General features: G+C 49.0%; 4 protein-coding genes across 8 annotated transcripts; all 4 read left to right on the forward strand.

Moving 5' to 3' along the window:
- Positions 1-8,672: 8,672 nt before the first annotated feature.
- Positions 8,673-12,322, forward strand: LOC132344471 (testis-specific Y-encoded protein 3-like). 2 transcript variants are annotated; one of them, XM_059884069.1, is made up of 6 exons: positions 8,674-9,426; positions 10,020-10,097; positions 10,240-10,351; positions 10,493-10,638; positions 10,758-10,844; positions 12,103-12,322. In XM_059884069.1, the coding sequence occupies exons 1-6, from the start codon at positions 8,899-8,901 to the stop codon at positions 12,124-12,126; spliced, it is 975 nt and encodes a 324-aa protein (XP_059740052.1). In that variant the 5' UTR covers positions 8,674-8,898; the 3' UTR covers positions 12,127-12,322. The 2 variants fall into 2 exon arrangements, with proteins under 2 accessions (XP_059740053.1, XP_059740052.1); XM_059884070.1 differs by lacking the exon at positions 10,020-10,097 and having other exon boundaries at positions 8,673-9,447.
- A 12,035-nt stretch (positions 12,323-24,357) lies between these two features.
- Positions 24,358-28,007, forward strand: LOC132344472 (testis-specific Y-encoded protein 3-like). Of its 2 annotated transcripts, XM_059884071.1 has the most exons (6): positions 24,359-25,111; positions 25,705-25,782; positions 25,925-26,036; positions 26,178-26,323; positions 26,443-26,529; positions 27,788-28,007. In XM_059884071.1, exons 1-6 carry the CDS (start codon positions 24,584-24,586, stop codon positions 27,809-27,811), a joined length of 975 nt encoding a protein of 324 aa, XP_059740054.1. In that variant the 5' UTR covers positions 24,359-24,583; the 3' UTR covers positions 27,812-28,007. The 2 variants fall into 2 exon arrangements, with proteins under 2 accessions (XP_059740055.1, XP_059740054.1); XM_059884072.1 differs by lacking the exon at positions 25,705-25,782 and having other exon boundaries at positions 24,358-25,132.
- Positions 28,008-40,039: 12,032 nt separating this feature from the next.
- Positions 40,040-43,689, forward strand: LOC132344473 (testis-specific Y-encoded protein 3-like). 2 transcript variants are annotated; one of them, XM_059884073.1, is made up of 6 exons: positions 40,041-40,793; positions 41,387-41,464; positions 41,607-41,718; positions 41,860-42,005; positions 42,125-42,211; positions 43,470-43,689. In XM_059884073.1, exons 1-6 carry the CDS (start codon positions 40,266-40,268, stop codon positions 43,491-43,493), a joined length of 975 nt encoding a protein of 324 aa, XP_059740056.1. In that variant the 5' UTR covers positions 40,041-40,265; the 3' UTR covers positions 43,494-43,689. The 2 variants fall into 2 exon arrangements, with proteins under 2 accessions (XP_059740057.1, XP_059740056.1); XM_059884074.1 differs by lacking the exon at positions 41,387-41,464 and having other exon boundaries at positions 40,040-40,814.
- Positions 43,690-55,716: 12,027 nt separating this feature from the next.
- Positions 55,717-59,367, forward strand: LOC132344474 (testis-specific Y-encoded protein 3-like). Of its 2 annotated transcripts, XM_059884075.1 has the most exons (6): positions 55,719-56,471; positions 57,065-57,142; positions 57,285-57,396; positions 57,538-57,683; positions 57,803-57,889; positions 59,148-59,367. In XM_059884075.1, exons 1-6 carry the CDS (start codon positions 55,944-55,946, stop codon positions 59,169-59,171), a joined length of 975 nt encoding a protein of 324 aa, XP_059740058.1. In that variant the 5' UTR covers positions 55,719-55,943; the 3' UTR covers positions 59,172-59,367. The 2 variants fall into 2 exon arrangements, with proteins under 2 accessions (XP_059740059.1, XP_059740058.1); XM_059884076.1 differs by lacking the exon at positions 57,065-57,142 and having other exon boundaries at positions 55,717-56,492.
- The last annotated feature ends 9,781 nt before the right edge of the window (positions 59,368-69,148 follow it).

A 69,148-nucleotide genomic window follows, 5' to 3' on the forward strand; every position in this document is an offset into this window, starting at 1 on the left:
GTGCAAACACATGTGCGCTGGGCAAAATGTGTGTGTGAACTCTCTGAACTGGCCTGGCTGGGGGATGGAAGAATGCACACTGAAAACATGAAAGAGCTTGTGTAAAGTACGACGATCTTGGGGCGGCAGAAACACTGGAGAAAAGCCCTGGAGGAAAGCCCAGGGATCTCACCCACGGAGCAAGCTGTACATGTAAACAGGCATGTAAGTGTAAACACGGATCCCTGAGGAGAAAGGAGAGGCAGGCCAAAAGCACCTGAGGCAAGTCAGGGAGGATGCTAAGGAGCAGAGCCAGAGTGGGCCAGACTCCCCGGCACAGAAGAGGGGCTACGCACAGCCCTTAGGACACCCGGCCACAAAGGGTTTTCTGTCCTCAGGTGAAGGAGCATTCTTTCCCCGACATGACCAGCCATATGAACACAGCTTGCCCTTTTCTCTAAGGTTTGGGAACTGTAGCAGCACTTAGCGCTGCTACGTGCAGCCTTTGCCAGTTTGAAACATCACTCCTTAAAAGGGTGTCCTAGGTTGATCCTCTCACCTGTCCCAGTCCCACAGGCCTGGGCTGATGGGGTAGGCTGGGGTGTGTTCTCACCTGGGGGCTGGATGAGAACAGAGCTACTTTGAAAGCGCCTCTGTACAATAAATGGGCAGGCTTCAATTCCTCTGGCACTGGTGAGTCATGGCTCTTAGCGGGACACTGTTCTTAGCATCTCCGGATTGAGAGATGTTTCGTCTCTAAATCTCTCTCTACACAGAGAAGTCCAGGTTTGTGTCACATTTGGACACGTGGGCAACAGTCTTTTACGTGAAGCGTGGAACTTGTTATTTCCCGAAAGAATACATGCATTAAGTTTTCTGCCAAGAAATGTGGCATTCTCTCTGTTTCACCTGTGAAAATCTCACCACAAACTTCCCAAAAGGGAAATGGAATTCTCTATATGTTATATGAATCATGGGTGCACATGTTATTTGCCGGCATGAAATTTGGAATTCTGTGTATTTCCCATATGAAAACCTGTGTGCTGACTTTTGCACATGAAATCTGGAATGTCGTGTATTTAACTTAGGAACATCAGGCCACTGATTTTAGCACACAAAATACGGAATTTTGATGACTTTACGTATGTAATCCGGGGCACTGATTTTTCCTCTGTTGAGTACAGATTTCCTTACATGTCTTTATCTTTCCTCTGTAAGAAAATCGTGGCAGAGACTTAGTCCATGAGCTAATGAACTGTTTATATTTCATGTAAGAGAATCTGGGTCGTGATTTTCCTACATGAAACATGCAGTTCTCTGTATTTAATGAATGAACATCCGGGCACCGATTTTCCTGCCTTGAATATGGGTTTCTCTACGTCGGCATTTGAAACTCCAGGCATGGAGCTTTTCCCCGTGAAATATGAAATTCTGGTATTTCACGTTGAATTGGGCATAAACAAGGTAACACGAAATACGGAATTTTTCATCTTTCTCATTTGAAAATCTGTGTGCTGACTTGCGTTATGAGTTACAGAACACTGTATATGTAACAACTGAAAGAATTGGCCTCGATTTTCCTACACAAAATATGGAATTTTCTATTTCATACATAAAGTGATTTTCACACTTGAGGTATGAAGTCACTGTCAATGAAAACACGAAGTCAATCCTTGTTCAAGGTGATGAACAGGTAAGTCAAAAACCTTGAGCATGTGACCACACCTGAAAGGGGAACCCTGAATGTTCTGAAACTCTGAGACTGGATAAAACCTGGTCTTTTATGCAAAATGGGGGGACAGAAGTACTAACTAAGAGCCCTAACCCCAAGACCTGGATGTTTCCTCTTTAGCCACACTCACTCTTGAGCAGGGTTGCTTTAAAAAGCCACATGTAAGAACAATCAGTCTGGGGACAGCGGACAGCCGTGGTCAGCCGGCCTGGTGTGAATTCACAAGCGAGCTCTAAGGCAGGTCAAGCGGGGATTCTAGATCCTGGCTGCTACCATTCAAATGCCAATTAGACATTCACGGATTATGTGACCCCGGACAACCTGTTTGACCTGGCCAGATCTCAGTGTGCTCATCTGTAACATGGGTGTGAGGACGTCCCTGAAACCCCACTGGTTGAGACCTAGCCTTCCAATGTGGGGGGTACGGTTTTGATTCCCTACTCAGGGAGATAAGATTCCCCAAGCCTTGTAGTCAACGACACCAAAACGTTTTGAAAGAAGGAAAGTACAGCAATATTACAACAAATTCAATAAAGACCTTACAAATTGTCCACACTAAACAAAAGTGTTACTGATATGAAGCCCAATGAGACATTAGGCTTTCTCTCAAAAGACATTAGGTGTTCACTCAAAAACCCGCTTTCATTCTACAGCTGTCTAGCAACTCCTGTTCTAGGCCCCAGCAGGGAGCAGAAGGGACTCCCCAGAGAGCTGCAATTCTGGTGGTGATTTTCACTCCCCGGGTTCTCCAGACATGAACCTGCACATCACTCCAGAGCACCCTCATCCGACAGCAAGCTTTACTTGCCCGGATTAGACAGTGAGCATGAAAGCACTCGGCAAATTAAGAGAGAAGTAGAGAGGAGGGCTGGGGTGGTGGACGGGACGCTTTGGGAATCTGGGATTACCAGGTGCAAACTCTTATACGTAAAATAAACAACAAGGTCCTCCTGTGTAGCACAGGGAACGACAATCAATATCCTGTGGTAAGCCATAATGGAAAGGAATATGAAAAAGTATGCGTGTATATAACTGAATCATTGTCTTGTACCGTCGAAATTAATACACCCTTCTACATCACCTATACTTCAATAAAATAAATTTTAAAAGACAGAAGACAGAACCTAAATGGAGAGTGTGCCCACAAGTGAACACAGAGCAGGCAAGCCTGGCCACCACATCCCTAACAAGGACCAGGCCAAGAGAACAGGCGAGTTGGGGAGGGATTCCACCACTTCCTGGTCCCCTTTAATTCCTGGAAAGACCCAAAGCTGGGCTTCCCCAATCCAACCACGGGCACTCACTCTGCTAGCGTACTCGGCGGTGCCTGCAGCGACATCAGCTGAAGCGGTGGCGATGGGCGCGCTGACCGAAGATGCAAGGGTGCTCGTGGGTCCTGAGCTGGGGACCAGGGGCGACGAATCCGTGTTGGTCACCAGGGTGATGGTGGAGGTTGATGGCTTCTGTGTGATCTCGTTCTGCTGGACACCTGAAAAAGCAAATGTGCTTGGTCTCCCCACCGCCTGGGGAAGGCTGTCCCAGCTCCAAGCGGCGGTGGGAGCAGGGCCCAATCCACACTCTTCGAGTTTCTCTGCTTTCAAGGGAAAACGACTCTCACCTTAGCCAAATTTGAGCAAGGCTCCACGGAGCCCTTTCTCAGTAAGGCCTGCATCTGGGTCTTTAAGTTTCCAACAGCTCAAGGCTGCATGCCTTGGATGACCCCCACCCCTTTAAAGTCCCCACCTACGAAAACTCAAGGCTGCCAATAGAAGTGACTATGTGCTCCACTCAACACTTAAGGATAGGGCCCGTTGCCCAGTCTCTACGGGAGGGCAGAAAGCCCGCCTTTAAGAGGTAACAGGGTTAGCAAACCCAGATATTCCGCATGGACCAACACCCCCTGCGCACGTTCTGTCAAACTGTCATTTTCTGACTCTATAGACTTCCCATGATTCCCCTTGCCTATTCCCAAATTCTCCCTTTAAAACCCCAGTTCCTTGTGTACACATTGGTGTTGGTGTCAGTTCATGCTGGGCATTTGGCCCTCCTGCAATAGTAAATAGAGGACTAAAATCTATCCAAAGCAATCGATAGGGTCAGTGTAGTCCCTATAAAGCTACGAGCAGTATTTGTCAGAGCACTAGGACCAGTCATTTCACAATTGGTATGGAAATCCAAAACACCTGGAAGAGCCAAAGCAATCTTGACAAAGAAGAATGGAACTGCAGGAATCAGCCTGCCTAACTTCAAGCTATACTACAAAGCCACAGTCATCAATGCAGTATGGTACTGGCACAAAGACAGAAACATAAGTCAATGGAACAAAAGAGAAAGCCCAGAGATACATATCCGCACCTACGGACACCTTATCTTTGACAAAGCAGACGAGGATGTACAATGCAGAAAAGACAATCTCTTCAGCAAGGGGCGCTGGGAAAACTGGGCAACCACGCATAAAAGAATGAAACTACAACACTTGCTAACACCGCACACAAAATATAAACTCAAAATGGATCGAAGATCTAAACATGAGACCGCAAACGATTACACTGCTGGAGGAAAATATAGGCAAAACACTCTCTGGTGTAAAGCACAGTAGGATCCTCTCTGGCGAACCTCCCAGAATAATGGGAATAAAAGCAAAACTAAAACAAATGGGACCTACTTAAAACTTAAAAGCTTATGCTCAATAAAGGAAACTACAAGCAAAGTGAAAAGACAGCATTCAGAATGGGGGCAAATAATAGCAAATGAAGCAACTCGTACAGAATTAATCTAAAAAATATACAAGCAACTCCTGCACTCAATTCCAGAAAAGTAGGCGACCCAGGCCAAAATAAAAAAATAATAATAATCATGGGCCAAAGAAGTAAACAGACATTTCTCCAAAAAAGAAATACAGATGGCTATCAAACACATGAAAAGATGCGCAACATCCCTTACTATCAGGGAACCGCAAATCGAAACCACAACGAGGTACCATCTCAGGCCGGTCAGAATGGCTGTTGTCCAAAATCTACAGACAATAAATGTTTGAGAGGGGGCAGAGAAAAAAAGAAACCCTCTCACACTGTCTGTGTGAATTTCAAACTAGCACAGCCACTATGGGAACAACGTACAGACTGCTCAAAAACCTGGAATTAGAACTGCCATACAACCCAGCAATCCCTCTGCTGGGCATACACACCGAAGAAACCAGAATTAAAAGACTCTCGTGCCCCAGTGTTCGTCACGGCTCTCTTTACAACAGATAGGACGTGGAAGCAGCCTAGATGTCCATGGGCAGACGAACTGGAGACGAAAGCCGGGGTAGATATAGACAGTAGAATATTACTCAGCTCTTAAAAAGAATGCATTTGAATCAGTTCTAATGAGCTGGACGCAAGTGGAGCCTCTTATGCAGAGAAAAGTCAGTCAGAAGGAAAAACCCACGCATATATATGGAATTGAGACAGATGGAATTAACAGTGACCCTATATGCGAGACAGCAAAAGAGACACAGATGTAAAGAACAGATTTCGGGACTCTGTAGGAGAAGGCAAGGGTGCGATGGTTTGAGAGAATAGCATTGAAACATGTATATTATCACATACGAAATACATCGCCAGGCCAGGTTCGATGCACGAGACAGGGAGCTCAGGGCTGGTGCACTGGGATGACCCTGAGGGATGGGATGGGGAGTGAGAATCAGGACGGGGAACGCATGTACACGGCTGATTCGTGTGAACGTATGGCAAAAAGCACCACAATAATGTCAAGTAACTCACCTCCAATTAAACTAAACTTTTTAAAAAACGTACAGGATAACAAAGAGCGAGCAGAAAATACTTTAAACGAGTGAGAATAAAAACACAGCGTATCAGAATTCGTGAGATGCAGATCTAGACGTGCTTATAATTTTAAATGCTTGTATTAGAAAAGAATAAAAGCCTAAGCCAGTGGAAAGAGAAACGGCAAACTCCGTCAAGGCTTTCAGCAAAGGCCACATAGAGGAAACGTGAGGGAGGGGTGTGATTAGCCGGTGCAAACTTCTTGCTGTCACATCTTGTGTTCTTGAGGTGAGCTGGTGGCCAGCTAACTGTGTCCTGCAATCCTCAAGGGAAACAAGTATGATTCCCTATCCCCTGAAAGGAGATTCCCCAGATTGACTTTCACCCTCCAAGGTCCTGGTTGCGAGAAGGGGGTCCCCGTATAGCCTGGTAGTCCCAGCTGGAAGAGGCAGGTCTCAGTTCTCTGTGCCCTCCTCTTACCAAGGCCCCCACACACTGCCCGGCCACCTGCCATGAGGGAGCCAGGTACCCAGCACGCAGCTGACCCTCAGCCTCCTCCGTCTACCCAAATGGGGAGCTCGGTCCTGTAGACTGTGACCCATGGACATTGCCACAACCATTCGGACATGGAGGTGGGCATGGGACACGGTGGCCGTTGCTTTGAAACCTGGGCCAGGCCGCTGAGTGGCTCCAGCAAGGCCTCCGGGACTCTGCAAGACACAGCCTGTCCTCACGCTTGTCCAAGCGCCACAGTTCATTACCCAGCCCAAGGCCCAAGGGCCTGGAAGGCCCTGTGGGAAGGCTTTGATATCTCTCTCAGTGCATTCAGCTGAGAGGCTTTCTGTTGGTGGTGTTGGGTTTGCGAACTTCCCTAATGGTCTTGGGCTGAGGCCTGCAGCTCCGTTTTCCATCCTGCCTCTTTTACAGTGTCTTCCTGGATGAGCTGAGTCAACCTGTGACTAAAAGATGGTAACGTGGACCATCGGGGGCCATTTCCACTGGCCCGATGACCACATCCTACTCTCTTTCTATAACGCAGGGCTTTCAACGTGACAATGTCGTGTGATGTAAAAGCCTTCATCTTCCTCGAACTCAAGTATTTAACTCAGCATACTCTCCTCAAGAACATGTACTGCAAACGGGGCTACCATTTATTTTTTCACTGCCGGAATTATACTGGACATGTGATGTACTTCCAACCATTATTTTGGGGCCATAGTCACGTTACAGTGTTTCTTTGGTTTCTGCTGTGCGTGAATCAAGTTTTAGCTGTACGTGTATCCCGTCAATTTTGGATTTCCTTCCCATTTAGGCCACCACAGAGCAGTCGAGTCCCTTTCTTCTTTCACTTTTCTTTTTATTAAATTTAACTGGGGGTTAATTATGATACAATATTGTAATGGCTTCTGCCATGCATCAACATTAATAAGCCATAAGTACACAGGGGTCCCAGCTATCCTGGAGCCGCTCCCACATCCCTGCCTACGCTATTCTTCGGGATTGCTCCAGAGCACTTGCTCTGCATTCCCTGATTCATGCAGATGAAAACCAGAAAGATGATTTTTCTGCATAAAATATGCAATTGTCCTTCTTTCACATGTGAGAACATGGGTGCAGAGGTTTCTACCTGAAATAGGAAATCGGTATTTCATGTATGAAAATCGACTTGCATCATTTTCTTCATCATATGTGGAATCTTGTGTCTCCCAGACGTATATCTGTGCACACGTTTTCCTACATGAGTGGGGAATTCTATATATTTTACATATGAAAAGTTGAGCCTACAATTCCCTTCTTGAATCCTGAAATTGTATACATTTCGTATATGAAGATCTCAATAAAATTTTACTGACATGAAGTGTGAAATTAAGATCTGGCAAACCAATATGGAATTGGAATTATCTCTATTTCATAAATGAAATTCTGGGCACCACTGTTTCTTCGTGAAATGCTTAACTTCTTGTATTTCTCATGTATAAATCAAGGACTGTCCACCATGAAATAAGGAGTTCTCTATACTTCCTGTATCCAAATCTAGGCATGATTCTCCCTCATGGAAGATGGACTTCTCTATATTTCACATCTGAAGATCAGAATGAACATTTTCCCGTTAGAAATAAAGACATCTATGCATTTCATGCGATCCACTGGTTCTTCAGTCTCTGAAACACCTGTTGGCATTTGTGGCTCTGTGTGTTGCACGCATGTGTGTACTTGTGTCACGTGTTTGTGTGTGTTTGTGGGGGGGGGTGTGGTGGGTCTGTGCGTGTGTCAGGACTAAGGGAGGTAGGTGCTCAGTGTGAAACAGCAGACATCCTAGGAGAAAGAGCGTGAGCAGTGGAAACTGTCCAGGCACTTAACCTGAGTGTGCCCACCTGAGCTAGGCGGCCCGGACGTAGGAGTAACTAATGGTCAGGAGGAGCACTTTGGTCCACTTGAAACACTTGCAGGAACAGCTCTGTGCCTCTGGCAAGTGCATCTGCAGGCGCACATCCTTAGCTACGTGGGCGCCTGCTCTAAGCCACGGGCCGGGGGAAAGGCCGAGGGCAGACAGACCGTAGGCCAGGGGCTCCAGGCTGGTTGGGCTTGGGGCTGCATCGTGGGGCTTGGACAGCTAGCCGAGGAAAGTGCTCTGCCTCTTCCTCAGAGGAGGGCTGGCATTCCTGACAACTGCTCAAGCCTAAGGCACAAGTTTAGCCGTGACTCTGCAGCAGGTGCACATGGGTGAGGTCGGCGTAAGCCCGCCCCCACCCGGGCCCCCGCCCCGCTTCCCCATCCCCCTCCACCGCGCACTCCTCCCCCAAACCCCCCTACCCTGCCCGCCTCCCTCCTACTCCCCCCACGCCCACCCCGTGGCTTGCGGTTTGGATCGGAGGAGAGCAACTCTGTCCCTGAGGTACCCAGGAACCCTGTCTTCCTGAGTGGGTCCCTGAGCACACGGGCCCGCTGCCCCAGGGGCAACTTCAAGCTTGAGGACTGTTGCAGCTTCAGGTGGCCCTGGCTCTCCCAGTCGCTGCTCGGGCGCGGCTGCACTGCTAGGCAGGCAAAAGGCTTGCCAGGACACGCCCACTTTGCGCTGGGCCGACATTGGCCGCCTGTCACAGGCTGGCAGAGGGCCCAGGATTCCAAGGGGCGTGTCCCAGGAGCGAACCGCTTTAGACTCCATTTGATTGGTTCTGGGATGAGGTCAGGAGGTCAGGGTGGAGAGTTCAGCCCCTTCCCGTCGCCATAGTAGGCGGGCCTGGTGGCAGAGGGTTCTGCGCATGCGTCTCTCCCTTTCGCCGTTCCCTGGCTCTTGCCCAGTAACCCGTCGGGAGTAGGACCACGTAGACTGCGGCCGGCGGGCGGCCCGTGAGGGCCGTCTGCCGTGCTCTAGCGTCCAGCTTGTTTGCAGTTCCGGGCTTCGGCGAGAATACCATGGAGAGTGAGACGGGGCCAGAGGAAGGCGGCAGCACTCCGGGATCCTGGATCTTAGTTGTGAGCCCGGGTCTTCATGAGGGAGGGGCCCTGGGGCCTACCAGCTCCGTGTGGGCGGCAGAGGCGATGCAGGCCGCAGGTGGTGCGCCAGGCGAGGAGGCCGCCCTCTTCTGGGTGGAGGCAGTGGAGGAAGGTGCGGCTGTGGAGGAGGGAGAGGTGGCGGGACCCGGGCAGGAGTTCCAGCTGCTGGTGTTGGACGTCATGGAGGAGGTGGAGGTGGTGGCATACGAGGAGCAGGAGCAGGTGTCCTCGGAGGAGCATGTCCACGACCATCCAAGGCCCGGAGCCCTGAGTGACCGGCCTGCACTGGAGGCGCTGGCGGCCCTGCAGCTGGAGCTGGAGCCCGTGAATCAGAAAGCCCAAAGGGCGCATGCTCGCCTGAAACATAAGACCAGTCAGCGGCGGAAGGTGCATCTAGAACACAGAAGCGCCATCATCCAGGGCATCCGTGGCTTCTGGGTCGAAGTTGTATCCCTTGGTGTGGTGCTTGTGAGTTTTGTGTTTGTTTGTTTGTTTAAGCCGGGCTATGGCAGGAACAGTTTACAGATCTGGCAGTTCTGGTACCGTATTTACTTTTCTGGATGGTGGGTATTGGTTACCGTCCTGCATATCTGTTCCTGATCGTAGGTGTGATGTCCTTGCTGTTCTGGCTAGCCCAAATTGATAGTTGGGCTATACTTTGAGAGGTCCCTATCAGAATTGTCATTAGCACCAGGGTCTCTTCGGAGAGAAGGCTTGTCTGGAATGGGGGAGGGGTGGGGAAGTGTAAGTGGTCGTACGGGTTCTAGCTAGGAGTGCTTGTTTTCCCGAAGTAAGCTAACTTTCAAGGGGCTGAGATGAAGCTTATCCGGTTAGGAAGAGCACCTCCTCGTGGTAGGGCATTCATGGGCACAGCCTTGGACCTTGTGCGGCATTCATATAGCCCCGCGTGAACCGAAATGTGACGAGTTAACCAGTAGCAAGTTGAAGTCAAACAGGGAGGGCCATTCTACTCTTTAGGCTAGCTTTGTTCTTCCAGCACTTTTACCTCTAGCATCTAGAGGCTCCTTGACCTAAAGCAGTTTATGAACCACCCCCAAATGTCAGTTTTGATGAGCAAGCAAGATGCAGACATGCTTCACTTCATGACCAACTTGGAGGTCAGGCAGGGGACACTGATGATTGTGGAGGGGAGGTGACTGGGGAGGGGAGAGGGCATGGTCTATCCCTAACACAGGAAAGGACAGCTCTTCTGTAAAGAGGTTTCACACCCACCCCACCCCGCACACTTTGTCCTGGCAGGTGGAGGAATTCAGGCATCCCACTCGTCACTGCAAGATCACATTGTCCTTTCGGAGGAATAGGTATTTCCAGAATGAAGTGATTGTCAAGGAGTACCTGATGAAGGTCACTGGTGAGAAGCTGCTCCCTGGATCTTGGGTGGGGGCGGGGGTGGGTAGGGGTGGCGGGCGGTGGCCCGGTGGTTGGGGGCAGAAAAGTCTAGGTTGAATCGAAAAGTGATTTAGGTCTTTCTCCCAAACTGCTTTTCCTGCAGGATACCACGCATCTCGTTCCACTCCAGTTCAGTGGCACCAGGGCTTTGAATGGAAGGCATACAGGCGCAGGCACCACGACAGCAGCGTTAACTTCTTCAACTGGTTCTTTGACCACAATTTCACAGGATCTGACTGGATTGCTGAGGTGGGGTCCCACGTGGCCACTGGGCCAGAACTGGTGACTTATGTCGGAGTTGTTGGCCGTGCACGGGAGGGCTCATGGTCTGGCCAGGCCTGTGCTGACCTTGCTCATTTCCCTGGCAGATCATCATAAGGGATCTGTGGCCCAATCCTTTGCAGTACTATGTGAGGAGGAAGGCTGCACCACAAAAGGTACCAGGAGGACGAGAGGTGAGGCGCCCAGGGGCCGAGCACTGGCATAAGTGTTGTCAAAAACTTGGGTCATTTATTCCACTTGTGAAGACAGTGAGACTCCGTGGAGTACAGAGTGACACCAGGGCATGAGGGAATCAGCAAGGGACAGCAAGGGTAGAGAACTGGGGTGAAGAACAGGTTCTAAGTAGAGAAGCTTGAGGTGGATGAAGTGGCCTGGACAGGCCAAAGCCACTGCAGTTTATATCTGAGGCAGCTGCACATGGCTGAACCGTCATTCCATGGCCAACAAGTCCAGCCTCAGGCTGCTCTTAAATTGGGACCCACCTGCTCTTCCTCATGAAGTCCCATTTCCAAAAAGGCCTGTGAGTCTCCTTTGTGCAAGGCGGTTCCCCCAGTGACCCATCATTTGATTCGATTCTGATCACCACACTCGTTTTGGTTTTTAATTTGCGTTTGCATCTTTTTCCTGCCACCCTCATTCTGAGCATACTGACCACTCTGCAGGATTATGGAGAATCCTCTTTTATTTATTTTAACTGGAGGATTATGACTTTACAATACCGTGACAGGTTTTGCTGTACATGGGCCAACATGAATCACCGATAGGGATACACGTGTCCCCCCAAATGCCGAACCCGCCACCCACCGACCTCCCCTGCCTGGCTGTCTGGGTTGCCCCCAACATGACTTTGGTTGCCTTGCTGCACGCGTCAAACTCGCACTGATCATCTGTTGTGCATAAGCTAATGTAAACGTTTTGGGGCTACTCTCTCACATTGACCCACCGTCACCACCTCCCACTGAGGCCAAAGTCTGTTCTTTATATGTCTGTTACTTCTTTGCTGCCCTGCATGTTGGATGTTCAGCACCACGTACAAGGTCCTCAACTCCATATATTTGTGTGAACGGACAGTGTTTGTCTTTCTCTTTCTGACTTACTTCACGCGGTATAGTAGGCTCCACGTTCATTCCATCTCATTAGAACTGACATGGACACTTTCCATGTTAGTGCTGTGTAAGACACCGCTGTGTATGTGTACTCCAACTTCCTTATCCCTTCATCTGCTGATGGACACGTAGGCTGCTTCCACGTCCTAGCTATTGTAAATAGTTCTACGCTGAAGACTGGGATACCTGTTTTTTACTCTGTGCTTCTAGGGCATGTAAACGTTCACAGACACACCCCCCTGGGAACTGACTTGAAAGAATCAAGCTGTCTTTAGAGTTTCCGGGGAGGGTAAGTGTACATATCTCTGTCTCTCTGTTTTGAAAGGAACCCGATCCCCCCAGCTTTTGAGACACTTAACGATGGCGTGCCCCCCTTCACCTAAAACAGAAAACCGAAGAAGCTGCTTCACGTGAAGACCAATGGCCAGCATAGTTCTCTTGGACGGGAAAGTAGTGAAGAGTGGTCTGGTGCTGAAGTGGATCGACAGTGAGACACCAGTAACCCTGAATTCACTGCAAAGGAAAAATAAAAAGCATCAGCTGCATGCGTGCGTGTATTGTTTGGGCAGGTCCTCAGGACAAACACTTCAGCTGCATGTATGAGTGTCAGTTCACCGCGTGGGAATTACCAGTCTGTGGAGATTCATAGAGGGGGCTAAGTCGTATGTTGGGGTTGTGTCAGGGGGTGACGTTCTTCCTGTGGGGTGGGGGTTGGGGAGGACGGAGAAGGAAGATGAGGGGCCTATTGACTGTGGGTCTGGCAATTTTACAAGGGAAATGTGGCTGTTCGTGGAAAGGGTCTGGTGAACAAGGGCCAGAGATTGAAACAGTGGAATGCAATTCTGTTGGAAGGTGGTGGCCCAGGTATCTTCTCTGTTGCCTATCATCAGACACTTTAATAAGGGTACAGAACAAAGGAAAAGCCTTATCATTGAACTCGCTATGAACCTCGAAGGCCACATGTGTATGAGTGTGTATATGAGTGCACGGTCAGCTTTGCTGAGAGTCTGCTTCCCAGAGCTAGGGTTCCAGGTAACATCTTAGGGCATTGTGTATAAGGTATATGGAGGGGGGCTGTGGCCTAGGGAGAAAGTGAGGGGTGGGAAGGCAGTGAGGATACTAGTTTCTGGCAAAGGTGACCAGGGGAAAAGAGAAATTGCAAGGAATCAGATAAAGGAAAACAGATCCCGTCGTAGATGTTAGAGCTCATGTGAACTCTGTTATTTTTTCCAAGAACTCAGCTTCGGTATAGCGTGTCCAGGGGCAGAAGTGAGGGGAAAGAGGCTGTTAGGGTGAGCCTATGCAGCCATGTGGTCTGTGTCCCATGCTGCTGCTGCTGCTGCTGCTGCAGCTCAGGGGTCAATATCCCTTTTTCCAGGAAGGCTTAAGGTCTTTGCCCAAGGCCCTCTGTCAGGCCAAGCTGTAGAAAAAGCATTTTTTCTCACCAGCCCTCTGGTGACAGTTTCTCTTCCTTGTGGAATGGCTCAGCACAGAATGTTTTCAACCACAAAGGAGCTGTCCTTCATCTAGGGCTTTGCCACTACTGTGTGGGCCAAGGGCCAGTGGGAACAGCTGGAGCATATGGAGCTCACTGAGGGACTGGTCGGCACTTAGGGCGGTCCTTCTGAAGTAGATGACTGCTTTCTGGAATCGCGTCCACCTCTGGATTGAGCAAAAGACAGACTGGCACAAATGGAGTAGGCAGAGTTCAACGTCTGTCCCCCCACTGTTGTCCTCTCATCCCAGATAGAAGGGCTCCACCGTGGGCATGCCTGAGGGTGATGTCCCACATGAAGTTCTGTCTCGCATGAAGTTCTCACTCTACAACTTTTCTCCCTGAAGCAGCATCTCTTTTGAGGGCAAAGGGTAAAGTTCACAGGTTTTATGGATGTCCTCTTCACGGTGCCCTGCATGAGATCTCCTGCCCAGGGCCAGCTTTTGCATTTGACCATGTACACCCCAGCTTTGCCCCTTCTCCAGAGACGCATCTACAGCGCTAGAAGGCAAGGCTTGGCCGTCTCTGGGTGCTTTCTGAACAAGCAGCCCAGGAGACACTGGAAACATGTCTTCTTACTTTCTGAATCTGTCAACGTCCAAGAATCCGTGGGGCTCCGGCAGGCTGGTACCTGTCTTTCCCAGTCCTAGTTCAAAACAAAACAAAGCAGAAACTATGGTGTGATAACTCGACAGCGGGTGTGAGATGGCATACTGGGGCATGGTTTTCGGGACCTTAGACTGGGCTCATTCTAGGGACTGCATGGCATTTACCCACATTCAGAAGTTTCCGTAAGGCATTGCAAAGAAGTTAAAGACAAGAAAAGTTTAGGACAGGGTCCCCCAGTGCCTAATATTTCCTGCCAGTGCTTCAGGACCAGGGTTGGCATTAGCTCTAACCTGTCCTCGAGTGGAGTGCAGAGATAGTCTTCGTTGACTGGATGGTCATCCTCTGGAGACTTGCCGTGACTTGTGTCCCAGGCTCTCTAGGGCTTTCACTTGGGCCCTAAAGGCTAGGTGCTCTTAGAGTTGACTGCACACTTGGATGTGTCATGTAAGGTTTTCTTCCGCCGAATATCAATGTGTGTGAGACTCGCCGGTTTAGTGATGAATTCACGCGCATTCTGGCTCAACCAGCCTGAGCTGCATTTGCTTCCTGTGCCCTGGATGTGTTCATGTTTTCCTCTGTTTACAATGAAGACTGGGTGTCTCCATTGTGTTTGCCCATGAATGTGAGTTGATGTTTCTTCCTGTGGGTCTGCCTATGCCTCCTGTCCTCTTTCATGTTGTACCCATGCTTGTGCCATTATGCACAGCTCTGCTGCCATATCTATCTGAGTTCTTGCACGTCCCTATTCAACCTACATGCGTGGTGTTGCTCGTATTTACTCCTTCTTTGGTTAAGTTTGCGTATCTTTGTTAGACTGCATGTGAATTGGACCTATTCTTTCCTTCCTGGATCAAATGCTTCCAACATCTTGAACTGTGACTTTTTGAAAGACTTCCATGATATTTGTGCACATCAAGAAATGCTTTATCACAGGAATAGTTAACAGTGACCCACATGTGGAAACAAGAATACCCACACACTTACAGTAATGCCTGACGTGCAGGAATATCACTCATTGCAGGGAGAATATTGATTAGGATCACAGAGGGCAAAGATGTTGCAGGAATGCATATGTCAGGAAATGTTTTTTTTTTTTCTCTGTCAGGAACGGTTTGGGGTTGACTTGTTAAGTGTTCTATAAACAGCACCGCACGGTTGAAATACACTAACGTTTACCCCTACCCATGTGTCCTTGTGTTGATCATTCAACTGGCATTGCCCATGCAGAATTTCTTCATGATTGTCAGTAAATCATCCCCCAGGTGATAGGAATTGGGGCTTGCCTTTCTGTACAGAGAAAGTTGTGAAAGAGTTCTTGTCCTCAGTGACCTTCTATAGCCTAGGGAAAAGGCGGTGCGAGATCAATTTCAAGTTCAAAGTCCCTTGCTATTTCTGTGTCGTTTCTGGAAGGAAAGCCCAGGGAATGGAATCACACCAACCCGACTGGCACGGTGAACCAGTCCAAGGCAACAGGAGTAGAGAACACAGGCACAGGTCACTCCGCTGTCCACAGTGAGGACTTCCAACCCTGCCAACCTCTTTGGATATCAGTCCCACTCATGAGCCATTCCCATTCACCTTCCACGATATACCATAGAAGTAGAAGAGGACACTGACTTGATCAATTAGCGAGTGAAAACATCAACCGGGGCAAAAAAAAAAAAAAAAAAAAGAGCGGTGCTTACCACAGTGCATTCACCTGGATCAGTAAACCAAAGTTCCGCATGTGTGCAAGTTGCTTTTCAGAATTGTTGGTGTGTGAGTGTGTGAGTGTGTGTATGAGTGTGTGTGTGCGTGCACGCGCGTGCAAACACATGTGCGCTGGGCAAAATGTGTGTGTGAACTCTCTGAACTGGCCTGGCTGGGGGATGGAAGAATGCACACTGAAAACATGAAAGAGCTTGTGTAAAGTACGACGATCTTGGGGCGGCAGAAACACTGGAGAAAAGCCCTGGAGGAAAGCCCAGGGATCTCACCCACGGAGCAAGCTGTACATGTAAACAGGCATGTAAGTGTAAACACGGATCCCTGAGGAGAAAGGAGAGGCAGGCCAAAAGCACCTGAGGCAAGTCAGGGAGGATGCTAAGGAGCAGAGCCAGAGTGGGCCAGACTCCCCGGCACAGAAGAGGGGCTACGCACAGCCCTTAGGACACCCGGCCACAAAGGGTTTTCTGTCCTCAGGTGAAGGAGCATTCTTTCCCCGACATGACCAGCCATATGAACACAGCTTGCCCTTTTCTCTAAGGTTTGGGAACTGTAGCAGCACTTAGCGCTGCTACGTGCAGCCTTTGCCAGTTTGAAACATCACTCCTTAAAAGGGTGTCCTAGGTTGATCCTCTCACCTGTCCCAGTCCCACAGGCCTGGGCTGATGGGGTAGGCTGGCGTGTGTTCTCACCTGGGGGCTGGATGAGAACAGAGCTACTTTGAAAGCGCCTCTGTACAATAAATGGACAGACTTCAATTCCTCTGGCACTGGTGAGTCATGGCTCTTAGCGGGACACTGTTCTTAGCATCTCCGGATTGAGAGATGTTTCGTCTCTAAATCTCTCTCTACACAGAGAAGTCCAGGTTTGTGTCACATTTGGACACGTGGGCAACAGTCTTTTATGTGAAGCGCGGAACTCGTTATTTCCCGAAAGAATACATGCATTAAGTTTTCTGCCAAGAAATGTGGCATTCTCTCTGTTTCACCTGTGAAAATCTCACCACAAACTTCCCAAAAGGGAAATGGAATTCTCTATATGTTATATGAATCATGGGTGCACGTGTTATTTGCCGGCATGAAATTTGGAATTCTGTGTATTTCCCGTATGAAAACTTGGGTGCTGACTTTTGCACATGAAATCTGGAATGTCGTGTATTAAACTTAGGAACATCAGGCCACTGATTTTAGCACACAAAATACGGAATTTTGATGACTTTACGTATGTAATCCGGGGCACTGATTTTTCCTCTGTTGAGTACAGATTTCCTTACATGTCTTTATCTTTCCTCTGTAAGAAAATCGTGGCAGAGACTTAGTCCATGAGCTAATGAACTGTTTATATTTCATGTAGGAGAATCTGGGTCGTAATTTTCCTACATGAAACATGCAGTTCTCTGTATTTAATGAATGAACATCCGGGCACCGATTTTCCTGCCTTGAATATGGGTTTCTCTACGTCGGCATTTGAAACTCCAGGCACGGAGCTTTTCCCCGTGAAATATGAAATTCTGGTATTTCACGTTGAATTGGGCATAAACAAGGTAACACGAAATACGGAATTTTTCATCTTTCTCATTTGAAAATCTGTGTGCTGACTTGCGTTATGAGTTACAGAACACTGTATATGTAACAACTGAAAGAATTGGCCTCGATTTTCCTACACAAAATATGGAATTTTCTATTTCATACATAAAGTGATTTTCACGCTTGAGGTATGAAGTCACTGTCAATGAAAACACGAAGTCAATCCTTGTTCAAGGTGATGAACAGGTAAGTCAAAAACCTTGAGCATGTGACCACACCTGAAAGGGGAACCCTGAATGTTCTGAAACTCTGAGACTGGATAAAACCTGGTCTTTTATGCAAAATGGGGGGACAGAAGTACTAACTAAGAGCCCTAACCCCAAGACCTGGATGTTTCCTCTTTAGCCACACTCACTCTTGAGCAGGGTTGCTTTAAAAAGCCACATGTAAGAACAATCAGTCTGGGGACAGCGGACAGCCGTGGTCAGCCGGCCTGGTGTGAATTCACAAGCGAGCTCTAAGGCAGGTCAAGTGTGGATTCTAGATCCTGGCTGCTACCATTCAAAATGCCAATTAGACATTCACGGATTATGTGACCCCGGACAACCTGTTTGACCTGGCCAGATCTCAGTGTGCTCATCTGTAACATGGGAGTGAGGACGTCCCTGAAACCCCACTGGTTGAGACCTAGCCTTCCAATGTGGGGGGTACGGTTTTGATTCCCTACTCAGGGAGATAAGATTCCCCAAGCCTTGTAGTCAACGACACCAAAACGTTTTGAAAGAAGGAAAGTACAGCAATATTACAACAAATTCAATAAAGACCTTACAAATTGTCCACACTAAACAAAAGTGTTACTGATATGAAGCCCAATGAGACATTAGGCTTTCTCTCAAAAGACATTAGGTGTTCACTCAAAAACCCGCTTTCATTCTACAGCTGTCTAGCAACTCCTGTTCTAGGCCCCAGCAGGGAGCAGAAGGGACTCCCCAGAGAGCTGCAATTCTGGTGGTGATTTTCACTCCCCGGGTTCTCCAGACATGAACCTGCACATCACTCCAGAGCACCCTCATCCGACAGCAAGCTTTACTTGCCCGGATTAGACAGTGAGCATGAAAGCACTCGGCAAATTAAGAGAGAAGTAGAGAGGAGGGCTGGGGTGGTGGACGGGACGCTTTGGGAATCTGGGATTACCAGGTGCAAACTCTTATACGTAAAATAAACAACAAGGTCCTCCTGTGTAGCACAGGGAACGACAATCAATATCCTGTGGTAAGCCATAATGGAAAGGAATATGAAAAAGTATGCGTGTATATAACTGAATCATTGTCTTGTACCGTCGAAATTAATACACCCTTCTACATCACCTATACTTCAATAAAATAAATTTTAAAAGACAGAAGACAGAACCTAAATGGAGAGTGTGCCCACAAGTGAACACAGAGCAGGCAAGCCTGGCCACCACATCCCTAACAAGGACCAGGCCAAGAGAACAGGCGAGTTGGGGAGGGATTCCACCACTTCCTGGTCCCCTTTAATTCCTGGAAAGACCCAAAGCTGGGCTTCCCCAATCCAACCACGGGCACTCACTCTGCTAGCGTACTCGGCGGTGCCTGCAGCGACATCAGCTGAAGCGGTGGCGATGGGCGCGCTGACCGAAGATGCAAGGGTGCTCGTGGGTCCTGAGCTGGGGACCAGGGGCGACGAATCCGTGTTGGTCACCAGGGTGATGGTGGAGGTTGATGGCTTCTGTGTGATCTCGTTCTGCTGGACACCTGAAAAAGCAAATGTGCTTGGTCTCCCCACCGCCTGGGGAAGGCTGTCCCAGCTCCAAGCGGCGGTGGGAGCAGGGCCCAATCCACACTCTTCGAGTTTCTCTGCTTTCAAGGGAAAACGACTCTCACCTTAGCCAAATTTGAGCAAGGCTCCACGGAGCCCTTTCTCAGTAAGGCCTGCACCTGGGTCTTTAAGTTTCCAACAGCTCAAGGCTGCATGCCTTGGATGACCCCCACCCCTTTAAAGTCCCCACCTACGAAAACTCAAGGCTGCCAATAGAAGTGACTATGTGCTCCACTCAACACTTAAGGATAGGGCCCGTTGCCCAGTCTCTACGGGAGGGCAGAAAGCCCGCCTTTAAGAGGTAACAGGGTTAGCAAACCCAGATATTCCGCATGGACCAACACCCCCTGCGCACGTTCTGTCAAACTGTCATTTTCTGACTCTATAGACTTCCCATGATTCCCCTTGCCTATTCCCAAATTCTCCCTTTAAAACCCCAGTTCCTTGTGTACACATTGGTGTTGGTGTCAGTTCATGCTGGGCATTTGGCCATCCTGCAATAGTAAATAGAGGACTAAAATCTATCCAAAGCAATCGATAGGGTCAGTGTAGTCCCTATAAAGCTACGAGCAGTATTTGTCAGAGCACTAGGACCAGTCATTTCACAATTGGTATGGAAATCCAAAACACCTGGAAGAGCCAAAGCAATCTTGACAAAGAAGAATGGAACTGCAGGAATCAGCCTGCCTAACTTCAAGCTATACTACAAAGCCACAGTCATCAATGCAGTATGGTACTGGCACAAAGACAGAAACATAAGTCAATGGAACAAAAGAGAAAGCCCAGAGATACATATCCGCACCTACGGACACCTTATCTTTGACAAAGCAGACGAGGATGTACAATGCAGAAAAGACAATCTCTTCAGCAAGGGGCGCTGGGAAAACTGGGCAACCACGCATAAAAGAATGAAACTACAACACTTGCTAACACCGCACACAAAATATAAACTCAAAATGGATCGAAGATCTAAACATGAGACCGCAAACGATTACACTGCTGGAGGAAAATATAGGCAAAACACTCTCTGGTGTAAAGCACAGTAGGATCCTCTCTGGCGAACCTCCCAGAATAATGGGAATAAAAGCAAAACTAAAACAAATGGGACCTACTTAAACTTAAAAGCTTATGCTCAATAAAGGAAACTACAAGCAAAGTGAAAAGACAGCATTCAGAATGGGGGCAAATAATAGCAAATGAAGCAACTCGTACAGAATTAATCTAAAAAATATACAAGCAACTCCTGCACTCAATTCCAGAAAAGTAGGCGACCCAGGCCAAAATAAAAAAATAATAATAATCATGGGCCAAAGAAGTAAACAGACATTTCTCCAAAACAGAAATACAGATGGCTATCAAACACATGAAAAGATGCGCAACATCCCTTACTATCAGGGAACCGCAAATCGAAACCACAACGAGGTACCATCTCAGGCCGGTCAGAATGGCTGTTGTCCAAAATCTACAGACAATAAATGTTTGAGAGGGGGCAGAGAAAAAAAGAAACCCTCTCACACTGTCTGTGTGAATTTCAAACTAGCACAGCCACTATGGGAACAACGTACAGACTGCTCAAAAACCTGGAATTAGAACTGCCATACAACCCAGCAATCCCTCTGCTGGGCATACACACCGAAGAAACCAGAATTAAAAGACTCTCGTGCCCCAGTGTTCGTCGCGGCTCTCTTTACAACAGATAGGACGTGGAAGCAGCCTAGATGTCCATGGGCAGACGAACTGGAGACGAAAGCCGGGGTAGATATAGACAGTAGAATATTACTCAGCTCTTAAAAAGAATGCATTTGAATCAGTTCTAATGAGCTGGACGCAAGTGGAGCCTCTTATGCAGAGAAAAGTCAGTCAGAAGGAAAAACCCACGCATATATATGGAATTGAGACAGATGGAATTAACAGTGACCCTATATGCGAGACAGCAAAAGAGACACAGATGTAAAGAACAGATTTCGGGACTCTGTAGGAGAAGGCAAGGGTGCGATGGTTTGAGAGAATAGCATTGAAACATGTATATTATCACATACGAAATACATCGCCAGGCCAGGTTCGATGCACGAGACAGGGAGCTCAGGGCTGGTGCACTGGGATGACCCTGAGGGATGGGATGGGGAGTGAGAATCAGGACGGGGAACGCATGTACACGGCTGATTCGTGTGAACGTATGGCAAAAAGCACCACAATAATGTCAAGTAACTCACCTCCAATTAAACTAAACTTTTTAAAAAACGTACAGGATAACAAAGAGCGAGCAGAAAATACTTTAAACGAGTGAGAATAAAAACACAGCGTATCAGAATTCGTGAGATGCAGATCTAGACGTGCTTATAATTTTAAATGCTTGTATTAGAAAAGAATAAAAGCCTAAGCCAGTGGAAAGAGAAACGGCAAACTCCGTCAAGGCTTTCAGCAAAGGCCACATAGAGGAAACGTGAGGGAGGGGTGTGATTAGCCGGTGCAAACTTCTTGCTGTCACATCTTGTGTTCTTGAGGTGAGCTGGTGGCCAGCTAACTGTGTCCTGCAATCCTCAAGGGAAACAAGTATGATTCCCTATCCCCTGAAAGGAGATTCCCCAGATTGACTTTCACCCTCCAAGGTCCTGGTTGCGAGAAGGGGGTCCCCGTATAGCCTGGTAGTCCCAGCTGGAAGAGGCAGGTCTCAGTTCTCTGTGCCCTCCTCTTACCAAGGCCCCCACACACTGCCCGGCCACCTGCCATGAGGGAGCCAGGTACCCAGCACGCAGCTGACCCTCAGCCTCCTCCGTCTACCCAAATGGGGAGCTCGGTCCTGTAGACTGTGACCCATGGACATTGCCACAACCATTCGGACATGGAGGTGGGCATGGGACACGGTGGCCGTTGCTTTGAAACCTGGGCCAGGCCGCTGAGTGGCTCCAGCAAGGCCTCCGGGACTCTGCAAGACACAGCCTGTCCTCACGCTTGTCCAAGTGCCACAGTTCATTACCCAGCCCAAGGCCCAAGGGCCTGGAAGGCCCTGTGGGAAGGCTTTGATATCTCTCTCAGTGCATTCAGCTGAGAGGCTTTCTGTTGGTGGTGTTGGGTTTGCGAACTTCCCTAATGGTCTTGGGCTGAGGCCTGCAGCTCCGTTTTCCATCCTGCCTCTTTTACAGTGTCTTCCTGGATGAGCTGAGTCAACCTGTGACTAAAAGATGGTAACGTGGACCATCGGGGGCCATTTCCACTGGCCCGATGACCACATCCTACTCTCTTTCTATAACGCAGGGCTTTCAACGTGACAATGTCGTGTGATGTAAAAGCCTTCATCTTCCTCGAACTCAAGTATTTAACTCAGCATACTCTCCTCAAGAACATGTACTGCAAACGGGGCTACCATTTATTTTTTCACTGCCGGAATTATACTGGACATGTGATGTACTTCCAACCATTATTTTGGGGCCATAGTCACGTTACAGTGTTTCTTTGGTTTCTGCTGTGCGTGAATCAAGTTTTAGCTGTACGTGTATCCCGTCAATTTTGGATTTCCTTCCCATTTAGGCCACCACAGAGCAGTCGAGTCCCTTTCTTCTTTCACTTTTCTTTTTATTAAATTTAACTGGGGGTTAATTATGATACAATATTGTAATGGCTTCTGCCATGCATCAACATTAATAAGCCATAAGTACACAGGGGTCCCAGCTATCCTGGAGCCGCTCCCACATCCCTGCCTACGCTATTCTTCGGGATTGCTCCAGAGCACTTGCTCTGCATTCCCTGATTCATGCAGATGAAAACCAGAAAGATGATTTTTCTGCATAAAATATGCAATTGTCCTTCTTTCACATGTGAGAACATGGGTGCAGAGGTTTCTACCTGAAATAGGAAATCGGTATTTCATGTATGAAAATCGACTTGCATCATTTTCTTCATCATATGTGGAATCTTGTGTCTCCCAGACGTATATCTGTGCACACGTTTTCCTACATGAGTGGGGAATTCTATATATTTTACATATGAAAAGTTGAGCCTACAATTCCCTTCTTGAATCCTGAAATTGTATACATTTCGTATATGAAGATCTCAATAAAATTTTACTGACATGAAGTGTGAAATTAAGATCTGGCAAACCAATATGGAATTGGAATTATCTCTATTTCATAAATGAAATTCTGGGCACCACTGTTTCTTCGTGAAATGCTTAACTTCTTGTATTTCTCATGTATAAATCAAGGACTGTCCACCATGAAATAAGGAGTTCTCTATACTTCCTGTATCCAAATCTAGGCATGATTCTCCCTCATGGAAGATGGACTTCTCTATATTTCACATCTGAAGATCAGAATGAACATTTTCCCGTTAGAAATAAAGACATCTATGCATTTCATGCGATCCACTGGTTCTTCAGTCTCTGAAACACCTGTTGGCATTTGTGGCTCTGTGTGTTGCACGCATGTGTGTACTTGTGTCACGTGTTTGTGTGTGTTTGTGGGGGGGGGTGTGGTGGGTCTGTGCGTGTGTCAGGACTAAGGGAGGTAGGTGCTCAGTGTGAAACAGCAGACATCCTAGGAGAAAGAGCGTGAGCAGTGGAAACTGTCCAGGCACTTAACCTGAGTGTGCCCACCTGAGCTAGGCGGCCCGGACGTAGGAGTAACTAATGGTCAGGAGGAGCACTTTGGTCCACTTGAAACACTTGCAGGAACAGCTCTGTGCCTCTGGCAAGTGCATCTGCAGGCGCACATCCTTAGCTACGTGGGCGCCTGCTCTAAGCCACGGGCCGGGGGAAAGGCCGAGGGCAGACAGACCGTAGGCCAGGGGCTCCAGGCTGGTTGGGCTTGGGGCTGCATCGTGGGGCTTGGACAGCTAGCCGAGGAAAGTGCTCTGCCTCTTCCTCAGAGGAGGGCTGGCATTCCTGACAACTGCTCAAGCCTAAGGCACAAGTTTAGCCGTGACTCTGCAGCAGGTGCACATGGGTGAGGTCGGCGTAAGCCCGCCCCCACCCGGGCCCCCGCCCCGCTTCCCCATCCCCCTCCACCGCGCACTCCTCCCCCAAACCCCCCTACCCTGCCCGCCTCCCTCCTACTCCCCCCACGCCCACCCCGTGGCTTGCGGTTTGGATCGGAGGAGAGCAACTCTGTCCCTGAGGTACCCAGGAACCCTGTCTTCCTGAGTGGGTCCCTGAGCACACGGGCCCGCTGCCCCAGGGGCAACTTCAAGCTTGAGGACTGTTGCAGCTTCAGGTGGCCCTGGCTCTCCCAGTCGCTGCTCGGGCGCGGCTGCACTGCTAGGCAGGCAAAAGGCTTGCCAGGACACGCCCACTTTGCGCTGGGCCGACATTGGCCGCCTGTCACAGGCTGGCAGAGGGCCCAGGATTCCAAGGGGCGTGTCCCAGGAGCGAACCGCTTTAGACTCCATTTGATTGGTTCTGGGATGAGGTCAGGAGGTCAGGGTGGAGAGTTCAGCCCCTTCCCGTCGCCATAGTAGGCGGGCCTGGTGGCAGAGGGTTCTGCGCATGCGTCTCTCCCTTTCGCCGTTCCCTGGCTCTTGCCCAGTAACCCGTCGGGAGTAGGACCACGTAGACTGCGGCCGGCGGGCGGCCCGTGAGGGCCGTCTGCCGTGCTCTAGCGTCCAGCTTGTTTGCAGTTCCGGGCTTCGGCGAGAATACCATGGAGAGTGAGACGGGGCCAGAGGAAGGCGGCAGCACTCCGGGATCCTGGATCTTAGTTGTGAGCCCGGGTCTTCATGAGGGAGGGGCCCTGGGGCCTACCAGCTCCGTGTGGGCGGCAGAGGCGATGCAGGCCGCAGGTGGTGCGCCAGGCGAGGAGGCCGCCCTCTTCTGGGTGGAGGCAGTGGAGGAAGGTGCGGCTGTGGAGGAGGGAGAGGTGGCGGGACCCGGGCAGGAGTTCCAGCTGCTGGTGTTGGACGTCATGGAGGAGGTGGAGGTGGTGGCATACGAGGAGCAGGAGCAGGTGTCCTCGGAGGAGCATGTCCACGACCATCCAAGGCCCGGAGCCCTGAGTGACCGGCCTGCACTGGAGGCGCTGGCGGCCCTGCAGCTGGAGCTGGAGCCCGTGAATCAGAAAGCCCAAAGGGCGCATGCTCGCCTGAAACATAAGACCAGTCAGCGGCGGAAGGTGCATCTAGAACACAGAAGCGCCATCATCCAGGGCATCCGTGGCTTCTGGGTCGAAGTTGTATCCCTTGGTGTGGTGCTTGTGAGTTTTGTGTTTGTTTGTTTGTTTAAGCCGGGCTATGGCAGGAACAGTTTACAGATCTGGCAGTTCTGGTACCGTATTTACTTTTCTGGATGGTGGGTATTGGTTACCGTCCTGCATATCTGTTCCTGATCGTAGGTGTGATGTCCTTGCTGTTCTGGCTAGCCCAAATTGATAGTTGGGCTATACTTTGAGAGGTCCCTATCAGAATTGTCATTAGCACCAGGGTCTCTTCGGAGAGAAGGCTTGTCTGGAATGGGGGAGGGGTGGGGAAGTGTAAGTGGTCGTACGGGTTCTAGCTAGGAGTGCTTGTTTTCCCGAAGTAAGCTAACTTTCAAGGGGCTGAGATGAAGCTTATCCGGTTAGGAAGAGCACCTCCTCGTGGTAGGGCATTCATGGGCACAGCCTTGGACCTTGTGCGGCATTCATATAGCCCCGCGTGAACCGAAATGTGACGAGTTAACCAGTAGCAAGTTGAAGTCAAACAGGGAGGGCCATTCTACTCTTTAGGCTAGCTTTGTTCTTCCAGCACTTTTACCTCTAGCATCTAGAGGCTCCTTGACCTAAAGCAGTTTATGAACCACCCCCAAATGTCAGTTTTGATGAGCAAGCAAGATGCAGACATGCTTCACTTCATGACCAACTTGGAGGTCAGGCAGGGGACACTGATGATTGTGGAGGGGAGGTGACTGGGGAGGGGAGAGGGCATGGTCTATCCCTAACACAGGAAAGGACAGCTCTTCTGTAAAGAGGTTTCACACCCACCCCACCCCGCACACTTTGTCCTGGCAGGTGGAGGAATTCAGGCATCCCACTCGTCACTGCAAGATCACATTGTCCTTTCGGAGGAATAGGTATTTCCAGAATGAAGTGATTGTCAAGGAGTACCTGATGAAGGTCACTGGTGAGAAGCTGCTCCCTGGATCTTGGGTGGGGGCGGGGGTGGGTAGGGGTGGCGGGCGGTGGCCCGGTGGTTGGGGGCAGAAAAGTCTAGGTTGAATCGAAAAGTGATTTAGGTCTTTCTCCCAAACTGCTTTTCCTGCAGGATACCACGCATCTCGTTCCACTCCAGTTCAGTGGCACCAGGGCTTTGAATGGAAGGCATACAGGCGCAGGCACCACGACAGCAGCGTTAACTTCTTCAACTGGTTCTTTGACCACAATTTCACAGGATCTGACTGGATTGCTGAGGTGGGGTCCCACGTGGCCACTGGGCCAGAACTGGTGACTTATGTCGGAGTTGTTGGCCGTGCACGGGAGGGCTCATGGTCTGGCCAGGCCTGTGCTGACCTTGCTCATTTCCCTGGCAGATCATCATAAGGGATCTGTGGCCCAATCCTTTGCAGTACTATGTGAGGAGGAAGGCTGCACCACAAAAGGTACCAGGAGGACGAGAGGTGAGGCGCCCAGGGGCCGAGCACTGGCATAAGTGTTGTCAAAAACTTGGGTCATTTATTCCACTTGTGAAGACAGTGAGACTCCGTGGAGTACAGAGTGACACCAGGGCATGAGGGAATCAGCAAGGGACAGCAAGGGTAGAGAACTGGGGTGAAGAACAGGTTCTAAGTAGAGAAGCTTGAGGTGGATGAAGTGGCCTGGACAGGCCAAAGCCACTGCAGTTTATATCTGAGGCAGCTGCACATGGCTGAACCGTCATTCCATGGCCAACAAGTCCAGCCTCAGGCTGCTCTTAAATTGGGACCCACCTGCTCTTCCTCATGAAGTCCCATTTCCAAAAAGGCCTGTGAGTCTCCTTTGTGCAAGGCGGTTCCCCCAGTGACCCATCATTTGATTCGATTCTGATCACCACACTCGTTTTGGTTTTTAATTTGCGTTTGCATCTTTTTCCTGCCACCCTCATTCTGAGCATACTGACCACTCTGCAGGATTATGGAGAATCCTCTTTTATTTATTTTAACTGGAGGATTATGACTTTACAATACCGTGACAGGTTTTGCTGTACATGGGCCAACATGAATCACCGATAGGGATACACGTGTCCCCCCAAATGCCGAACCCGCCACCCACCGACCTCCCCTGCCTGGCTGTCTGGGTTGCCCCCAACATGACTTTGGTTGCCTTGCTGCACGCGTCAAACTCGCACTGATCATCTGTTGTGCATAAGCTAATGTAAACGTTTTGGGGCTACTCTCTCACATTGACCCACCGTCACCACCTCCCACTGAGGCCAAAGTCTGTTCTTTATATGTCTGTTACTTCTTTGCTGCCCTGCATGTTGGATGTTCAGCACCACGTACAAGGTCCTCAACTCCATATATTTGTGTGAACGGACAGTGTTTGTCTTTCTCTTTCTGACTTACTTCACGCGGTATAGTAGGCTCCACGTTCATTCCATCTCATTAGAACTGACATGGACACTTTCCATGTTAGTGCTGTGTAAGACACCGCTGTGTATGTGTACTCCAACTTCCTTATCCCTTCATCTGCTGATGGACACGTAGGCTGCTTCCACGTCCTAGCTATTGTAAATAGTTCTACGCTGAAGACTGGGATACCTGTTTTTTACTCTGTGCTTCTAGGGCATGTAAACGTTCACAGACACACCCCCCTGGGAACTGACTTGAAAGAATCAAGCTGTCTTTAGAGTTTCCGGGGAGGGTAAGTGTACATATCTCTGTCTCTCTGTTTTGAAAGGAACCCGATCCCCCCAGCTTTTGAGACACTTAACGATGGCGTGCCCCCCTTCACCTAAAACAGAAAACCGAAGAAGCTGCTTCACGTGAAGACCAATGGCCAGCATAGTTCTCTTGGACGGGAAAGTAGTGAAGAGTGGTCTGGTGCTGAAGTGGATCGACAGTGAGACACCAGTAACCCTGAATTCACTGCAAAGGAAAAATAAAAAGCATCAGCTGCATGCGTGCGTGTATTGTTTGGGCAGGTCCTCAGGACAAACACTTCAGCTGCATGTATGAGTGTCAGTTCACCGCGTGGGAATTACCAGTCTGTGGAGATTCATAGAGGGGGCTAAGTCGTATGTTGGGGTTGTGTCAGGGGGTGACGTTCTTCCTGTGGGGTGGGGGTTGGGGAGGACGGAGAAGGAAGATGAGGGGCCTATTGACTGTGGGTCTGGCAATTTTACAAGGGAAATGTGGCTGTTCGTGGAAAGGGTCTGGTGAACAAGGGCCAGAGATTGAAACAGTGGAATGCAATTCTGTTGGAAGGTGGTGGCCCAGGTATCTTCTCTGTTGCCTATCATCAGACACTTTAATAAGGGTACAGAACAAAGGAAAAGCCTTATCATTGAACTCGCTATGAACCTCGAAGGCCACATGTGTATGAGTGTGTATATGAGTGCACGGTCAGCTTTGCTGAGAGTCTGCTTCCCAGAGCTAGGGTTCCAGGTAACATCTTAGGGCATTGTGTATAAGGTATATGGAGGGGGGCTGTGGCCTAGGGAGAAAGTGAGGGGTGGGAAGGCAGTGAGGATACTAGTTTCTGGCAAAGGTGACCAGGGGAAAAGAGAAATTGCAAGGAATCAGATAAAGGAAAACAGATCCCGTCGTAGATGTTAGAGCTCATGTGAACTCTGTTATTTTTTCCAAGAACTCAGCTTCGGTATAGCGTGTCCAGGGGCAGAAGTGAGGGGAAAGAGGCTGTTAGGGTGAGCCTATGCAGCCATGTGGTCTGTGTCCCATGCTGCTGCTGCTGCTGCTGCAGCTCAGGGGTCAATATCCCTTTTTCCAGGAAGGCTTAAGGTCTTTGCCCAAGGCCCTCTGTCAGGCCAAGCTGTAGAAAAAGCATTTTTTCTCACCAGCCCTCTGGTGACAGTTTCTCTTCCTTGTGGAATGGCTCAGCACAGAATGTTTTCAACCACAAAGGAGCTGTCCTTCATCTAGGGCTTTGCCACTACTGTGTGGGCCAAGGGCCAGTGGGAACAGCTGGAGCATATGGAGCTCACTGAGGGACTGGTCGGCACTTAGGGCGGTCCTTCTGAAGTAGATGACTGCTTTCTGGAATCGCGTCCACCTCTGGATTGAGCAAAAGACAGACTGGCACAAATGGAGTAGGCAGAGTTCAACGTCTGTCCCCCCACTGTTGTCCTCTCATCCCAGATAGAAGGGCTCCACCGTGGGCATGCCTGAGGGTGATGTCCCACATGAAGTTCTGTCTCGCATGAAGTTCTCACTCTACAACTTTTCTCCCTGAAGCAGCATCTCTTTTGAGGGCAAAGGGTAAAGTTCACAGGTTTTATGGATGTCCTCTTCACGGTGCCCTGCATGAGATCTCCTGCCCAGGGCCAGCTTTTGCATTTGACCATGTACACCCCAGCTTTGCCCCTTCTCCAGAGACGCATCTACAGCGCTAGAAGGCAAGGCTTGGCCGTCTCTGGGTGCTTTCTGAACAAGCAGCCCAGGAGACACTGGAAACATGTCTTCTTACTTTCTGAATCTGTCAACGTCCAAGAATCCGTGGGGCTCCGGCAGGCTGGTACCTGTCTTTCCCAGTCCTAGTTCAAAACAAAACAAAGCAGAAACTATGGTGTGATAACTCGACAGCGGGTGTGAGATGGCATACTGGGGCATGGTTTTCGGGACCTTAGACTGGGCTCATTCTAGGGACTGCATGGCATTTACCCACATTCAGAAGTTTCCGTAAGGCATTGCAAAGAAGTTAAAGACAAGAAAAGTTTAGGACAGGGTCCCCCAGTGCCTAATATTTCCTGCCAGTGCTTCAGGACCAGGGTTGGCATTAGCTCTAACCTGTCCTCGAGTGGAGTGCAGAGATAGTCTTCGTTGACTGGATGGTCATCCTCTGGAGACTTGCCGTGACTTGTGTCCCAGGCTCTCTAGGGCTTTCACTTGGGCCCTAAAGGCTAGGTGCTCTTAGAGTTGACTGCACACTTGGATGTGTCATGTAAGGTTTTCTTCCGCCGAATATCAATGCGTGTGAGACTCGCCGGTTTAGTGATGAATTCACGCGCATTCTGGCTCAACCAGCCTGAGCTGCATTTGCTTCCTGTGCCCTGGATGTGTTCATGTTTTCCTCTGTTTACAATGAAGACTGGGTGTCTCCATTGTGTTTGCCCATGAATGTGAGTTGATGTTTCTTCCTGTGGGTCTGCCTATGCCTCCTGTCCTCTTTCATGTTGTACCCATGCTTGTGCCATTATGCACAGCTCTGCTGCCATATCTATCTGAGTTCTTGCACGTCCCTATTCAACCTACATGCGTGGTGTTGCTCGTATTTACTCCTTCTTTGGTTAAGTTTGCGTATCTTTGTTAGACTGCATGTGAATTGGACCTATTCTTTCCTTCCTGGATCAAATGCTTCCAACATCTTGAACTGTGACTTTTTGAAAGACTTCCATGATATTTGTGCACATCAAGAAATGCTTTATCACAGGAATAGTTAACAGTGACCCACATGTGGAAACAAGAATACCCACACACTTACAGTAATGCCTGACGTGCAGGAATATCACTCATTGCAGGGAGAATATTGATTAGGATCACAGAGGGCAAAGATGTTGCAGGAATGCATATGTCAGGAAATGTTTTTTTTTTTTCTCTGTCAGGAACGGTTTGGGGTTGACTTGTTAAGTGTTCTATAAACAGCACCGCACGGTTGAAATACACTAACGTTTACCCCTACCCATGTGTCCTTGTGTTGATCATTCAACTGGCATTGCCCATGCAGAATTTCTTCATGATTGTCAGTAAATCATCCCCCAGGTGATAGGAATTGGGGCTTGCCTTTCTGTACAGAGAAAGTTGTGAAAGAGTTCTTGTCCTCAGTGACCTTCTATAGCCTAGGGAAAAGGCGGTGCGAGATCAATTTCAAGTTCAAAGTCCCTTGCTATTTCTGTGTCGTTTCTGGAAGGAAAGCCCAGGGAATGGAATCACACCAACCCGACTGGCACGGTGAACCAGTCCAAGGCAACAGGAGTAGAGAACACAGGCACAGGTCACTCCGCTGTCCACAGTGAGGACTTCCAACCCTGCCAACCTCTTTGGATATCAGTCCCACTCATGAGCCATTCCCATTCACCTTCCACGATATACCATAGAAGTAGAAGAGGACACTGACTTGATCAATTAGCGAGTGAAAACATCAACCGGGGCAAAAAAAAAAAAAAAAAAAAGAGCGGTGCTTACCACAGTGCATTCACCTGGATCAGTAAACCAAAGTTCCGCATGTGTGCAAGTTGCTTTTCAGAATTGTTGGTGTGTGAGTGTGTGAGTGTGTGTATGAGTGTGTGTGTGCGTGCACGCGCGTGCAAACACATGTGCGCTGGGCAAAATGTGTGTGTGAACTCTCTGAACTGGCCTGGCTGGGGGATGGAAGAATGCACACTGAAAACATGAAAGAGCTTGTGTAAAGTACGACGATCTTGGGGCGGCAGAAACACTGGAGAAAAGCCCTGGAGGAAAGCCCAGGGATCTCACCCACGGAGCAAGCTGTACATGTAAACAGGCATGTAAGTGTAAACACGGATCCCTGAGGAGAAAGGAGAGGCAGGCCAAAAGCACCTGAGGCAAGTCAGGGAGGATGCTAAGGAGCAGAGCCAGAGTGGGCCAGACTCCCCGGCACAGAAGAGGGGCTACGCACAGCCCTTTGGACACCCGGCCACAAAGGGTTTTCTGTCCTCAGGTGAAGGAGCATTCTTTCCCCGACATGACCAGCCATATGAACACAGCTTGCCCTTTTCTCTAAGGTTTGGGAACTGTAGCAGCACTTAGCGCTGCTACGTGCAGCCTTTGCCAGTTTGAAACATCACTCCTTAAAAGGGTGTCCTAGGTTGATCCTCTCACCTGTCCCAGTCCCACAGGCCTGGGCTGATGGGGTAGGCTGGCGTGTGTTCTCACCTGGGGGCTGGATGAGAACAGAGCTACTTTGAAAGCGCCTCTGTACAATAAATGGACAGACTTCAATTCCTCTGGCACTGGTGAGTCATGGCTCTTAGCGGGACACTGTTCTTAGCATCTCCGGATTGAGAGATGTTTCGTCTCTAAATCTCTCTCTACACAGAGAAGTCCAGGTTTGTGTCACATTTGGACACGTGGGCAACAGTCTTTTATGTGAAGCGCGGAACTCGTTATTTCCCGAAAGAATACATGCATTAAGTTTTCTGCCAAGAAATGTGGCATTCTCTCTGTTTCACCTGTGAAAATCTCACCACAAACTTCCCAAAAGGGAAATGGAATTCTCTATATGTTATATGAATCATGGGTGCACGTGTTATTTGCCGGCATGAAATTTGGAATTCTGTGTATTTCCCGTATGAAAACTTGGGTGCTGACTTTTGCACATGAAATCTGGAATGTCGTGTATTAAACTTAGGAACATCAGGCCACTGATTTTAGCACACAAAATACGGAATTTTGATGACTTTACGTATGTAATCCGGGGCACTGATTTTTCCTCTGTTGAGTACAGATTTCCTTACATGTCTTTATCTTTCCTCTGTAAGAAAATCGTGGCAGAGACTTAGTCCATGAGCTAATGAACTGTTTATATTTCATGTAGGAGAATCTGGGTCGTAATTTTCCTACATGAAACATGCAGTTCTCTGTATTTAATGAATGAACATCCGGGCACCGATTTTCCTGCCTTGAATATGGGTTTCTCTACGTCGGCATTTGAAACTCCAGGCACGGAGCTTTTCCCCGTGAAATATGAAATTCTGGTATTTCACGTTGAATTGGGCATAAACAAGGTAACACGAAATACGGAATTTTTCATCTTTCTCATTTGAAAATCTGTGTGCTGACTTGCGTTATGAGTTACAGAACACTGTATATGTAACAACTGAAAGAATTGGCCTCGATTTTCCTACACAAAATATGGAATTTTCTATTTCATACATAAAGTGATTTTCACGCTTGAGGTATGAAGTCACTGTCAATGAAAACACGAAGTCAATCCTTGTTCAAGGTGATGAACAGGTAAGTCAAAAACCTTGAGCATGTGACCACACCTGAAAGGGGAACCCTGAATGTTCTGAAACTCTGAGACTGGATAAAACCTGGTCTTTTATGCAAAATGGGGGGACAGAAGTACTAACTAAGAGCCCTAACCCCAAGACCTGGATGTTTCCTCTTTAGCCACACTCACTCTTGAGCAGGGTTGCTTTAAAAAGCCACATGTAAGAACAATCAGTCTGGGGACAGCGGACAGCCGTGGTCAGCCGGCCTGGTGTGAATTCACAAGCAAGCTCTAAGGCAGGTCAAGTGTGGATTCTAGATCCTGGCTGCTACCATTCAAAATGCCAATTAGACATTCACGGATTATGTGACCCCGGACAACCTGTTTGACCTGGCCAGATCTCAGTGTGCTCATCTGTAACATGGGAGTGAGGACGTCCCTGAAACCCCACTGGTTGAGACCTAGCCTTCCAATGTGGGGGGTACGGTTTTGATTCCCTACTCAGGGAGATAAGATTCCCCAAGCCTTGTAGTCAACGACACCAAAACGTTTTGAAAGAAGGAAAGTACAGCAATATTACAACAAATTCAATAAAGACCTTACAAATTGTCCACACTAAACAAAAGTGTTACTGATATGAAGCCCAATGAGACATTAGGCTTTCTCTCAAAAGACATTAGGTGTTCACTCAAAAACCCGCTTTCATTCTACAGCTGTCTAGCAACTCCTGTTCTAGGCCCCAGCAGGGAGCAGAAGGGACTCCCCAGAGAGCTGCAATTCTGGTGGTGATTTTCACTCCCCGGGTTCTCCAGACATGAACCTGCACATCACTCCAGAGCACCCTCATCCGACAGCAAGCTTTACTTGCCCGGATTAGACAGTGAGCATGAAAGCACTCGGCAAATTAAGAGAGAAGTAGAGAGGAGGGCTGGGGTGGTGGACGGGACGCTTTGGGAATCTGGGATTACCAGGTGCAAACTCTTATACGTAAAATAAACAACAAGGTCCTCCTGTGTAGCACAGGGAACGACAATCAATATCCTGTGGTAAGCCATAATGGAAAGGAATATGAAAAAGTATGCGTGTATATAACTGAATCATTGTCTTGTACCGTCGAAATTAATACACCCTTCTACATCACCTATACTTCAATAAAATAAATTTTAAAAGACAGAAGACAGAACCTAAATGGAGAGTGTGCCCACAAGTGAACACAGAGCAGGCAAGCCTGGCCACCACATCCCTAACAAGGACCAGGCCAAGAGAACAGGCGAGTTGGGGAGGGATTCCACCACTTCCTGGTCCCCTTTAATTCCTGGAAAGACCCAAAGCTGGGCTTCCCCAATCCAACCACGGGCACTCACTCTGCTAGCGTACTCGGCGGTGCCTGCAGCGACATCAGCTGAAGCGGTGGCGATGGGCGCGCTGACCGAAGATGCAAGGGTGCTCGTGGGTCCTGAGCTGGGGACCAGGGGCGACGAATCCGTGTTGGTCACCAGGGTGATGGTGGAGGTTGATGGCTTCTGTGTGATCTCGTTCTGCTGGACACCTGAAAAAGCAAATGTGCTTGGTCTCCCCACCGCCTGGGGAAGGCTGTCCCAGCTCCAAGCGGCGGTGGGAGCAGGGCCCAATCCACACTCTTCGAGTTTCTCTGCTTTCAAGGGAAAACGACTCTCACCTTAGCCAAATTTGAGCAAGGCTCCACGGAGCCCTTTCTCAGTAAGGCCTGCACCTGGGTCTTTAAGTTTCCAACAGCTCAAGGCTGCATGCCTTGGATGACCCCCACCCCTTTAAAGTCCCCACCTACGAAAACTCAAGGCTGCCAATAGAAGTGACTATGTGCTCCACTCAACACTTAAGGATAGGGCCCGTTGCCCAGTCTCTACGGGAGGGCAGAAAGCCCGCCTTTAAGAGGTAACAGGGTTAGCAAACCCAGATATTCCGCATGGACCAACACCCCCTGCGCACGTTCTGTCAAACTGTCATTTTCTGACTCTATAGACTTCCCATGATTCCCCTTGCCTATTCCCAAATTCTCCCTTTAAAACCCCAGTTCCTTGTGTACACATTGGTGTTGGTGTCAGTTCATGCTGGGCATTTGGCCATCCTGCAATAGTAAATAGAGGACTAAAATCTATCCAAAGCAATCGATAGGGTCAGTGTAGTCCCTATAAAGCTACGAGCAGTATTTGTCAGAGCACTAGGACCAGTCATTTCACAATTGGTATGGAAATCCAAAACACCTGGAAGAGCCAAAGCAATCTTGACAAAGAAGAATGGAACTGCAGGAATCAGCCTGCCTAACTTCAAGCTATACTACAAAGCCACAGTCATCAATGCAGTATGGTACTGGCACAAAGACAGAAACATAAGTCAATGGAACAAAAGAGAAAGCCCAGAGATACATATCCGCACCTACGGACACCTTATCTTTGACAAAGCAGACGAGGATGTACAATGCAGAAAAGACAATCTCTTCAGCAAGGGGCGCTGGGAAAACTGGGCAACCACGCATAAAAGAATGAAACTACAACACTTGCTAACACCGCACACAAAATATAAACTCAAAATGGATCGAAGATCTAAACATGAGACCGCAAACGATTACACTGCTGGAGGAAAATATAGGCAAAACACTCTCTGGTGTAAAGCACAGTAGGATCCTCTCTGGCGAACCTCCCAGAATAATGGGAATAAAAGCAAAACTAAAACAAATGGGACCTACTTAAACTTAAAAGCTTATGCTCAATAAAGGAAACTACAAGCAAAGTGAAAAGACAGCATTCAGAATGGGGGCAAATAATAGCAAATGAAGCAACTCGTACAGAATTAATCTAAAAAATATACAAGCAACTCCTGCACTCAATTCCAGAAAAGTAGGCGACCCAGGCCAAAATAAAAAAATAATAATAATCATGGGCCAAAGAAGTAAACAGACATTTCTCCAAAACAGAAATACAGATGGCTATCAAACACATGAAAAGATGCGCAACATCCCTTACTATCAGGGAACCGCAAATCGAAACCACAACGAGGTACCATCTCAGGCCGGTCAGAATGGCTGTTGTCCAAAATCTACAGACAATAAATGTTTGAGAGGGGGCAGAGAAAAAAAGAAACCCTCTCACACTGTCTGTGTGAATTTCAAACTAGCACAGCCACTATGGGAACAACGTACAGACTGCTCAAAAACCTGGAATTAGAACTGCCATACAACCCAGCAATCCCTCTGCTGGGCATACACACCGAAGAAACCAGAATTAAAAGACTCTCGTGCCCCAGTGTTCGTCGCGGCTCTCTTTACAACAGATAGGACGTGGAAGCAGCCTAGATGTCCATGGGCAGACGAACTGGAGACGAAAGCCGGGGTAGATATAGACAGTAGAATATTACTCAGCTCTTAAAAAGAATGCATTTGAATCAGTTCTAATGAGCTGGACGCAAGTGGAGCCTCTTATGCAGAGAAAAGTCAGTCAGAAGGAAAAACCCACGCATATATATGGAATTGAGACAGATGGAATTAACAGTGACCCTATATGCGAGACAGCAAAAGAGACACAGATGTAAAGAACAGATTTCGGGACTCTGTAGGAGAAGGCAAGGGTGCGATGGTTTGAGAGAATAGCATTGAAACATGTATATTATCACATACGAAATACATCGCCAGGCCAGGTTCGATGCACGAGACAGGGAGCTCAGGGCTGGTGCACTGGGATGACCCTGAGGGATGGGATGGGGAGTGAGAATCAGGACGGGGAACGCATGTACACGGCTGATTCGTGTGAACGTATGGCAAAAAGCACCACAATAATGTCAAGTAACTCACCTCCAATTAAACTAAACTTTTTAAAAAACGTACAGGATAACAAAGAGCGAGCAGAAAATACTTTAAACGAGTGAGAATAAAAACACAGCGTATCAGAATTCGTGAGATGCAGATCTAGACGTGCTTATAATTTTAAATGCTTGTATTAGAAAAGAATAAAAGCCTAAGCCAGTGGAAAGAGAAACGGCAAACTCCGTCAAGGCTTTCAGCAAAGGCCACATAGAGGAAACGTGAGGGAGGGGTGTGATTAGCCGGTGCAAACTTCTTGCTGTCACATCTTGTGTTCTTGAGGTGAGCTGGTGGCCAGCTAACTGTGTCCTGCAATCCTCAAGGGAAACAAGTATGATTCCCTATCCCCTGAAAGGAGATTCCCCAGATTGACTTTCACCCTCCAAGGTCCTGGTTGCGAGAAGGGGGTCCCCGTATAGCCTGGTAGTCCCAGCTGGAAGAGGCAGGTCTCAGTTCTCTGTGCCCTCCTCTTACCAAGGCCCCCACACACTGCCCGGCCACCTGCCATGAGGGAGCCAGGTACCCAGCACGCAGCTGACCCTCAGCCTCCTCCGTCTACCCAAATGGGGAGCTCGGTCCTGTAGACTGTGACCCATGGACATTGCCACAACCATTCGGACATGGAGGTGGGCATGGGACACGGTGGCCGTTGCTTTGAAACCTGGGCCAGGCCGCTGAGTGGCTCCAGCAAGGCCTCCGGGACTCTGCAAGACACAGCCTGTCCTCACGCTTGTCCAAGCGCCACAGTTCATTACCCAGCCCAAGGCCCAAGGGCCTGGAAGGCCCTGTGGGAAGGCTTTGATATCTCTCTCAGTGCATTCAGCTGAGAGGCTTTCTGTTGGTGGTGTTGGGTTTGCGAACTTCCCTAATGGTCTTGGGCTGAGGCCTGCAGCTCCGTTTTCCATCCTGCCTCTTTTACAGTGTCTTCCTGGATGAGCTGAGTCAACCTGTGACTAAAAGATGGTAACGTGGACCATCGGGGGCCATTTCCACTGGCCCGATGACCACATCCTACTCTCTTTCTATAACGCAGGGCTTTCAACGTGACAATGTCGTGTGATGTAAAAGCCTTCATCTTCCTCGAACTCAAGTATTTAACTCAGCATACTCTCCTCAAGAACATGTACTGCAAACGGGGCTACCATTTATTTTTTCACTGCCGGAATTATACTGGACATGTGATGTACTTCCAACCATTATTTTGGGGCCATAGTCACGTTACAGTGTTTCTTTGGTTTCTGCTGTGCGTGAATCAAGTTTTAGCTGTACGTGTATCCCGTCAATTTTGGATTTCCTTCCCATTTAGGCCACCACAGAGCAGTCGAGTCCCTTTCTTCTTTCACTTTTCTTTTTATTAAATTTAACTGGGGGTTAATTATGATACAATATTGTAATGGCTTCTGCCATGCATCAACATTAATAAGCCATAAGTACACAGGGGTCCCAGCTATCCTGGAGCCGCTCCCACATCCCTGCCTACGCTATTCTTCGGGATTGCTCCAGAGCACTTGCTCTGCATTCCCTGATTCATGCAGATGAAAACCAGAAAGATGATTTTTCTGCATAAAATATGCAATTGTCCTTCTTTCACATGTGAGAACATGGGTGCAGAGGTTTCTACCTGAAATAGGAAATCGGTATTTCATGTATGAAAATCGACTTGCATCATTTTCTTCATCATATGTGGAATCTTGTGTCTCCCAGACGTATATCTGTGCACACGTTTTCCTACATGAGTGGGGAATTCTATATATTTTACATATGAAAAGTTGAGCCTACAATTCCCTTCTTGAATCCTGAAATTGTATACATTTCGTATATGAAGATCTCAATAAAATTTTACTGACATGAAGTGTGAAATTAAGATCTGGCAAACCAATATGGAATTGGAATTATCTCTATTTCATAAATGAAATTCTGGGCACCACTGTTTCTTCGTGAAATGCTTAACTTCTTGTATTTCTCATGTATAAATCAAGGACTGTCCACCATGAAATAAGGAGTTCTCTATACTTCCTGTATCCAAATCTAGGCATGATTCTCCCTCATGGAAGATGGACTTCTCTATATTTCACATCTGAAGATCAGAATGAACATTTTCCCGTTAGAAATAAAGACATCTATGCATTTCATGCGATCCACTGGTTCTTCAGTCTCTGAAACACCTGTTGGCATTTGTGGCTCTGTGTGTTGCACGCATGTGTGTACTTGTGTCACGTGTTTGTGTGTGTTTGTGGGGGGGGGTGTGGTGGGTCTGTGCGTGTGTCAGGACTAAGGGAGGTAGGTGCTCAGTGTGAAACAGCAGACATCCTAGGAGAAAGAGCGTGAGCAGTGGAAACTGTCCAGGCACTTAACCTGAGTGTGCCCACCTGAGCTAGGCGGCCCGGACGTAGGAGTAACTAATGGTCAGGAGGAGCACTTTGGTCCACTTGAAACACTTGCAGGAACAGCTCTGTGCCTCTGGCAAGTGCATCTGCAGGCGCACATCCTTAGCTACGTGGGCGCCTGCTCTAAGCCACGGGCCGGGGGAAAGGCCGAGGGCAGACAGACCGTAGGCCAGGGGCTCCAGGCTGGTTGGGCTTGGGGCTGCATCGTGGGGCTTGGACAGCTAGCCGAGGAAAGTGCTCTGCCTCTTCCTCAGAGGAGGGCTGGCATTCCTGACAACTGCTCAAGCCTAAGGCACAAGTTTAGCCGTGACTCTGCAGCAGGTGCACATGGGTGAGGTCGGCGTAAGCCCGCCCCCACCCGGGCCCCCGCCCCGCTTCCCCATCCCCCTCCACCGCGCACTCCTCCCCCAAACCCCCCTACCCTGCCCGCCTCCCTCCTACTCCCCCCACGCCCACCCCGTGGCTTGCGGTTTGGATCGGAGGAGAGCAACTCTGTCCCTGAGGTACCCAGGAACCCTGTCTTCCTGAGTGGGTCCCTGAGCACACGGGCCCGCTGCCCCAGGGGCAACTTCAAGCTTGAGGACTGTTGCAGCTTCAGGTGGCCCTGGCTCTCCCAGTCGCTGCTCGGGCGCGGCTGCACTGCTAGGCAGGCAAAAGGCTTGCCAGGACACGCCCACTTTGCGCTGGGCCGACATTGGCCGCCTGTCACAGGCTGGCAGAGGGCCCAGGATTCCAAGGGGCGTGTCCCAGGAGCGAACCGCTTTAGACTCCATTTGATTGGTTCTGGGATGAGGTCAGGAGGTCAGGGTGGAGAGTTCAGCCCCTTCCCGTCGCCATAGTAGGCGGGCCTGGTGGCAGAGGGTTCTGCGCATGCGTCTCTCCCTTTCGCCGTTCCCTGGCTCTTGCCCAGTAACCCGTCGGGAGTAGGACCACGTAGACTGCGGCCGGCGGGCGGCCCGTGAGGGCCGTCTGCCGTGCTCTAGCGTCCAGCTTGTTTGCAGTTCCGGGCTTCGGCGAGAATACCATGGAGAGTGAGACGGGGCCAGAGGAAGGCGGCAGCACTCCGGGATCCTGGATCTTAGTTGTGAGCCCGGGTCTTCATGAGGGAGGGGCCCTGGGGCCTACCAGCTCCGTGTGGGCGGCAGAGGCGATGCAGGCCGCAGGTGGTGCGCCAGGCGAGGAGGCCGCCCTCTTCTGGGTGGAGGCAGTGGAGGAAGGTGCGGCTGTGGAGGAGGGAGAGGTGGCGGGACCCGGGCAGGAGTTCCAGCTGCTGGTGTTGGACGTCATGGAGGAGGTGGAGGTGGTGGCATACGAGGAGCAGGAGCAGGTGTCCTCGGAGGAGCATGTCCACGACCATCCAAGGCCCGGAGCCCTGAGTGACCGGCCTGCACTGGAGGCGCTGGCGGCCCTGCAGCTGGAGCTGGAGCCCGTGAATCAGAAAGCCCAAAGGGCGCATGCTCGCCTGAAACATAAGACCAGTCAGCGGCGGAAGGTGCATCTAGAACACAGAAGCGCCATCATCCAGGGCATCCGTGGCTTCTGGGTCGAAGTTGTATCCCTTGGTGTGGTGCTTGTGAGTTTTGTGTTTGTTTGTTTGTTTAAGCCGGGCTATGGCAGGAACAGTTTACAGATCTGGCAGTTCTGGTACCGTATTTACTTTTCTGGATGGTGGGTATTGGTTACCGTCCTGCATATCTGTTCCTGATCGTAGGTGTGATGTCCTTGCTGTTCTGGCTAGCCCAAATTGATAGTTGGGCTATACTTTGAGAGGTCCCTATCAGAATTGTCATTAGCACCAGGGTCTCTTCGGAGAGAAGGCTTGTCTGGAATGGGGGAGGGGTGGGGAAGTGTAAGTGGTCGTACGGGTTCTAGCTAGGAGTGCTTGTTTTCCCGAAGTAAGCTAACTTTCAAGGGGCTGAGATGAAGCTTATCCGGTTAGGAAGAGCACCTCCTCGTGGTAGGGCATTCATGGGCACAGCCTTGGACCTTGTGTGGCATTCATATAGCCCCGCGTGAACCGAAATGTGACGAGTTAACCAGTAGCAAGTTGAAGTCAAACAGGGAGGGCCATTCTACTCTTCAGGCTAGCTTTGTTCTTCCAGCACTTTTACCTCTAGCATCTAGAGGCTCCTTGACCTAAAGCAGTTTATGAACCACCCCCAAATGTCAGTTTTGATGAGCAAGCAAGATGCAGACATGCTTCACTTCATGACCAACTTGGAGGTCAGGCAGGGGACACTGATGATTGTGGAGGGGAGGTGACTGGGGAGGGGAGAGGGCATGGTCTATCCCTAACACAGGAAAGGACAGCTCTTCTGTAAAGAGGTTTCACACCCACCCCACCCCGCACACTTTGTCCTGGCAGGTGGAGGAATTCAGGCATCCCACTCGTCACTGCAAGATCACATTGTCCTTTCGGAGGAATAGGTATTTCCAGAATGAAGTGATTGTCAAGGAGTACCTGATGAAGGTCACTGGTGAGAAGCTGCTCCCTGGATCTTGGGTGGGGGCAGGGGTGGGTAGGGGTGGCGGGCGGTGGCCCGGTGGTTGGGGGCAGAAAAGTCTAGGTTGAATCGAAAAGTGATTTAGGTCTTTCTCCCAAACTGCTTTTCCTGCAGGATACCACGCATCTCGTTCCACTCCAGTTCAGTGGCACCAGGGCTTTGAATGGAAGGCATACAGGCGCAGGCACCACGACAGCAGCGTTAACTTCTTCAACTGGTTCTTTGACCACAATTTCACAGGATCTGACTGGATTGCTGAGGTGGGGTCCCACGTGGCCACTGGGCCAGAACTGGTGACTTATGTCGGAGTTGTTGGCCGTGCACGGGAGGGCTCATGGTCTGGCCAGGCCTGTGCTGACCTTGCTCATTTCCCTGGCAGATCATCATAAGGGATCTGTGGCCCAATCCTTTGCAGTACTATGTGAGGAGGAAGGCTGCACCACAAAAGGTACCAGGAGGACGAGAGGTGAGGCGCCCAGGGGCCGAGCACTGGCATAAGTGTTGTCAAAAACTTGGGTCATTTATTCCACTTGTGAAGACAGTGAGACTCCGTGGAGTACAGAGTGACACCAGGGCATGAGGGAATCAGCAAGGGACAGCAAGGGTAGAGAACTGGGGTGAAGAACAGGTTCTAAGTAGAGAAGCTTGAGGTGGATGAAGTGGCCTGGACAGGCCAAAGCCACTGCAGTTTATATCTGAGGCAGCTGCACATGGCTGAACCGTCATTCCATGGCCAACAAGTCCAGCCTCAGGCTGCTCTTAAATTGGGACCCACCTGCTCTTCCTCATGAAGTCCCATTTCCAAAAAGGCCTGTGAGTCTCCTTTGTGCAAGGCGGTTCCCCCAGTGACCCATCATTTGATTCGATTCTGATCACCACACTCGTTTTGGTTTTTAATTTGCGTTTGCATCTTTTTCCTGCCACCCTCATTCTGAGCATACTGACCACTCTGCAGGATTATGGAGAATCCTCTTTTATTTATTTTAACTGGAGGATTATGACTTTACAATACCGTGACAGGTTTTGCTGTACATGGGCCAACATGAATCACCGATAGGGATACACGTGTCCCCCCAAATGCCGAACCCGCCACCCACCGACCTCCCCTGCCTGGCTGTCTGGGTTGCCCCCAACATGACTTTGGTTGCCTTGCTGCACGCGTCAAACTCGCACTGATCATCTGTTGTGCATAAGCTAATGTAAACGTTTTGGGGCTACTCTCTCACATTGACCCACCGTCACCACCTCCCACTGAGGCCAAAGTCTGTTCTTTATATGTCTGTTACTTCTTTGCTGCCCTGCATGTTGGATGTTCAGCACCACGTACAAGGTCCTCAACTCCATATATTTGTGTGAACGGACAGTGTTTGTCTTTCTCTTTCTGACTTACTTCACGCGGTATAGTAGGCTCCACGTTCATTCCATCTCATTAGAACTGACATGGACACTTTCCATGTTAGTGCTGTGTAAGACACCGCTGTGTATGTGTACTCCAACTTCCTTATCCCTTCATCTGCTGATGGACACGTAGGCTGCTTCCACGTCCTAGCTATTGTAAATAGTTCTACGCTGAAGACTGGGATACCTGTTTTTTACTCTGTGCTTCTAGGGCATGTAAACGTTCACAGACACACCCCTCTGGGAACTGACTTGAAAGAATCAAGCTGTCTTTAGAGTTTCCGGGGAGGGTAAGTGTACATATCTCTGTCTCTCTGTTTTGAAAGGAACCCGATCCCCCCAGCTTTTGAGACACTTAACGATGGCGTGCCCCCCTTCACCTAAAACAGAAAACCGAAGAAGCTGCTTCACGTGAAGACCAATGGCCAGCATAGTTCTCTTGGACGGGAAAGTAGTGAAGAGTGGTCTGGTGCTGAAGTGGATCGACAGTGAGACACCAGTAACCCTGAATTCACTGCAAAGGAAAAATAAAAAGCATCAGCTGCATGCGTGCGTGTATTGTTTGGGCAGGTCCTCAGGACAAACACTTCAGCTGCATGTATGAGTGTCAGTTCACCGCGTGGGAATTACCAGTCTGTGGAGATTCATAGAGGGGGCTAAGTCGTATGTTGGGGTTGTGTCAGGGGGTGACGTTCTTCCTGTGGGGTGGGGGTTGGGGAGGACGGAGAAGGAAGATGAGGGGCCTATTGACTGTGGGTCTGGCAATTTTACAAGGGAAATGTGGCTGTTCGTGGAAAGGGTCTGGTGAACAAGGGCCAGAGATTGAAACAGTGGAATGCAATTCTGTTGGAAGGTGGTGGCCCAGGTATCTTCTCTGTTGCCTATCATCAGACACTTTAATAAGGGTACAGAACAAAGGAAAAGCCTTATCATTGAACTCGCTATGAACCTCGAAGGCCACATGTGTATGAGTGTGTATATGAGTGCACGGTCAGCTTTGCTGAGAGTCTGCTTCCCAGAGCTAGGGTTCCAGGTAACATCTTAGGGCATTGTGTATAAGGTATATGGAGGGGGGCTGTGGCCTAGGGAGAAAGTGAGGGGTGGGAAGGCAGTGAGGATACTAGTTTCTGGCAAAGGTGACCAGGGGAAAAGAGAAATTGCAAGGAATCAGATAAAGGAAAACAGATCCCGTCGTAGATGTTAGAGCTCATGTGAACTCTGTTATTTTTTCCAAGAACTCAGCTTCGGTATAGCGTGTCCAGGGGCAGAAGTGAGGGGAAAGAGGCTGTTAGGGTGAGCCTATGCAGCCATGTGGTCTGTGTCCCATGCTGCTGCTGCTGCTGCTGCAGCTCAGGGGTCAATATCCCTTTTTCCAGGAAGGCTTAAGGTCTTTGCCCAAGGCCCTCTGTCAGGCCAAGCTGTAGAAAAAGCATTTTTTCTCACCAGCCCTCTGGTGACAGTTTCTCTTCCTTGTGGAATGGCTCAGCACAGAATGTTTTCAACCACAAAGGAGCTGTCCTTCATCTAGGGCTTTGCCACTACTGTGTGGGCCAAGGGCCAGTGGGAACAGCTGGAGCATATGGAGCTCACTGAGGGACTGGTCGGCACTTAGGGCGGTCCTTCTGAAGTAGATGACTGCTTTCTGGAATCGCGTCCACCTCTGGATTGAGCAAAAGACAGACTGGCACAAATGGAGTAGGCAGAGTTCAACGTCTGTCCCCCCACTGTTGTCCTCTCATCCCAGATAGAAGGGCTCCACCGTGGGCATGCCTGAGGGTGATGTCCCACATGAAGTTCTGTCTCGCATGAAGTTCTCACTCTACAACTTTTCTCCCTGAAGCAGCATCTCTTTTGAGGGCAAAGGGTAAAGTTCACAGGTTTTATGGATGTCCTCTTCACGGTGCCCTGCATGAGATCTCCTGCCCAGGGCCAGCTTTTGCATTTGACCATGTACACCCCAGCTTTGCCCCTTCTCCAGAGACGCATCTACAGCGCTAGAAGGCAAGGCTTGGCCGTCTCTGGGTGCTTTCTGAACAAGCAGCCCAGGAGACACTGGAAACATGTCTTCTTACTTTCTGAATCTGTCAACGTCCAAGAATCCGTGGGGCTCCGGCAGGCTGGTACCTGTCTTTCCCAGTCCTAGTTCAAAACAAAACAAAGCAGAAACTATGGTGTGATAACTCGACAGCGGGTGTGAGATGGCATACTGGGGCATGGTTTTCGGGACCTTAGACTGGGCTCATTCTAGGGACTGCATGGCATTTACCCACATTCAGAAGTTTCCGTAAGGCATTGCAAAGAAGTTAAAGACAAGAAAAGTTTAGGACAGGGTCCCCCAGTGCCTAATATTTCCTGCCAGTGCTTCAGGACCAGGGTTGGCATTAGCTCTAACCTGTCCTCGAGTGGAGTGCAGAGATAGTCTTCGTTGACTGGATGGTCATCCTCTGGAGACTTGCCGTGACTTGTGTCCCAGGCTCTCTAGGGCTTTCACTTGGGCCCTAAAGGCTAGGTGCTCTTAGAGTTGACTGCACACTTGGATGTGTCATGTAAGGTTTTCTTCCGCCGAATATCGATGCGTGTGAGACTCGCCGGTTTAGTGATGAATTCACGCGCATTCTGGCTCAACCAGCCTGAGCTGCATTTGCTTCCTGTGCCCTGGATGTGTTCATGTTTTCCTCTGTTTACAATGAAGACTGGGTGTCTCCATTGTGTTTGCCCATGAATGTGAGTTGATGTTTCTTCCTGTGGGTCTGCCTATGCCTCCTGTCCTCTTTCATGTTGTACCCATGCTTGTGCCATTATGCACAGCTCTGCTGCCATATCTATCTGAGTTCTTGCACGTCCCTATTCAACCTACATGCGTGGTGTTGCTCGTATTTACTCCTTCTTTGGTTAAGTTTGCGTATCTTTGTTAGACTGCATGTGAATTGGACCTATTCTTTCCTTCCTGGATCAAATGCTTCCAACATCTTGAACTGTGACTTTTTGAAAGACTTCCATGATATTTGTGCACATCAAGAAATGCTTTATCACAGGAATAGTTAACAGTGACCCACATGTGGAAACAAGAATACCCACACACTTACAGTAATGCCTGACGTGCAGGAATATCACTCATTGCAGGGAGAATATTGATTAGGATCACAGAGGGCAAAGATGTTGCAGGAATGCATATGTCAGGAAATGTTTTTTTTTTTCTCTGTCAGGAACGGTTTGGGGTTGACTTGTTAAGTGTTCTATAAACAGCACCGCACGGTTGAAATACACTAACGTTTACCCCTACCCATGTGTCCTTGTGTTGATCATTCAACTGGCATTGCCCATGCAGAATTTCTTCATGATTGTCAGTAAATCATCCCCCAGGTGATAGGAATTGGGGCTTGCCTTTCTGTACAGAGAAAGTTGTGAAAGAGTTCTTGTCCTCAGTGACCTTCTATAGCCTAGGGAAAAGGCGGTGCGAGATCAATTTCAAGTTCAAAGTCCCTTGCTATTTCTGTGTCGTTTCTGGAAGGAAAGCCCAGGGAATGGAATCACACCAACCCGACTGGCACGGTGAACCAGTCCAAGGCAACAGGAGTAGAGAACACAGGCACAGGTCACTCCGCTGTCCACAGTGAGGACTTCCAACCCTGCCAACCTCTTTGGATATCAGTCCCACTCATGAGCCATTCCCATTCACCTTCCACGATATACCATAGAAGTAGAAGAGGACACTGACTTGATCAATTAGCGAGTGAAAACATCAACCGGGGCAAAAAAAAAAAAAAAAGAGCGGTGCTTACCACAGTGCATTCACCTGGATCAGTAAACCAAAGTTCCGCATGTGTGCAAGTTGCTTTTCAGAATTGTTGGTGTGTGAGTGTGTGAGTGTGTGTATGAGTGTGTGTGTGCGTGCACGCGCGTGCAAACACATGTGCGCTGGGCAAAATGTGTGTGTGAACTCTCTGAACTGGCCTGGCTGGGGGATGGAAGAATGCACACTGAAAACATGAAAGAGCTTGTGTAAAGTACGACGATCTTGGGGCGGCAGAAACACTGGAGAAAAGCCCTGGAGGAAAGCCCAGGGATCTCACCCACGGAGCAAGCTGTACATGTAAACAGGCATGTAAGTGTAAACACGGATCCCTGAGGAGAAAGGAGAGGCAGGCCAAAAGCACCTGAGGCAAGTCAGGGAGGATGCTAAGGAGCAGAGCCAGAGTGGGCCAGACTCCCCGGCACAGAAGAGGGGCTACGCACAGCCCTTAGGACACCCGGCCACAAAGGGTTTTCTGTCCTCAGGTGAAGGAGCATTCTTTCCCCGACATGACCAGCCATATGAACACAGCTTGCCCTTTTCTCTAAGGTTTGGGAACTGTAGCAGCACTTAGCGCTGCTACGTGCAGCCTTTGCCAGTTTGAAACATCACTCCTTAAAAGGGTGTCCTAGGTTGATCCTCTCACCTGTCCCAGTCCCACAGGCCTGGGCTGATGGGGTAGGCTGGGGTGTGTTCTCACCTGGGGGCTGGATGAGAACAGAGCTACTTTGAAAGCGCCTCTGTACAATAAATGGGCAGACTTCAATTCCTCTGGCACTGGTGAGTCATGGCTCTTAGCGGGACACTGTTCTTAGCATCTCCGGATTGAGAGATGTTTCGTCTCTAAATCTCTCTCTACACAGAGAAGTCCAGGTTTGTGTCACATTTGGACACGTGGGCAACAGTCTTTTATGTGAAGCGCGGAACTCGTTATTTCCCGAAAGAATACATGCATTAAGTTTTCTGCCAAGAAATGTGGCATTCTCTCTGTTTCACCTGTGAAAATCTCACCACAAACTTCCCAAAAGGGAAATGGAATTCTCTATATGTTATATGAATCATGGGTGCACGTGTTATTTGCCGGCATGAAATTTGGAATTCTGTGTATTTCCCGTATGAAAACTTGGGTGCTGACTTTTGCACATGAAATCTGGAATGTCGTGTATTAAACTTAGGAACATCAGGCCACTGATTTTAGCACACAAAATACGGAATTTTGATGACTTTACATATGTAATCCGGGGCACTGATTTTTCCTCTGTTGAGTACAGATTTCCTTACATGTCTTTATCTTTCCTCTGTAAGAAAATCGTGGCAGAGACTTAGTCCATGAGCTAATGAACTGTTTATATTTCATGTAGGAGAATCTGGGTCGTAATTTTCCTACATGAAACATGCAGTTCTCTGTATTTAATGAATGAACATCCGGGCACCGATTTTCCTGCCTTGAATATGGGTTTCTCTACGTCGGCATTTGAAACTCCAGGCACGGAGCTTTTCCCCGTGAAATATGAAATTCTGGTATTTCACGTTGAATTGGGCATAAACAAGGTAACACGAAATACGGAATTTTTCATCTTTCTCATTTGAAAATCTGTGTGCTGACTTGCGTTATGAGTTACAGAACACTGTATATGTAACAACTGAAAGAATTGGCCTCGATTTTCCTACACAAAATATGGAATTTTCTATTTCATACATAAAGTGATTTTCACGCTTGAGGTATGAAGTCACTGTCAATGAAAACACGAAGTCAATCCTTGTTCAAGGTGATGAACAGGTAAGTCAAAAACCTTGAGCATGTGACCACACCTGAAAGGGGAACCCTGAATGTTCTGAAACTCTGAGACTGGATAAAACCTGGTCTTTTATGCAAAATGGGGGGACAGAAGTACTAACTAAGAGCCCTAACCCCAAGACCTGGATGTTTCCTCTTTAGCCACACTCACTCTTGAGCAGGGTTGCTTTAAAAAGCCACATGTAAGAACAATCAGTCTGGGGACAGCGGACAGCCGTGGTCAGCCGGCCTGGTGTGAATTCACAAGCAAGCTCTAAGGCAGGTCAAGTGTGGATTCTAGATCCTGGCTGCTACCATTCAAAATGCCAATTAGACATTCACGGATTATGTGACCCCGGACAACCTGTTTGACCTGGCCAGATCTCAGTGTGCTCATCTGTAACATGGGAGTGAGGACGTCCCTGAAACCCCACTGGTTGAGACCTAGCCTTCCAATGTGGGGGGTACGGTTTTGATTCCCTACTCAGGGAGATAAGATTCCCCAAGCCTTGTAGTCAACGACACCAAAACGTTTTGAAAGAAGGAAAGTACAGCAATATTACAACAAATTCAATAAAGACCTTACAAATTGTCCACACTAAACAAAAGTGTTACTGATATGAAGCCCAATGAGACATTAGGCTTTCTCTCAAAAGACATTAGGTGTTCACTCAAAAACCCGCTTTCATTCTACAGCTGTCTAGCAACTCCTGTTCTAGGCCCCAGCAGGGAGCAGAAGGGACTCCCCAGAGAGCTGCAATTCTGGTGGTGATTTTCACTCCCCGGGTTCTCCAGACATGAACCTGCACATCACTCCAGAGCACCCTCATCCGACAGCAAGCTTTACTTGCCCGGATTAGACAGTGAGCATGAAAGCACTCGGCAAATTAAGAGAGAAGTAGAGAGGAGGGCTGGGGTGGTGGACGGGACGCTTTGGGAATCTGGGATTACCAGGTGCAAACTCTTATACGTAAAATAAACAACAAGGTCCTCCTGTGTAGCACAGGGAACGACAATCAATATCCTGTGGTAAGCCATAATGGAAAGGAATATGAAAAAGTATGCGTGTATATAACTGAATCATTGTCTTGTACCGTCGAAATTAATACACCCTTCTACATCACCTATACTTCAATAAAATAAATTTTAAAAGACAGAAGACAGAACCTAAATGGAGAGTGTGCCCACAAGTGAACACAGAGCAGGCAAGCCTGGCCACCACATCCCTAACAAGGACCAGGCCAAGAGAACAGGCGAGTTGGGGAGGGATTCCACCACTTCCTGGTCCCCTTTAATTCCTGGAAAGACCCAAAGCTGGGCTTCCCCAATCCAACCACGGGCACTCACTCTGCTAGCGTACTCGGCGGTGCCTGCAGCGACATCAGCTGAAGCGGTGGCGATGGGCGCGCTGACCGAAGATGCAAGGGTGCTCGTGGGTCCTGAGCTGGGGACCAGGGGCGACGAATCCGTGTTGGTCACCAGGGTGATGGTGGAGGTTGATGGCTTCTGTGTGATCTCGTTCTGCTGGACACCTGAAAAAGCAAATGTGCTTGGTCTCCCCACCGCCTGGGGAAGGCTGTCCCAGCTCCAAGCGGCGGTGGGAGCAGGGCCCAATCCACACTCTTCGAGTTTCTCTGCTTTCAAGGGAAAACGACTCTCACCTTAGCCAAATTTGAGCAAGGCTCCACGGAGCCCTTTCTCAGTAAGGCCTGCATCTGGGTCTTTAAGTTTCCAACAGCTCAAGGCTGCATGCCTTGGATGACCCCCACCCCTTTAAAGTCCCCACCTACGAAAACTCAAGGCTGCCAATAGAAGTGACTATGTGCTCCACTCAACACTTAAGGATAGGGCCCGTTGCCCAGTCTCTACGGGAGGGCAGAAAGCCCGCCTTTAAGAGGTAACAGGGTTAGCAAACCCAGATATTCCGCATGGACCAACACCCCCTGCGCACGTTCTGTCAAACTGTCATTTTCTGACTCTATAGACTTCCCATGATTCCCCTTGCCTATTCCCAAATTCTCCCTTTAAAACCCCAGTTCCTTGTGTACACATTGGTGTTGGTGTCAGTTCATGCTGGGCATTTGGCCCTCCTGCAATAGTAAATAGAGGACTAAAATCTATCCAAAGCAATCGATAGGGTCAGTGTAGTCCCTATAAAGCTACGAGCAGTATTTGTCAGAGCACTAGGACCAGTCATTTCACAATTGGTATGGAAATCCAAAACACCTGGAAGAGCCAAAGCAATCTTGACAAAGAAGAATGGAACTGCAGGAATCAGCCTGCCTAACTTCAAGCTATACTACAAAGCCACAGTCATCAATGCAGTATGGTACTGGCACAAAGACAGAAACATAAGTCAATGGAACAAAAGAGAAAGCCCAGAGATACATATCCGCACCTACGGACACCTTATCTTTGACAAAGCAGACGAGGATGTACAATGCAGAAAAGACAATCTCTTCAGCAAGGGGCGCTGGGAAAACTGGGCAACCACGCATAAAAGAATGAAACTACAACACTTGCTAACACCGCACACAAAATATAAACTCAAAATGGATCGAAGATCTAAACATGAGACCGCAAACGATTACACTGCTGGAGGAAAATATAGGCAAAACACTCTCTGGTGTAAAGCACAGTAGGATCCTCTCTGGCGAACCTCCCAGAATAATGGGAATAAAAGCAAAACTAAAACAAATGGGACCTACTTAAAACTTAAAAGCTTATGCTCAATAAAGGAAACTACAAGCAAAGTGAAAAGACAGCATTCAGAATGGGGGCAAATAATAGCAAATGAAGCAACTCGTACAGAATTAATCTAAAAAATATACAAGCAACTCCTGCACTCAATTCCAGAAAAGTAGGCGACCCAGGCCAAAATAAAAAAATAATAATAATCATGGGCCAAAGAAGTAAACAGACATTTCTCCAAAAAAGAAATACAGATGGCTATCAAACACATGAAAAGATGCGCAACATCCCTTACTATCAGGGAACCGCAAATCGAAACCACAACGAGGTACCATCTCAGGCCGGTCAGAATGGCTGTTGTCCAAAATCTACAGACAATAAATGTTTGAGAGGGGGCAGAGAAAAAAAGAAACCCTCTCACACTGTCTGTGTGAATTTCAAACTAGCACAGCCACTATGGGAACAACGTACAGACTGCTCAAAAACCTGGAATTAGAACTGCCATACAACCCAGCAATCCCTCTGCTGGGCATACACACCGAAGAAACCAGAATTAAAAGACTCTCGTGCCCCAGTGTTCGTCGCGGCTCTCTTTACAACAGATAGGACGTGGAAGCAGCCTAGATGTCCATGGGCAGACGAACTGGAGACGAAAGCCGGGGTAGATATAGACAGTAGAATATTACTCAGCTCTTAAAAAGAATGCATTTGAATCAGTTCTAATGAGCTGGACGCAAGTGGAGCCTCTTATGCAGAGAAAAGTCAGTCAGAAGGAAAAACCCACGCATATATATGGAATTGAGACAGATGGAATTAACAGTGACCCTATATGCGAGACAGCAAAAGAGACACAGATGTAAAGAACAGATTTCGGGACTCTGTAGGAGAAGGCAAGGGTGCGATGGTTTGAGAGAATAGCATTGAAACATGTATATTATCACATACGAAATACATCGCCAGGCCAGGTTCGATGCACGAGACAGGGAGCTCAGGGCTGGTGCACTGGGATGACCCTGAGGGATGGGATGGGGAGTGAGAATCAGGACGGGGAACGCATGTACACGGCTGATTCGTGTGAACGTATGGCAAAAAGCACCACAATAATGTCAAGTAACTCACCTCCAATTAAACTAAACTTTTTAAAAAACGTACAGGATAACAAAGAGCGAGCAGAAAATACTTTAAACGAGTGAGAATAAAAACACAGCGTATCAGAATTCGTGAGATGCAGATCTAGACGTGCTTATAATTTTAAATGCTTGTATTAGAAAAGAATAAAAGCCTAAGCCAGTGGAAAGAGAAACGGCAAACTCCGTCAAGGCTTTCAGCAAAGGCCACATAGAGGAAACGTGAGGGAGGGGTGTGATTAGCCGGTGCAAACTTCTTGCTGTCACATCTTGTGTTCTTGAGGTGAGCTGGTGGCCAGCTAACTGTGTCCTGCAATCCTCAAGGGAAACAAGTATGATTCCCTATCCCCTGAAAGGAGATTCCCCAGATTGACTTTCACCCTCCAAGGTCCTGGTTGCGAGAAGGGGGTCCCCGTATAGCCTGGTAGTCCCAGCTGGAAGAGGCAGGTCTCAGTTCTCTGTGCCCTCCTCTTACCAAGGCCCCCACACACTGCCCGGCCACCTGCCATGAGGGAGCCAGGTACCCAGCACGCAGCTGACCCTCAGCCTCCTCCGTCTACCCAAATGGGGAGCTCGGTCCTGTAGACTGTGACCCATGGACATTGCCACAACCATTCGGACATGGAGGTGGGCATGGGACACGGTGGCCGTTGCTTTGAAACCTGGGCCAGGCCGCTGAGTGGCTCCAGCAAGGCCTCCGGGACTCTGCAAGACACAGCCTGTCCTCACGCTTGTCCAAGCGCCACAGTTCATTACCCAGCCCAAGGCCCAAGGGCCTGGAAGGCCCTGTGGGAAGGCTTTGATATCTCTCTCAGTGCATTCAGCTGAGAGGCTTTCTGTTGGTGGTGTTGGGTTTGCGAACTTCCCTAATGGTCTTGGGCTGAGGCCTGCAGCTCCGTTTTCCATCCTGCCTCTTTTACAGTGTCTTCCTGGATGAGCTGAGTCAACCTGTGACTAAAAGATGGTAACGTGGACCATCGGGGGCCATTTCCACTGGCCCGATGACCACATCCTACTCTCTTTCTATAACGCAGGGCTTTCAACGTGACAATGTCGTGTGATGTAAAAGCCTTCATCTTCCTCGAACTCAAGTATTTAACTCAGCATACTCTCCTCAAGAACATGTACTGCAAACGGGGCTACCATTTATTTTTTCACTGCCGGAATTATACTGGACATGTGATGTACTTCCAACCATTATTTTGGGGCCATAGTCACGTTACAGTGTTTCTTTGGTTTCTGCTGTGCGTGAATCAAGTTTTAGCTGTACGTGTATCCCGTCAATTTTGGATTTCCTTCCCATTTAGGCCACCACAGAGCAGTCGAGTCCCTTTCTTCTTTCACTTTTCTTTTTATTAAATTTAACTGGGGGTTAATTATGATACAATATTGTAATGGCTTCTGCCATGCATCAACATTAATAAGCCATAAGTACACAGGGGTCCCAGCTATCCTGGAGCCGCTCCCACATCCCTGCCTACGCTATTCTTCGGGATTGCTCCAGAGCACTTGCTCTGCATTCCCTGATTCATGCAGATGAAAACCAGAAAGATGATTTTTCTGCATAAAATATGCAATTGTCCTTCTTTCACATGTGAGAACATGGGTGCAGAGGTTTCTACCTGAAATAGGAAATCGGTATTTCATGTATGAAAATCGACTTGCATCATTTTCTTCATCATATGTGGAATCTTGTGTCTCCCAGACGTATATCTGTGCACACGTTTTCCTACATGAGTGGGGAATTCTATATATTTTACATATGAAAAGTTGAGCCTACAATTCCCTTCTTGAATCCTGAAATTGTATACATTTCGTATATGAAGATCTCAATAAAATTTTACTGACATGAAGTGTGAAATTAAGATCTGGCAAACCAATATGGAATTGGAATTATCTCTATTTCATAAATGAAATTCTGGGCACCACTGTTTCTTCGTGAAATGCTTAACTTCTTGTATTTCTCATGTATAAATCAAGGACTGTCCACCATGAAATAAGGAGTTCTCTATACTTCCTGTATCCAAATCTAGGCATGATTCTCCCTCATGGAAGATGGACTTCTCTATATTTCACATCTGAAGATCAGAATGAACATTTTCCCGTTAGAAATAAAGACATCTATGCATTTCATGCGATCCACTGGTTCTTCAGTCTCTGAAACACCTGTTGGCATTTGTGGCTCTGTGTGTTGCACGCATGTGTGTACTTGTGTCACGTGTTTGTGTGTGTTTGTGGGGGGGGGTGTGGTGGGTCTGTGCGTGTGTCAGGACTAAGGGAGGTAGGTGCTCAGTGTGAAACAGCAGACATCCTAGGAGAAAGAGCGTGAGCAGTGGAAACTGTCCAGGCACTTAACCTGAGTGTGCCCACCTGAGCTAGGCGGCCCGGACGTAGGAGTAACTAATGGTCAGGAGGAGCACTTTGGTCCACTTGAAACACTTGCAGGAACAGCTCTGTGCCTCTGGCAAGTGCATCTGCAGGCGCACATCCTTAGCTACGTGGGCGCCTGCTCTAAGCCACGGGCCGGGGGAAAGGCCGAGGGCAGACAGACCGTAGGCCAGGGGCTCCAGGCTGGTTGGGCTTGGGGCTGCATCGTGGGGCTTGGACAGCTAGCCGAGGAAAGTGCTCTGCCTCTTCCTCAGAGGAGGGCTGGCATTCCTGACAACTGCTCAAGCCTAAGGCACAAGTTTAGCCGTGACTCTGCAGCAGGTGCACATGGGTGAGGTCGGCGTAAGCCCGCCCCCACCCGGGCCCCCGCCCCGCTTCCCCATCCCCCTCCACCGCGCACTCCTCCCCCAAACCCCCCTACCCTGCCCGCCTCCCTCCTACTCCCCCCACGCCCACCCCGTGGCTTGCGGTTTGGATCGGAGGAGAGCAACTCTGTCCCTGAGGTACCCAGGAACCCTGTCTTCCTGAGTGGGTCCCTGAGCACACGGGCCCGCTGCCCCAGGGGCAACTTCAAGCTTGAGGACTGTTGCAGCTTCAGGTGGCCCTGGCTCTCCCAGTCGCTGCTCGGGCGCGGCTGCACTGCTAGGCAGGCAAAAGGCTTGCCAGGACACGCCCACTTTGCGCTGGGCCGACATTGGCCGCCTGTCACAGGCTGGCAGAGGGCCCAGGATTCCAAGGGGCGTGTCCCAGGAGCGAACCGCTTTAGACTCCATTTGATTGGTTCTGGGATGAGGTCAGGAGGTCAGGGTGGAGAGTTCAGCCCCTTCCCGTCGCCATAGTAGGCGGGCCTGGTGGCAGAGGGTTCTGCGCATGCGTCTCTCCCTTTCGCCGTTCCCTGGCTCTTGCCCAGTAACCCGTCGGGAGTAGGACCACGTAGACTGCGGCCGGCGGGCGGCCCGTGAGGGCCGTCTGCCGTGCTCTAGCGTCCAGCTTGTTTGCAGTTCCGGGCTTCGGCGAGAATACCATGGAGAGTGAGACGGGGCCAGAGGAAGGCGGCAGCACTCCGGGATCCTGGATCTTAGTTGTGAGCCCGGGTCTTCATGAGGGAGGGGCCCTGGGGCCTTCCAGTCCGGTGGGGGCGGCAGAGGCGATGCAGGCCGCAGGTGGTGCGCCAGGCGAGGAGGCCGCCCTCTTCTGGGTGGAGGCAGTGGAGGAAGGTGCGGCTGTGGAGGAGGGAGAGGTGGCGGGACCCGGGCAGGAGTTCCAGCTGCTGGTGTTGGACGTCATGGAGGAGGTGGAGGTGGTGGCATACGAGGAGCAGGAGCAGGTGTCCTCGGAGGAGCATGTCCACGACCATCCAAGGCCCGGAGCCCTGAGTGACCGGCCTGCACTGGAGGCGCTGGCGGCCCTGCAGCTGGAGCTGGAGCCCGTGAATCAGAAAGCCCAAAGGGCGCATGCTCGCCTGAAACATAAGACCAGTCAGCGGCGGAAGGTGCATCTAGAACACAGAAGCGCCATCATCCAGGGCATCCGTGGCTTCTGGGTCGAAGTTGTATCCCTTGGTGTGGTGCTTGTGAGTTTTGTGTTTGTTTGTTTGTTTAAGCCGGGCTATGGCAGGAACAGTTTACAGATCTGGCAGTTCTGGTACCGTATTTACTTTTCTGGATGGTGGGTATTGGTTACCGTCCTGCATATCTGTTCCTGATCGTAGGTGTGATGTCCTTGCTGTTCTGGCTAGCCCAAATTGATAGTTGGGCTATACTTTGAGAGGTCCCTATCAGAATTGTCATTAGCACCAGGGTCTCTTCGGAGAGAAGGCTTGTCTGGAATGGGGGAGGGGTGGGGAAGTGTAAGTGGTCGTACGGGTTCTAGCTAGGAGTGCTTGTTTTCCCGAAGTAAGCTAACTTTCAAGGGGCTGAGATGAAGCTTATCCGGTTAGGAAGAGCACCTCCTCGTGGTAGGGCATTCATGGGCACAGCCTTGGACCTTGTGCGGCATTCATATAGCCCCGCGTGAACCGAAATGTGACGAGTTAACCAGTAGCAAGTTGAAGTCAAACAGGGAGGGCCATTCTACTCTTCAGGCTAGCTTTGTTCTTCCAGCACTTTTACCTCTAGCATCTAGAGGCTCCTTGACCTAAAGCAGTTTATGAACCACCCCCAAATGTCAGTTTTGATGAGCAAGCAAGATGCAGACATGCTTCACTTCATGACCAACTTGGAGGTCAGGCAGGGGACACTGATGATTGTGGAGGGGAGGTGACTGGGGAGGGGAGAGGGCATGGTCTATCCCTAACACAGGAAAGGACAGCTCTTCTGTAAAGAGGTTTCACACCCACCCCACCCCGCACACTTTGTCCTGGCAGGTGGAGGAATTCAGGCATCCCACTCGTCACTGCAAGATCACATTGTCCTTTCGGAGGAATAGGTATTTCCAGAATGAAGTGATTGTCAAGGAGTACCTGATGAAGGTCACTGGTGAGAAGCTGCTCCCTGGATCTTGGGTGGGGGCGGGGGTGGGTAGGGGTGGCGGGCGGTGGCCCGGTGGTTGGGGGCAGAAAAGTCTAGGTTGAATCGAAAAGTGATTTAGGTCTTTCTCCCAAACTGCTTTTCCTGCAGGATACCACGCATCTCGTTCCACTCCAGTTCAGTGGCACCAGGGCTTTGAATGGAAGGCATACAGGCGCAGGCACCACGACAGCAGCGTTAACTTCTTCAACTGGTTCTTTGACCACAATTTCACAGGATCTGACTGGATTGCTGAGGTGGGGTCCCACGTGGCCACTGGGCCAGAACTGGTGACTTATGTCGGAGTTGTTGGCCGTGCACGGGAGGGCTCATGGTCTGGCCAGGCCTGTGCTGACCTTGCTCATTTCCCTGGCAGATCATCATAAGGGATCTGTGGCCCAATCCTTTGCAGTACTATGTGAGGAGGAAGGCTGCACCACAAAAGGTACCAGGAGGACGAGAGGTGAGGCGCCCAGGGGCCGAGCACTGGCATAAGTGTTGTCAAAAACTTGGGTCATTTATTCCACTTGTGAAGACAGTGAGACTCCGTGGAGTACAGAGTGACACCAGGGCATGAGGGAATCAGCAAGGGACAGCAAGGGTAGAGAACTGGGGTGAAGAACAGGTTCTAAGTAGAGAAGCTTGAGGTGGATGAAGTGGCCTGGACAGGCCAAAGCCACTGCAGTTTATATCTGAGGCAGCTGCACATGGCTGAACCGTCATTCCATGGCCAACAAGTCCAGCCTCAGGCTGCTCTTAAATTGGGACCCACCTGCTCTTCCTCATGAAGTCCCATTTCCAAAAAGGCCTGTGAGTCTCCTTTGTGCAAGGCGGTTCCCCCAGTGACCCATCATTTGATTCGATTCTGATCACCACACTCGTTTTGGTTTTTAATTTGCGTTTGCATCTTTTTCCTGCCACCCTCATTCTGAGCATACTGACCACTCTGCAGGATTATGGAGAATCCTCTTTTATTTATTTTAACTGGAGGATTATGACTTTACAATACCGTGACAGGTTTTGCTGTACATGGGCCAACATGAATCACCGATAGGGATACACGTGTCCCCCCAAATGCCGAACCCGCCACCCACCGACCTCCCCTGCCTGGCTGTCTGGGTTGCCCCCAACATGACTTTGGTTGCCTTGCTGCACGCGTCAAACTCGCACTGATCATCTGTTGTGCATAAGCTAATGTAAACGTTTTGGGGCTACTCTCTCACATTGACCCACCGTCACCACCTCCCACTGAGGCCAAAGTCTGTTCTTTATATGTCTGTTACTTCTTTGCTGCCCTGCATGTTGGATGTTCAGCACCACGTACAAGGTCCTCAACTCCATATATTTGTGTGAACGGACAGTGTTTGTCTTTCTCTTTCTGACTTACTTCACGCGGTATAGTAGGCTCCACGTTCATTCCATCTCATTAGAACTGACATGGACACTTTCCATGTTAGTGCTGTGTAAGACACCGCTGTGTATGTGTACTCCAACTTCCTTATCCCTTCATCTGCTGATGGACACGTAGGCTGCTTCCACGTCCTAGCTATTGTAAATAGTTCTACGCTGAAGACTGGGATACCTGTTTTTTACTCTGTGCTTCTAGGGCATGTAAACGTTCACAGACACACCCCCCTGGGAACTGACTTGAAAGAATCAAGCTGTCTTTAGAGTTTCCGGGGAGGGTAAGTGTACATATCTCTGTCTCTCTGTTTTGAAAGGAACCCGATCCCCCCAGCTTTTGAGACACTTAACGATGGCGTGCCCCCCTTCACCTAAAACAGAAAACCGAAGAAGCTGCTTCACGTGAAGACCAATGGCCAGCATAGTTCTCTTGGACGGGAAAGTAGTGAAGAGTGGTCTGGTGCTGAAGTGGATCGACAGTGAGACACCAGTAACCCTGAATTCACTGCAAAGGAAAAATAAAAAGCATCAGCTGCATGCGTGCGTGTATTGTTTGGGCAGGTCCTCAGGACAAACACTTCAGCTGCATGTATGAGTGTCAGTTCACCGCGTGGGAATTACCAGTCTGTGGAGATTCATAGAGGGGGCTAAGTCGTATGTTGGGGTTGTGTCAGGGGGTGACGTTCTTCCTGTGGGGTGGGGGTTGGGGAGGACGGAGAAGGAAGATGAGGGGCCTATTGACTGTGGGTCTGGCAATTTTACAAGGGAAATGTGGCTGTTCGTGGAAAGGGTCTGGTGAACAAGGGCCAGAGATTGAAACAGTGGAATGCAATTCTGTTGGAAGGTGGTGGCCCAGGTATCTTCTCTGTTGCCTATCATCAGACACTTTAATAAGGGTACAGAACAAAGGAAAAGCCTTATCATTGAACTCGCTATGAACCTCGAAGGCCACATGTGTATGAGTGTGTATATGAGTGCACGGTCAGCTTTGCTGAGAGTCTGCTTCCCAGAGCTAGGGTTCCAGGTAACATCTTAGGGCATTGTGTATAAGGTATATGGAGGGGGGCTGTGGCCTAGGGAGAAAGTGAGGGGTGGGAAGGCAGTGAGGATACTAGTTTCTGGCAAAGGTGACCAGGGGAAAAGAGAAATTGCAAGGAATCAGATAAAGGAAAACAGATCCCGTCGTAGATGTTAGAGCTCATGTGAACTCTGTTATTTTTTCCAAGAACTCAGCTTCGGTATAGCGTGTCCAGGGGCAGAAGTGAGGGGAAAGAGGCTGTTAGGGTGAGCCTATGCAGCCATGTGGTCTGTGTCCCATGCTGCTGCTGCTGCTGCTGCAGCTCAGGGGTCAATATCCCTTTTTCCAGGAAGGCTTAAGGTCTTTGCCCAAGGCCCTCTGTCAGGCCAAGCTGTAGAAAAAGCATTTTTTCTCACCAGCCCTCTGGTGACAGTTTCTCTTCCTTGTGGAATGGCTCAGCACAGAATGTTTTCAACCACAAAGGAGCTGTCCTTCATCTAGGGCTTTGCCACTACTGTGTGGGCCAAGGGCCAGTGGGAACAGCTGGAGCATATGGAGCTCACTGAGGGACTGGTCGGCACTTAGGGCGGTCCTTCTGAAGTAGATGACTGCTTTCTGGAATCGCGTCCACCTCTGGATTGAGCAAAAGACAGACTGGCACAAATGGAGTAGGCAGAGTTCAACGTCTGTCCCCCCACTGTTGTCCTCTCATCCCAGATAGAAGGGCTCCACCGTGGGCATGCCTGAGGGTGATGTCCCACATGAAGTTCTGTCTCGCATGAAGTTCTCACTCTACAACTTTTCTCCCTGAAGCAGCATCTCTTTTGAGGGCAAAGGGTAAAGTTCACAGGTTTTATGGATGTCCTCTTCACGGTGCCCTGCATGAGATCTCCTGCCCAGGGCCAGCTTTTGCATTTGACCATGTACACCCCAGCTTTGCCCCTTCTCCAGAGACGCATCTACAGCGCTAGAAGGCAAGGCTTGGCCGTCTCTGGGTGCTTTCTGAACAAGCAGCCCAGGAGACACTGGAAACATGTCTTCTTACTTTCTGAATCTGTCAACGTCCAAGAATCCGTGGGGCTCCGGCAGGCTGGTACCTGTCTTTCCCAGTCCTAGTTCAAAACAAAACAAAGCAGAAGCTATGGTGTGATAACTCGACAGCGGGTGTGAGATGGCATACTGGGGCATGGTTTTCGGGACCTTAGACTGGGCTCATTCTAGGGACTGCATGGCATTTACCCACATTCAGAAGTTTCCGTAAGGCATTGCAAAGAAGTTAAAGACAAGAAAAGTTTAGGACAGGGTCCCCCAGTGCCTAATATTTCCTGCCAGTGCTTCAGGACCAGGGTTGGCATTAGCTCTAACCTGTCCTCGAGTGGAGTGCAGAGATAGTCTTCGTTGACTGGATGGTCATCCTCTGGAGACTTGCCGTGACTTGTGTCCCAGGCTCTCTAGGGCTTTCACTTGGGCCCTAAAGGCTAGGTGCTCTTAGAGTTGACTGCACACTTGGATGTGTCATGTAAGGTTTTCTTCCGCCGAATATCGATGCGTGTGAGACTCGCCGGTTTAGTGATGAATTCACGCGCATTCTGGCTCAACCAGCCTGAGCTGCATTTGCTTCCTGTGCCCTGGATGTGTTCATGTTTTCCTCTGTTTACAATGAAGACTGGGTGTCTCCATTGTGTTTGCCCATGAATGTGAGTTGATGTTTCTTCCTGTGGGTCTGCCTATGCCTCCTGTCCTCTTTCATGTTGTACCCATGCTTGTGCCATTATGCACAGCTCTGCTGCCATATCTATCTGAGTTCTTGCACGTCCCTATTCAACCTACATGCGTGGTGTTGCTCGTATTTACTCCTTCTTTGGTTAAGTTTGCGTATCTTTGTTAGACTGCATGTGAATTGGACCTATTCTTTCCTTCCTGGATCAAATGCTTCCAACATCTTGAACTGTGACTTTTTGAAAGACTTCCATGATATTTGTGCACATCAAGAAATGCTTTATCACAGGAATAGTTAACAGTGACCCACATGTGGAAACAAGAATACCCACACACTTACAGTAATGCCTGACGTGCAGGAATATCACTCATTGCAGGGAGAATATTGATTAGGATCACAGAGGGCAAAGATGTTGCAGGAATGCATATGTCAGGAAATGTTTTTTTTTTTCTCTGTCAGGAACGGTTTGGGGTTGACTTGTTAAGTGTTCTATAAACAGCACCGCACGGTTGAAATACACTAACGTTTACCCCTACCCATGTGTCCTTGTGTTGATCATTCAACTGGCATTGCCCATGCAGAATTTCTTCATGATTGTCAGTAAATCATCCCCCAGGTGATAGGAATTGGGGCTTGCCTTTCTGTACAGAGAAAGTTGTGAAAGAGTTCTTGTCCTCAGTGACCTTCTATAGCCTAGGGAAAAGGCGGTGCGAGATCAATTTCAAGTTCAAAGTCCCTTGCTATTTCTGTGTCGTTTCTGGAAGGAAAGCCCAGGGAATGGAATCACACCAACCCGACTGGCACGGTGAACCAGTCCAAGGCAACAGGAGTAGAGAACACAGGCACAGGTCACTCCGCTGTCCACAGTGAGGACTTCCAACCCTGCCAACCTCTTTGGATATCAGTCCCACTCATGAGCCATTCCCATTCACCTTCCACGATATACCATAGAAGTAGAAGAGGACACTGACTTGATCAATTAGCGAGTGAAAACATCAACCGGGGCAAAAAAAAAAAAAAAGAGCGGTGCTTACCACAGTGCATTCACCTGGATCAGTAAACCAAAGTTCCGCATGTGTGCAAGTTGCTTTTCAGAATTGTTGGTGTGTGAGTGTGTGAGTGTGTGTATGAGTGTGTGTGTGCGTGCACGCGCGTGCAAACACATGTGCGCTGGGCAAAATGTGTGTGTGAACTCTCTGAACTGGCCTGGCTGGGGGATGGAAGAATGCACACTGAAAACATGAAAGAGCTTGTGTAAAGTACGACGATCTTGGGGCGGCAGAAACACTGGAGAAAAGCCCTGGAGGAAAGCCCAGGGATCTCACCCACGGAGCAAGCTGTACATGTAAACAGGCATGTAAGTGTAAACACGGATCCCTGAGGAGAAAGGAGAGGCAGGCCAAAAGCACCTGAGGCAAGTCAGGGAGGATGCTAAGGAGCAGAGCCAGAGTGGGCCAGACTCCCCGGCACAGAAGAGGGGCTACGCACAGCCCTTAGGACACCCGGCCACAAAGGGTTTTCTGTCCTCAGGTGAAGGAGCATTCTTTCCCCGACATGACCAGCCATATGAACACAGCTTGCCCTTTTCTCTAAGGTTTGGGAACTGTAGCAGCACTTAGCGCTGCTACGTGCAGCCTTTGCCAGTTTGAAACATCACTCCTTAAAAGGGTGTCCTAGGTTGATCCTCTCACCTGTCCCAGTCCCACAGGCCTGGGCTGATGGGGTAGGCTGGCGTGTGTTCTCACCTGGGGGCTGGATGAGAACAGAGCTACTTTGAAAGCGCCTCTGTACAATAAATGGGCAGACTTCAATTCCTCTGGCACTGGTGAGTCATGGCTCTTAGCGGGACACTGTTCTTAGCATCTCCGGATTGAGAGATGTTTCGTCTCTAAATCTCTCTCTACACAGAGAAGTCCAGGTTTGTGTCACATTTGGACACGTGGGCAACAGTCTTTTATGTGAAGCACGGAACTCGTTATTTCCCGAAAGAATACATGCATTAAGTTTTCTGCCAAGAAATGTGGCATTCTCTCTGTTTCACCTGTGAAAATCTCACCACAAACTTCCCAAAAGGGAAATGGAATTCTCTATATGTTATATGAATCATGGGTGCACGTGTTATTTGCCGGCATGAAATTTGGAATTCTGTGTATTTCCCGTATGAAAACTTGGGTGCTGACTTTTGCACATGAAATCTGGAATGTCGTGTATTAAACTTAGGAACATCAGGCCACTGATTTTAGCACACAAAATACGGAATTTTGATGACTTTACGTATGTAATCCGGGGCACTGATTTTTCCTCTGTTGAGTACAGATTTCCTTACATGTCTTTATCTTTCCTCTGTAAGAAAATCGTGGCAGAGACTTAGTCCATGAGCTAATGAACTGTTTATATTTCATGTAGGAGAATCTGGGTCGTAATTTTCCTACATGAAACATGCAGTTCTCTGTATTTAATGAATGAACATCCGGGCACCGATTTTCCTGCCTTGAATATGGGTTTCTCTACGTCGGCATTTGAAACTCCAGGCACGGAGCTTTTCCCCGTGAAATATGAAATTCTGGTATTTCACGTTGAATTGGGCATAAACAAGGTAACACGAAATACGGAATTTTTCATCTTTCTCATTTGAAAATCTGTGTGCTGACTTGCGTTATGAGTTACAGAACACTGTATATGTAACAACTGAAAGAATTGGCCTCGATTTTCCTACACAAAATATGGAATTTTCTATTTCATACATAAAGTGATTTTCACGCTTGAGGTATGAAGTCACTGTCAATGAAAACACAAAGTCAATCCTTGTTCAAGGTGATGAACAGGTAAGTCAAAAACCTTGAGCATGTGACCACACCTGAAAGGGGAACCCTGAATGTTCTGAAACTCTGAGACTGGATAAAACCTGGTCTTTTATGCAAAATGGGGGGACAGAAGTACTAACTAAGAGCCCTAACCCCAAGACCTGGATGTTTCCTCTTTAGCCACACTCACTCTTGAGCAGGGTTGCTTTAAAAAGCCACATGTAAGAACAATCAGTCTGGGGACAGCGGACAGCCGTGGTCAGCCGGCCTGGTGTGAATTCACAAGCGAGCTCTAAGGCAGGTCAAGTGTGGATTCTAGATCCTGGCTGCTACCATTCAAAATGCCAATTAGACATTCACGGATTATGTGACCCCGGACAACCTGTTTGACCTGGCCAGATCTCAGTGTGCTCATCTGTAACATGGGAGTGAGGACGTCCCTGAAACCCCACTGGTTGAGACCTAGCCTTCCAATGTGGGGGGTACGGTTTTGATTCCCTACTCAGGGAGATAAGATTCCCCAAGCCTTGTAGTCAACGACACCAAAACGTTTTGAAAGAAGGAAAGTACAGCAATATTACAACAAATTCAATAAAGACCTTACAAATTGTCCACACTAAACAAAAGTGTTACTGATATGAAGCCCAATGAGACATTAGGCTTTCTCTCAAAAGACATTAGGTGTTCACTCAAAAACCCGCTTTCATTCTACAGCTGTCTAGCAACTCCTGTTCTAGGCCCCAGCAGGGAGCAGAAGGGACTCCCCAGAGAGCTGCAATTCTGGTGGTGATTTTCACTCCCCGGGTTCTCCAGACATGAACCTGCACATCACTCCAGAGCACCCTCATCCGACAGCAAGCTTTACTTGCCCGGATTAGACAGTGAGCATGAAAGCACTCGGCAAATTAAGAGAGAAGTAGAGAGGAGGGCTGGGGTGGTGGACGGGACGCTTTGGGAATCTGGGATTACCAGGTGCAAACTCTTATACGTAAAATAAACAACAAGGTCCTCCTGTGTAGCACAGGGAACGACAATCAATATCCTGTGGTAAGCCATAATGGAAAGGAATATGAAAAAGTATGCGTGTATATAACTGAATCATTGTCTTGTACCGTCGAAATTAATACACCCTTCTACATCACCTATACTTCAATAAAATAAATTTTAAAAGACAGAAGACAGAACCTAAATGGAGAGTGTGCCCACAAGTGAACACAGAGCAGGCAAGCCTGGCCACCACATCCCTAACAAGGACCAGGCCAAGAGAACAGGCGAGTTGGGGAGGGATTCCACCACTTCCTGGTCCCCTTTAATTCCTGGAAAGACCCAAAGCTGGGCTTCCCCAATCCAACCACGGGCACTCACTCTGCTAGCGTACTCGGCGGTGCCTGCAGCGACATCAGCTGAAGCGGTGGCGATGGGCGCGCTGACCGAAGATGCAAGGGTGCTCGTGGGTCCTGAGCTGGGGACCAGGGGCGACGAATCCGTGTTGGTCACCAGGGTGATGGTGGAGGTTGATGGCTTCTGTGTGATCTCGTTCTGCTGGACACCTGAAAAAGCAAATGTGCTTGGTCTCCCCACCGCCTGGGGAAGGCTGTCCCAGCTCCAAGCGGCGGTAGGAGCAGGGCCCAATCCACACTCTTCGAGTTTCTCTGCTTTCAAGGGAAAACGACTCTCACCTTAGCCAAATTTGAGCAAGGCTCCACGGAGCCCTTTCTCAGTAAGGCCTGCACCTGGGTCTTTAAGTTTCCAACAGCTCAAGGCTGCATGCCTTGGATGACCCCCACCCCTTTAAAGTCCCCACCTACGAAAACTCAAGGCTGCCAATAGAAGTGACTATGTGCTCCACTCAACACTTAAGGATAGGGCCCGTTGCCCAGTCTCTACGGGAGGGCAGAAAGCCCGCCTTTAAGAGGTAACAGGGTTAGCAAACCCAGATATTCCGCATGGACCAACACCCCCTGCGCACGTTCTGTCAAACTGTCATTTTCTGACTCTATAGACTTCCCATGATTCCCCTTGCCTATTCCCAAATTCTCCCTTTAAAACCCCAGTTCCTTGTGTACACATTGGTGTTGGTGTCAGTTCATGCTGGGCATTTGGCCATCCTGCAATAGTAAATAGAGGACTAAAATCTATCCAAAGCAATCGATAGGGTCAGTGTAGTCCCTATAAAGCTACGAGCAGTATTTGTCAGAGCACTAGGACCAGTCATTTCACAATTGGTATGGAAATCCAAAACACCTGGAAGAGCCAAAGCAATCTTGACAAAGAAGAATGGAACTGCAGGAATCAGCCTGCCTAACTTCAAGCTATACTACAAAGCCACAGTCATCAATGCAGTATGGTACTGGCACAAAGACAGAAACATAAGTCAATGGAACAAAAGAGAAAGCCCAGAGATACATATCCGCACCTACGGACACCTTATCTTTGACAAAGCAGACGAGGATGTACAATGCAGAAAAGACAATCTCTTCAGCAAGGGGCGCTGGGAAAACTGGGCAACCACGCATAAAAGAATGAAACTACAACACTTGCTAACACCGCACACAAAATATAAACTCAAAATGGATCGAAGATCTAAACATGAGACCGCAAACGATTACACTGCTGGAGGAAAATATAGGCAAAACACTCTCTGGTGTAAAGCACAGTAGGATCCTCTCTGGCGAACCTCCCAGAATAATGGGAATAAAAGCAAAACTAAAACAAATGGGACCTACTTAAACTTAAAAGCTTATGCTCAATAAAGGAAACTACAAGCAAAGTGAAAAGACAGCATTCAGAATGGGGGCAAATAATAGCAAATGAAGCAACTCGTACAGAATTAATCTAAAAAATATACAAGCAACTCCTGCACTCAATTCCAGAAAAGTAGGCGACCCAGGCCAAAATAAAAAAATAATAATAATCATGGGCCAAAGAAGTAAACAGACATTTCTCCAAAAAAGAAATACAGATGGCTATCAAACACATGAAAAGATGCGCAACATCCCTTACTATCAGGGAAACGCAAATCGAAACCACAACGAGGTACCATCTCAGGCCGGTCAGAATGGCTGTTGTCCAAAATCTACAGACAATAAATGTTTGAGAGGGGGCAGAGAAAAAAAGAAACCCTCTCACACTGTCTGTGTGAATTTCAAACTAGCACAGCCACTATGGGAACAACGTACAGACTGCTCAAAAACCTGGAATTCGAACTGCCATACAACCCAGCAATCCCTCTGCTGGGCATACACACCGAAGAAACCAGAATTAAAAGACTCTCGTGCCCCAGTGTTCGTCGCGGCTCTCTTTACAACAGATAGGACGTGGAAGCAGCCTAGATGTCCATGGGCAGACGAACTGGAGACGAAAGCCGGGGTAGATATAGACAGTAGAATATTACTCAGCTCTTAAAAAGAATGCATTTGAATCAGTTCTAATGAGCTGGACGCAAGTGGAGCCTCTTATGCAGAGAAAAGTCAGTCAGAAGGAAAAACCCACGCATATATATGGAATTGAGACAGATGGAATTAACAGTGACCCTATATGCGAGACAGCAAAAGAGACACAGATGTAAAGAACAGATTTCGGGACTCTGTAGGAGAAGGCAAGGGTGCGATGGTTTGAGAGAATAGCATTGAAACATGTATATTATCACATACGAAATACATCGCCAGGCCAGGTTCGATGCACGAGACAGGGAGCTCAGGGCTGGTGCACTGGGATGACCCTGAGGGATGGGATGGGGAGTGAGAATCAGGACGGGGAACGCATGTACACGGCTGATTCGTGTGAACGTATGGCAAAAAGCACCACAATAATGTCAAGTAACTCACCTCCAATTAAACTAAACTTTTTAAAAAACGTACAGGATAACAAAGAGCGAGCAGAAAATACTTTAAACGAGTGAGAATAAAAACACAGCGTATCAGAATTCGTGAGATGCAGATCTAGACGTGCTTATAATTTTAAATGCTTGTATTAGAAAAGAATAAAAGCCTAAGCCAGTGGAAAGAGAAACGGCAAACTCCGTCAAGGCTTTCAGCAAAGGCCACATAGAGGAAACGTGAGGGAGGGGTGTGATTAGCCGGTGCAAACTTCTTGCTGTCACATCTTGTGTTCTTGAGGTGAGCTGGTGGCCAGCTAACTGTGTCCTGCAATCCTCAAGGGAAACAAGTATGATTCCCTATCCCCTGAAAGGAGATTCCCCAGATTGACTTTCACCCTCCAAGGTCCTGGTTGCGAGAAGGGGGTCCCCGTATAGCCTGGTAGTCCCAGCTGGAAGAGGCAGGTCTCAGTTCTCTGTGCCCTCCTCTTACCAAGGCCCCCACACACTGCCCGGCCACCTGCCATGAGGGAGCCAGGTACCCAGCACGCAGCTGACCCTCAGCCTCCTCCGTCTACCCAAATGGGGAGCTCGGTCCTGTAGACTGTGACCCATGGACATTGCCACAACCATTCGGACATGGAGGTGGGCATGGGACACGGTGGCCGTTGCTTTGAAACCTGGGCCAGGCCGCTGAGTGGCTCCAGCAAGGCCTCCGGGACTCTGCAAGACACAGCCTGTCCTCACGCTTGTCCAAGCGCCACAGTTCATTACCCAGCCCAAGGCCCAAGGGCCTGGAAGGCCCTGTGGGAAGGCTTTGATATCTCTCTCAGTGCATTCAGCTGAGAGGCTTTCTGTTGGTGGTGTTGGGTTTGCGAACTTCCCTAATGGTCTTGGGCTGAGGCCTGCAGCTCCGTTTTCCATCCTGCCTCTTTTACAGTGTCTTCCTGGATGAGCTG

The sequence above is a fragment of the Bos taurus genome, chromosome Y (assembly GCF_002263795.3).
Source record: "Bos taurus isolate L1 Dominette 01449 registration number 42190680 breed Hereford chromosome Y, ARS-UCD2.0, whole genome shotgun sequence".
Classification (NCBI taxonomy): domain Eukaryota; kingdom Metazoa; phylum Chordata; class Mammalia; order Artiodactyla; family Bovidae; genus Bos; species Bos taurus.

Excerpts from the sequence above, each read along its gene's own strand:
- LOC132344471 (XM_059884069.1), top strand. The coding sequence starts at position 8,899 with ATGGAGAGTGAGACGGGGCCAGAGGAAGGCGGCAGCACTCCGGGATCC. Across the intron at positions 9,427-10,019 it reads GTGGCTTCTGGGTCGAAGTT|TTTATGAACCACCCCCAAAT; the intron begins GTATCCCTTGGT and ends GACCTAAAGCAG. Across the intron at positions 10,639-10,757 it reads GATCTGACTGGATTGCTGAG|ATCATCATAAGGGATCTGTG; the intron begins GTGGGGTCCCAC and ends TTTCCCTGGCAG.
- LOC132344472 (XM_059884071.1), top strand. The coding sequence starts at position 24,584 with ATGGAGAGTGAGACGGGGCCAGAGGAAGGCGGCAGCACTCCGGGATCC. Across the intron at positions 25,112-25,704 it reads GTGGCTTCTGGGTCGAAGTT|TTTATGAACCACCCCCAAAT; the intron begins GTATCCCTTGGT and ends GACCTAAAGCAG. Across the intron at positions 26,324-26,442 it reads GATCTGACTGGATTGCTGAG|ATCATCATAAGGGATCTGTG; the intron begins GTGGGGTCCCAC and ends TTTCCCTGGCAG.
- LOC132344473 (XM_059884073.1), top strand. The coding sequence starts at position 40,266 with ATGGAGAGTGAGACGGGGCCAGAGGAAGGCGGCAGCACTCCGGGATCC. Across the intron at positions 41,719-41,859 it reads GTACCTGATGAAGGTCACTG|GATACCACGCATCTCGTTCC; the intron begins GTGAGAAGCTGC and ends CTTTTCCTGCAG. Across the intron at positions 42,212-43,469 it reads AGGTACCAGGAGGACGAGAG|GAACCCGATCCCCCCAGCTT; the intron begins GTGAGGCGCCCA and ends CTGTTTTGAAAG.
- LOC132344474 (XM_059884075.1), top strand. The coding sequence starts at position 55,944 with ATGGAGAGTGAGACGGGGCCAGAGGAAGGCGGCAGCACTCCGGGATCC. Across the intron at positions 57,143-57,284 it reads ACTTCATGACCAACTTGGAG|GTGGAGGAATTCAGGCATCC; the intron begins GTCAGGCAGGGG and ends TTGTCCTGGCAG. Across the intron at positions 57,890-59,147 it reads AGGTACCAGGAGGACGAGAG|GAACCCGATCCCCCCAGCTT; the intron begins GTGAGGCGCCCA and ends CTGTTTTGAAAG.